This window comes from Apium graveolens, chromosome 6, assembly GCF_009905375.1.
Source record: "Apium graveolens cultivar Ventura chromosome 6, ASM990537v1, whole genome shotgun sequence".
Lineage (NCBI taxonomy): Eukaryota > Viridiplantae > Streptophyta > Magnoliopsida > Apiales > Apiaceae > Apium > Apium graveolens.
In genome coordinates, this window is record NC_133652.1 from 23764146 (window position 1) to 23836234 (window position 72089).

At 36.7% G+C, this 72089-nt stretch overlaps 3 protein-coding genes and 2 pseudogenes across 3 annotated transcripts; 1 reads left to right on the forward strand and 4 right to left on the reverse strand.

Moving 5' to 3' along the window:
- Nucleotides 1-1968: 1968 nt before the first annotated feature.
- Nucleotides 1969-2325, forward strand: LOC141664780 (uncharacterized). Its single transcript, XM_074470737.1, has one exon. The coding sequence runs from the start codon at nt 1969-1971 to the stop codon at nt 2323-2325; it is 357 nt and encodes a 118-aa protein (XP_074326838.1).
- A 4237-nt stretch (nt 2326-6562) lies between these two features.
- On the reverse strand, nt 6563-10126 carry LOC141664154 (putative CDP-diacylglycerol--inositol 3-phosphatidyltransferase 2; annotated as a pseudogene).
- A 1734-nt stretch (nt 10127-11860) lies between these two features.
- Nucleotides 11861-13653, reverse strand: LOC141664231 (NAC domain-containing protein 76-like). The gene is made up of 3 exons (XM_074470139.1): nt 13367-13653; nt 12240-12523; nt 11861-12111 (listed from the first exon to the last, which is right to left on the reverse strand). Exons 1-3 carry the CDS (start codon nt 13650-13652, stop codon nt 11944-11946), a joined length of 738 nt encoding a protein of 245 aa, XP_074326240.1. The 5' UTR covers nt 13653; the 3' UTR covers nt 11861-11943.
- Nucleotides 13654-37087: 23434 nt separating this feature from the next.
- LOC141667949 (putative CDP-diacylglycerol--inositol 3-phosphatidyltransferase 2) lies at nt 37088-40926 on the reverse strand (annotated as a pseudogene).
- A 1480-nt stretch (nt 40927-42406) lies between these two features.
- On the reverse strand, nt 42407-44070 carry LOC141664301 (uncharacterized). Its single transcript, XM_074470221.1, has 3 exons — nt 43913-44070; nt 42786-43069; nt 42407-42657 (listed from the first exon to the last, which is right to left on the reverse strand). Exons 1-3 carry the CDS (start codon nt 43965-43967, stop codon nt 42490-42492), a joined length of 507 nt encoding a protein of 168 aa, XP_074326322.1. The 5' UTR covers nt 43968-44070; the 3' UTR covers nt 42407-42489.
- Nucleotides 44071-72089: the final 28019 nt, after the last annotated feature.

The window sequence follows — 72089 nt, forward strand, 5'->3', positions numbered from 1 at the left end:
ATATATAATGTTAAAAAACACACCAAGAGAGAAGCATATGCGCTAACACTTTTAGAGCTCGAGAAAGTAGAAGTTTTAGAGTATAAGAACCAGGAAAAGAGGTCAGACTTCTAACCTGCCTCATGGTCTGAGAAAACTTGGTCAATCAAGATATATACGTGGTAGATTACTCTCTGAAGCTGACTTTAAATGCTAGAACAGAACCAGTCTTAGATTTTTAAAAATCAAGACCTTTTCTCTGAAAACTTTCTTCAACCTGCAAAAAAAGTAATTTCATTACCTTTTCTGGGAAAATAGAAGTACGAATAAGTATAGTCAGTCTAAAAAGAAGATATTTAATGACCATTATGTTCTTGTATCCCGAAAATTTTATCAAGCCAAATGCAATGTATTGCATGCTTACATATTTTAACCAATAAAAAAAGAATTGATTAGTCTGAGAAGATTTTAATCTAAATTTAAGCAAAATCCCAATCTTCAGGATAACTATTGTAAACTAAATCAATCACGAAAAGTCTAATATTTCTTTAACAAATCACCCTAACTACTGGAATAAATGTTGGCAATAATTTACAAACTGCATTTAAATTTATGAGTTATAATCCTACAAAATACAAGAAAAGAAAAACTAAAATGCTAAGCAATCAGTACCAGGATGCTGTTGTTGAAAGAGCTACAAATTTACTAAAGCTACTTTCGGTGAAGAGCCCCTCACACTACTTGCAGGAGTTTTCTAGACAGTAGATTTCAATATACTAATAGAACAGATTTCAACAAGGCAGCAAAAGAAGTTTTCACGACTATGGAACTTGTAAATTCCATGAAAAGTTACGGTACCAGGCCCAAGACTCTTGCTTTCGCTATCAATATCCCTCTCCATCCGCCTCTCCTATAACATCTTAATCAATATCATATAATTTATAATATTTTAACTCCCAAGTTAAATAATATAAACAATATAACAATAAACTTACACTTGGCAGGCATGTACTTTTCTATCCCTATTTCTTCTTATAAGAAAAAATTAATTTCAACGTATCAATGAAACACTATTTTATATATGTATTCTCAGATTCTCTTTGTCGAAATGATGCACAACTAAAGTGTTGCAAATCAGATATACTTTCATAAAGTATAATCGAAAGCTAGATACTCAATTTTATAGTCTCCTTTCCATCTTTAGTCACCTTGGGTTTAATGGCTTTCCATAAAGCATGGGCTTGCATGAACACTTTCATTTTGAGTGCCCAGGCTGCATAGTTGGTCTTTGTTAACATCTGGTAACTTAATCCGAACGAACTCTCCTTCTGTTTGGTTGTAGGCTCCATTCCAGCAACAACATCAGGTGTCTCCAGGTTCTATTGCTCTGATACCACGTGCTGAATTTAACCAGCAAAATAGTCTTTTAATACAAATAAGATATACTTGAGAGATGAAAAAACTATATGATAGAGAAAACTGCAGAACTTTTTATATAAAGAGATACATAGAAACAAGATGCAACGCAAAATATATCCCACAATCTGGTATCAATGCAAAATAGTCTTTTTAATTGAATGATCAGCACATTCAGAAGTACTTTCTCTTTGTTTAGAGTTACATACAAACACTAGCATAAACTTGATATATCCCACAATCTGGTATCAGAGCGGGTAACATTTGTTTATGCCAAAGTACATGCCAAAGATAGCCATGGTGGAAACTGGAAAAATGAAGGAGGGGACGATCGGGCTGAGTTATCCTATGCTAAACAGAGGAAACTATACAACATGGGCGATCAAGATGAAGGTATACATGGAAGCACAGGAAGTGTGGTCTGCAATAGATAGTACAGGCTCAACGACGGTGATCGAGGAAATGACCGATAAAGTGGCTTTGGCTGCCATTTATCAAGGAATTCCAGAGTATATTCTGCTAGCTGTTTCAGAGAAAAAGACAGCAAAGGAAGCGTGAGAAATCGTTAAAACTATGTGCTTAGGAGCGAAACGTGTGAGAAAAGCAAGGATTCAAACCCTCAAATCCGAGTTTGAATCACTGAGAATGAAAGACACAGAGGCATTTGCTGATTTTAACATGAAGCTCAATGTATTGGTGACCACTATTAGATCTTTGGGAGCAGAAATTAAAGAAGATTATGTAGTGAAGAAGCTATTACGAGCTGTGCCCAACAAATTTCTTCAAATCGCGTCCACCATCGAGCAATTTGGAGATCTAGAGACCATGTCTGTAGAAGAAACTGTTGGGTCTCTGAAGGCACATGAAGAAAGACTGAGGGGCTTGAATGATACTAGTGGAGGACAGCTGATGCTAACAGCGAAAAAATAGTAAAAAAAGGAGAATGAGGAGACTCAACTGCTTCTCACACGAGAAGATTGGCTGAAGCAGAATGGAAGGAGTGGATCAGAGGGGTATGAACACTCAAAGGGACGAAGAGACTTTGTACGTGGAACACGAGACAAGAGCAAAGTACGGTGTTTCAACTACTTGGGTTACGGACATTACGCTGCTGAATGTAAGAAATTAATACGTGACGTCCAGCAAAGGGAAGAGGCCAACCTGGCACAAATGCAGCACGACGAACCTGCATTACTAATAACTAAAAAGATGTTGTTGGTTGACGAAGGTAGAGTGACACCAAAGTTGGACAAGATAGTTACAAATAATTAGACAACCTCAAACGTATGGTACCTCGATAATGGGGATAGCAATCATATGTCAGGTTAGTTATCAAAATTTGTAGAGTTGGACAAAGGTGTCAAGGGACAAGTCAGGTTTGGTGACGCGTCGATGGTACATATTGAAGGAAGAGGTACAATTCAGCTAAGGTGTAAGAATGGAGAAGACAGACTTCTGACAAAGGTATACTATATCCCTGCGTTATGTAGTAATATTAACTCTCTTGGGTAGATGGCTGAAGATGGCAATCAATTCATAATAAAAGGCAAGTACCTATGGGTTTATGAAGGAAAGGGAAAGCTGCTCATGAAGGTAAAACATTCTACAAACCGTCTCTATAAAATTCTTCTAGATAGTGAAACTGCAGATTGCATGTTGTCAAAAGTCGATGAAGAATCTTGGTTATGGCATGCACGGCTTGGGCATGTGAACTTTAAAGCTATGAGTTTAATGTCTGCTGAAAGGATGGTAGTTGGCATGCCTAAAATAAACCCACAGAGTGAAGTATGCAACGGCTGTCTCATGTCAAAACAAGCAAGAAAGCCGTTCCCAGGCCAGGTAATCTACAGTGCTAAGGAAGCATTGGAAATCATCCATGGAGACCTGTGTGGACCAATCACACCTCCAACTGTGACAGGAAACAAGTATTTTCTGTTGTGTGTAGATGATTACACCAGAGTCATGTGGGTGTATTTTCTGAAGAGCAAAGACGAAGCATTTGAGGCATTCAAAAGGTTCAAGGCAAAAGTTGAAAAGGGGACAGAAGCAAAAATCAAAACCTTTCGAACAGACAGGGGATGTGAGTTCACATCAAAATATTTTAATGCCTATTGTGAAGAAGCAGGCATTACCAGGCAACTCACTGCACCATACTCACCACAACAGAACGGGGTGGTAGAAAGAAGAAATCGAACTGTTGTGGAGATGGCCCGAAGCTTCCTAAAAGAAAAGAGCTTACCAGCCATATTCTGGGTGGAGGCAGTAATATATCCAGTCTATATTTTAAATAGACTACCCACCAGGGCATTATCTGGAGTAACACCGTATCAGGATTTTGGATGCTTAACACACATGAAACTTCCAGCAAACCAAGTGACGAAGCTCAATGATCGTAGAAAAATGGTAATCAACCTAGGGAAAGAACCTGGTTCAAAGGCGTACAGAGTATATGATCCTGAGAACGGTACTGTACATGTGAGTCGTGATGTAATTTTTGAAGAAAAGAAAGGGTGGAGCTGGGAGAGGTTGGACACAACCAGAGGTGACTATCAGGGTACGTTCACTGTTGTTAACTTGCACACAGGAGTGGATAAGAATACAGTCGAGGGTGAAGATGATCGGGATGTAAGAAGTCCAGAAATTACACAAGGTGGACACTCAAATGCTAATAAATGGAGCACAGAGTCGGGCCAAAGCAGAACCCATGAGCAGTCAAACACACCACCTGCTCGTAATGAAAGTAATGCAGAAGGGAATAGTGAAACAGAAGAAAGCAGTGAACCTCCCAGAAAATTCAGACAATTGACAGATATCTACGACGCCACTGAAGAAGTAGAATTAGACGATGATGAACTTATGTTGATGGGGACAGTCGAACCTACGAGCTATAGTAGGGCTGCTACAGAAAACAGTTGGCAACAGGCAATGAAGGATGAGATTGACGCAGTCGAGAAAAATCACACATGGAAACTAACTGAGCTTCCTGCTGGCAAAAAGGCTATCGGCCTAAAATGGGTTTACAAAGTTAAAAAAGATGCAAATGGTGAAGCACAAAGCGCCTATTATTGCAAAAGGATATGTTCAGCAATAAGGGAGAGACTTCGATGAGTTATTTGCACCAGTGATGCCTTTAGAGACAGTAAGACTACTCTTAGCTCTTGCTGCAAAGAATTTATGGGAAGTACACCACTTAGATGTCAAGTCGGCATTCTTAAACGGAGAAATTCAGGAAGAGGTCTATGTCACTGAACCGGAGGGCTTCGTGAAAAAGGAAAGGAACAGCTGGTTTATAGACTCGTGAAAGCACTCTACGGTTTGCATCAAGCACCTCGTGCGTGGTACGCAAAGCTGAGTAAATGTCTTGAAGAGCTTGGATTCATTCGATGCCCGTACGAACATGCTGTCTACACAAAGAGAATTGGAGGGGAGATGCTGCGAATGGGGGTCTATGTCGATGACTTACTAGTAACGAGTACGAATGTGTCTGTTATTGAAGAATTCAAGGAACAGATGAATACACGATTTGAGATGAGCAACCTAGAAAAGTTATCGTACTATTTGGGGATAGAAGTAGAACAGGGGAATGATTACATTAAGTTGAAACAAACAGCATATGTGAAAAAAATCCTTGAGAAGGCTGGGATGCTGGGGGTGTAATTCAACTAAATATCCTATGGATACTAAAGAACGAATAACCAAAGATGAAGGAGGAAAGCTCATGGACACAACTGAATTCAAGAGTATCGTAGGAGGTTTGCGATACTAATTAGTCCATACAAGACCAGACATAGCCTTTTCAGTGGTAATCATAAGCAGATATATGGAGAAGCCAACAGTACTACATCAACAGGCTGCAAAGCGAATCCTCAGGTATATCAGCAGCACGCTGGAGTACGGTCTAATCTACACAAGGAACAGTGATAATAACACTACTAGAAATATGGGATCAGACATCGGTTCAGAACCGATATTAAAAAAATCTGAACCGATGTCTTCGCGTGTGATGTTAAATGTCATCAGCCTTTGACATCGGTTAACAGCTGATGTCTATTACAGTGTTATACATCGGTTTTAAGATTAAATGTGATGTCTTTGCAACAAATTTCAGTTTATATTACAATATTTCTTGGTGAATATGAGTATATTATGAGGTATTTATCCATTAAAACATGAAACATATATGCTCTAAAAGTCATTTATTAAAATTCTTTCGAATAAACTGGTGTGAAATGCTAGATCAGACATCGGTTAGATTAATTGCCCGATATGAAATGTTTAATCAGACATCGGTTAAATTAGCCCCCCGATGTGAAATGATGGATAAGACATGAGTGTTCTTCACGAAACCGATGTTAAATCTTTTTGTTTAACATCGGCCGATTTCTCTAACCGATGTTATTTGACTTAAAATACATTGAGTTTTTTTCAGAACCGATGTCAAATGACTATTTCACATCAGTTTTTTAGTTCTTTTTCGTTTAATATTATTGTGTATGATGTCTTTTGTACATTTTTTACATCGCTTTACATGTACCATTGTGATGTTAATGTTCTGTGAATTTCCTGCCATCCTGGTACTATTTACAGCCACCGGGAACCAAAACAATGCAACATCCCAACAAAAAACATCCAAACAGAAACATAAATATATTCATCCAAATTACAAGTCTAATACCAAAATATTATTCATACCATACTATACATGCATTTCAAATAAAATACAAGCATTCCATTTGCCAACTCAAACTATACTAATTTTTAAGTACTAAAAACAAAAGCGACTTGCTCTGTGCTGCTGTACCATAACTCACAGCCTCCTTCCTCTTCGACCACCCTTTCTGCGAGTGCCATCAATGGGGATTGGAGTAATATCCTCTGAAAAAAGGAAAATAGAAAGTCAATTATCAACTCCTTACATGGCTATAGTCTACTCATTTCCAAGTTCATAAGCTAATCAGGAAAAAAGAATTACCAATGCGACCAATTTTCATTCCTGAACGAGCAAGTGCACGGAGTACAGACTGAGCACCAGGATCAGGAGACTTTGTCTTATTTCCACCTGTTGCGCGAAGCTTGATGTGAAGAGCAGTGATTCCAAGTTTCCGTGGGCAATTTACCAGCCAGATTATATGAGAAAACATTGCAAAATCACTATCATCCATTTCATACAATTAGAGGACTTTCAAGTTTTATCCAGTGCTGACTAGGGAAGGCCTTGTGCGCAATCCAAACTAGAAGAGGAATTATTGCTCCTGCTAAAAAGAACCAGTTAATAGCAGAGTAATAGCCAAGATTCCCGAAAATTCTTTGAGGTCCAATAAGTCCCCAAAGAATATTAAATGTGTTCAAAGATGCAAAACTAATCTCATATGAACACTAAGAATATACACACTTGGTCAGGCATGAAGCAGTTATACCTAAATACTGATACCTTTACAAGTAAATCGCAACAAATGCATACCAAGTATCTTAATAAATGTATAAATAAATTTCAGAGCAGAATAAATAAAAATTACATAAATTTATAGAGGGATACCTGGTTAGTCGTGGCAGTGATGATCCCAATAAGTATTCTGGAACTTGCTTGTACTTTCTCATAAGCTTTGTGTGCACATCCATGTGTTTATTTTGAAACACGGACTTTCTTTGCTGCCATAATTCTCTAAGACCTTGTAAATGTGAGTCAAACTTATATGAAATAGTAATTGCTCAAGAAAGATATCCAGTTATATTGGTATTCATACATAGATGACATAAATGCTGAAACATTAAAAGTTTAAAATATGGCAAAAAATAATAGCTTCATTATAAATCATAATCATCAATGAAGATGGTGATGGTGATTTTCAAGTCACAGTCAATAGCTTGCACTCCATCTTATACTGGGTGAGCAGAATTTACTAAAACAAAACATAACCAAATAAGTTTCAAAAAAAAACATAACCAAATAGATATTCTTTCATGATATTTTCCCAAAACTTAAAAAACATCACAAGATAGGGACCAAATGGCTAATGTAAGATAATATATTAGCTTGAAAGTTTTCCATCAGAATGTCAAAAGGGACACCTCTAGAATGTCATCTCCTTCGGCGTTTGGATTCTACCTGAAACTATAAGGACTTTAAAAAGCTTCCTCGAACATCACATTAAATTCTTTTAATGTTTTTACATGCCTAGAAATTCCGTAGGATAAAAAAAAGCACCACAAGTTTTCTCTGAGAAAAGAAACTCCAGTAAATATGAGTTTGAGATGAATTTTCAGGCATTGTTTGTTACCTGTATAAAATTGACATATTGCTTGATTCCCCACCCGAAGAGAAGCGAACCAAGAAAAATGAAATTTAGTAAACTTTGTCAAGCGAACCCCACAAGAACCTAAAAGAAAATAAAAATATATGTAATCTAATGTCCCGGTTAACTAAACCTTAAACTTAAAAACTTGAATTTTTTATCAAATCAAAGCTTACGACAGTCATATTTTCAGTTTGGCTGTTTGCCAAAAGAAACAATGTTATGTATGGAACCTGCGGAGATTAAAAAATAAAAAGTTATTCATGCGACATAACGTTTCTACACAACAATTTTCATATTGTAAGATTTTGCGAAAAGAATCTCACCTCACATGCAACACAACAATAACCCATAAACATCGTATCTCTGTAGTATACCCTAAATAGCCAACTAGTGCTGTCTTTAACATCTTTATGACTAGCTTTTCCTACCAAGAAAGTACTGCAATGAAAAAATTGTAAAAATAGAAGCATTCTAAAAATATCTTCGATGAATGACAGTCACTCTACAAGTATAATTACCTCTACACATGTTAATGGTCTAATGTATAAAAAACAAAACTGAAAATCCAAGTACCTATACATTTGCAACCAATGGCTGACAATATCTAGAGCAAGCAATGACATGAAAATAAAGCCAGGCCTGAAGAAAAGAAAGTAAACAAACTTCACATGCATAAGCTGAAACTTATTAGAATTAAATAATTATAAATATAAATGATACAAACCTGTAGAGTTGTGAAAGAATTACCAGTAGACAAGCTGTACTAATCTTGTAAGACACGTCATATAGAACAACCAAATGGCCAATGAAACATTATGAAACAATTAATGAAGATGATAAGAAATAAGTTTGTGACAATTACAATGTTTAGAAAGATATAACAACTTAGAAAAAAACCAAGAAAGTCTTATAGAAAATACCTATCTGTCACCATATCCAAAACAACTCCAAAGGTAGAAACTATACAAAAAAAAGAAACAGAATCAGTTGCACATCATACAACTCCATTTTCATCACATTTGACATATATGCTAGGCACTCTATTTGTATTAAATATTTAAACCTGCATTACAATATGTAAAGCAGATATGGAACCCTCTATTTATTTACATTTTACCATACATGCTAAATTGAGACTGCTAAACCATGTTAAGAAAACATGCATTTGATAAGCCTGATGATCTTATATTCATCATTTATAATTCAATTAATATCATGCCAAGAAGGGAAGAGGCGATTAATTTACATAAAAATCTACACTTACGACGAGCAATTATACCTTCTCCAGTGTCACTGTGACTAGCTAGGACCTAGCAAAAGTTTCAATTAATCTCATGTTCTAATTAAGATCCCTCAAATTCAAAATATGATATTCATATGCAATCACAAACAATAAAAACATGAAGGTTTTATCAATCTGCTTATTAGCAATCGTCTGAACGGCACAAACTTCTCTCCTATTCTCAGTACACGAAATCATAACCGGTGTATGTGCTCTAATTTCATCTTCACTCAAAGGCCTTAAACAATACATCATCAATCATTCTGATAAATACATACTCAAGCAAGCACAATTACGCAATTAACAGATATAACCTAGAAATGTACTAGAAATGGGAACGTCCCATTCTATTACCGTCACTCCTCGTAACATATAAAGATAAGAGGATTGACTGTAAAATTGATAAAGGGACAAGAAATACCAAAACAAAAAGAGCACTCTGATCTGATACCTCCCTGATTTGCATCCCGAACATTAGCTAATGGTTTGGATGCTGGAGATGAGACCTGAAAGATATATATTAAAAGAATGAAAGATTAATATTCTAAAAAACCAAAAACTTGAGAAGATTGATAAAAAAATCTTGTCTCCAACTCTGTCCCACCAAAACATCAGCTTTAAAACTTTCCCCATCCTAAAAATATAAACAATTCCTTAGTATAATAAATTACATCTACAATAAACTAAAAAATAGAGCATTCATCTACAATTAATAAACATAAGTAACACAAACTCCTTAACTTTCATCAAAATATCCTCAATCGCTTTCACCAAAGCCTGAATTAGGGTTTGTGATTTGAATTTGTGAAACTGTGAGTACTAAATTATTAGAACAAGATAAATTAGTGTTTAAGATGTGTTGATCGGGAGACGCTGAGAGAGACGAAAGAAAAAAGAGAAAGAGAGAATACAGAAAAAAGCTCGATTTGGAGCTTAATTAGGTCCCTAGGTCTAAATTAGGGGGTTTATGGGACGGAGGGGTGAAAAAGAAGAGAAGGAGACGAGAGATGAGGGAGATGAAGTCGAGGCTCGAAAGGAACAAACATGGTGTTTAAGATGGAGTCGTTGTTTGTGAGAGAAAGCTACAATGGTGATTTGAGATGAGAGAGAGAGAGTCGGGCATGTGGGGAGATATTCTAAAAAAAAGGGGGAAATAAAAAATGAGTTGAAGGGGGAAAATTTTTAGTTAAGGGGGGAAAATTTTATACTGGGGAAAAAATGATAACTTAATTTTTTTTTTAGAATTGGTTATAGACAACGATTTGTAAAAATAACCGATGTCAAAGTTAAAAATGTTTATTTGGCATTTCTAATATTTGAACATAGATAACGGTTACTATACGAAACCGATGTCAAAATTCTTATAAACATCGCTTAATTACAAACTGATGTTAAAAACCCTTTTAACATCGGGTGCATTACGTGCCGATGTCTAAGTATCGATGTCGTATGCACTATTTCTAGTAGTGTAATCAGCTATGTGGATACTCTGATAGCGATCTCGCTGGACATGTAGACGATCGAAGAAGTACCGGAGGTATGGCATTCTATTTAAATGAAAGTCTTGTCACTTGGGTTTCACAAAAACAACGCTGTGTGGCACTATCGTCTTGTGAGGCGGAGTTTGTGACGACAATAGCGGCTGCCTGCCAAGCCATTTGGTTGAGAAATTTATTAAGCCAAGTCACTGGAAGCTATGTCGATCCTGTTGTGCTTTATATTGATAATAAATCGGCTATTGATTTAGCCAAGAACCTAGTATTCCATGATCGTAGTAAGCATATAGAAATACGCTATCATTTCATCCGCGAATGTATTGAACGGGGTGAGATAGTTATCAAGCATGTAAGAACTGATCTCGAAAGGGCTGATACATTGACAAAGGCTCTAGCAACCGTGAAATTTGAGAGGATGAGGACGTTACTAGTCATCAAGAATCTGCACAAGCCCGCTTAGATTAAGGAGAGAATGTTGGTTTTAATCAAGAGCGTGCTTATTTAATTATTGCATGTTAGGTTATTTCTTTGTTTTAGTGTGTGACTTGGTCATATTATTAGCTGAGATAGTGCAGAGAGTTGTTGAATAAAACGTTAGGAAGCTGCTATCTTTTAGGAGAGTAAGTCCTTGTTTTTAGGATCACATCTGCTCACAGGTGTATTTATCTTTGTAATTGTTTTTAATTGAATGATCAGCACGTTCAGAAGTACTTTCTCTTTGTTTACAGTTACATACAAACACTAGTATAAACTTGAGGTGATGTCCATTTTTTAAATGAATGAATTGTGATCTTGTTTAATAAAAAAACACCCACAAGTACTAAAACTTAAAATAAAATGAGATATTAATTAGTAAAATAAATAAAAGTCAGAAAACATAATCAAAAGATTATTTTTAGTGAGGGGTTGGGAGAGCAGCTTTGTTTAGTGGTACTTTATCTCTTTGGATGAAGCTAAACTTGGTGGAAAAAATTGATGCAATTAATATAATTTTATTAAACTGTTGAAGTAAATTTTTTGAAATAAAATAAATATTTTACAAAACCAATTATAAAATTGTTAACACGATTATAATAAAATTACTGGTTTGAAGTAAATTTCGGTTGAAATATTTAGTGACTACTTTAATCTTATTAAAAAATTATTATAGTGAATTGGTTAATTGAAAGAAATTAGCTAATCTAAATAAATTATCCACAAATACAGGTAAATAATGCTAGTTATAATATATTAAACAATGATTTTAATGTAAAATATTTTCAATAAAATTTATTTCAACCATCAAAATTACAATTTTTAATAAAATTGCTTTACCACATAGAAAAATATTAATGACAAAAGGAACATTAGGATTTTTTTTAAAAAATGGTTTCTTGCCTTCACCATAAACGCAAACATTAGTAAGAGACACCAATTAAGTCCCCTACAAAATATTCTTACATCAAATTTTTATTCTTACATAAAATTTGTATTCCTAATTTTCATCTACTACTTCTCCCATTTGCTCTTCAGCCTCCTCCTCTAATTCTTCCATCTCCAGATCTTCTTCTTCTTCTTCGAAGTCTTCATACTCGTTGGAGGATTCCTCTGATGTCTTTGATGGTTTTACTCTAAATATCCTACACGCAATGGTGTCTTTAATCTGTCAAACAAATGGAAAACGAGGATTGATATTCATTACTAAACCGAGTACAATTTTTTTTTTTTAAAAAACAATGCATATATTACAATTTTGTTTGGTCATAATTTAAGCAAATCAATTTTATCTACCTGATTCTTAGCAGCAACTGGAATTATCTCTGGATTGACAGCCAATGCATCCATTGTCCAGGATGTCTCATCATTTTCCCTGCTACAAAAAACATAACTTGTTTTATGGCCGATAAGATCATCCCCATTATAGACTGGTAAATCTTTTTTCTTTTCTCTCCAATACCCACTAGTAGTCTCAATGATAACACTTGTTTCCAATTCTCCTCCTCCTGCTGTCTTTCTTTGTCCTTTATTTGTGATGTAATATGCTTCATTATCTTGGCAGTGAGCGAACTCCTCTTCTGGACATTTGTATACCAAAAGTATTAAATCATAGCTATGAAAACTCTATCAGAATTATATAATTTCGCCAATCAAGTAATACATATTAAATAAAAAAAGACTACAAACAAAGAGCACATATATGAATACATAATGAAAATTTATAATCTAATAGCAAAAAAAAAGATGCAAAGAAAAATTTAAATATTAGAAAGTATTATATAACTACAATTTATATCTAGGGATAAAAATGTATTTGGACATTTTTTGCCCTAATTTATCTTTCAATCAATTTTTTCACAAATACTTAACTATCATAAGAAAAAAGGGGAGAATGAACACAAAAAAAGGGGAGAATGAACACAAAAAAAAGATAGTTTTTTTAAGGTGTAAAACATTTACACTTACTCACAAACATATAAAAAACTCATGCAACACAATCCAATTCAAATCAACAAATTAGTGTTTTAAAATGTTAGTATTGAAAATGGGAATGAAGGATAAGAAAAATTAAGCCACTAATAATTTAAAATTTCATGATATGAAAATCAAAGAAGTTCTCCTGAGAATTTTCATTTCTACCCATTAAACATGTCTAAGTAAACACTAACACACACCCACTCCACATTAATAGATTAAAGTAACACATAGAAAAAATGGACTAATAAATGGATCTAAACCCAGGATCCCAAGAGATAAAATAGATTAAACTAATTAAGAGTTTTCAATATGGTGTTATCATAATAAACTAGATCTAACCGAATAAGAAAGATTAATCAAGAATAGAACAAAATAAAATTAAAGCATAATTGCTACAATTAATTAACCAGAGATAAAATAAGGTAGATAAAGGAAACACTTACTGAATTTATGTTGTTGAGGGTCAAGTTGCTGAATTCCATCCCTGACCCTGACCATGTCTGAAGCCAAGGGAACACCCAAAATTTTTTTGACTAAATAATCGGAGATTAGCAGACAATAAGACGGGACAAAGTGAAATCCGGGTGGCACATGTGGTAAATTTTTCAACTCTATCACAACATCTCTCTTTTTATTTTGTTCTCCAGAATTACCATTACTAGTGTTGGCTGTTACATTATTAAGCACCATTGCATATAACATAAGAATGAGAAACCTAAATAGATCCATAACCCCTCCAAAGAAAAATTGTTACAACCACACTTAAATTATGATTTTGCCGTAGATAGTTTTAAAGAAAATAAACCAAACAACTCTAATAGAGTTAAGTAATTATGGAAGACGGGGAAGACGGGAGAGAGGCTTATCCAGGTCAAGACAAATAAGATGAGGTGTACATGGCTAGGCGGAGATGTCAATGTTTTAAAATGCAATATAAGGAAAATAAACCAAACAACTCTAATAGAGTTAAGTAATTATGGAAGAGGGGAGAGGGGCTTATACAGGTCAAGAAAAATAAGGTGAGGTGTATATGGCTAGGCGGAGATGTCAATATTTTATAATGCAATATAAGTTGAGTTTTATAAATTTGAATTCTAAGAGACTAAAGTCTCAAGATGAAAATCTTTTTAATTGAGTAATATAAATACAACAATAATTCTATTTCTATGAAAACCAGTTAGGCACTTTTTGTTTAATAAAGCACTACAATTATAACAATAATTTTATTTTAATGAAAACTAATTAGGCACTTTGTTTTTTAATTTATGAAAAATTTCTTCAACTTTAATTTGAATGAATCGTCAAATAAAAAGATATAATATTAACATACTAATCATAGAGTACTAAAATTTGTTATTAAAATAATAGTATTCATTTTTAATGAATTGCAAAATTTGAAATAAATAATTGAAACAGTTACATGTTTCTTACACTACAAAAAAAACAAGGATAAATTTGACTAGCTAAATATGACTGCGGTTAAATTTGACTAGCTAAATATTTACGGTCAACTTTTATTTATAACTGGTCAGACTTATATTTGACAGAAAGCAGTCAAATTTGAGGTCAAATATTTATTTACTAATTGTCAATATTTAATTTTGACTAGCGGCAGTCAAATTTATTTTTTGGTCAAATTTGTTCGGTCATTTTTATTTTTTGAGTCCTAAAAAAAGAAATGGAAACTTCCCGCCAAGTGAACAAAATTTGTTAGCTGTAAATTTGACCGCAAACAATCATATTTAGGGGCGGTTAAATTTATATTTTGGCGTTAAATTTCCCGCCCAAAATAAATGAATATTATTAAAATCAAATTTGACTGACGACGTGCGAGTAGTCAATTTTCGTAATATAATAAATATTTTTTTAAAAAAATAATGTATTTGGTTTGATATTTTAACGGTCAACTAGTAGTTTGACGAGTATTTCTTACTACTGTTTTGTGCCATATTAATGTTTCGATTTTTCTAAATATATTTATTAATGATCCAACCTTACAAATGTCAATATCGATATATTTTAGTGATATGATAAAAAGTTTAGAAAAAAATAAATATATTTGATTTGCTATTTTAGCAGTCAACCAGTAGTTTGACGAGTATTTTTTATTAGTGTTTAGTCCCATATTAATGTTTCGATTTTTCTAAAAATATTTATGAATGATCCAATCGTACGGATGTCAAGATCTATATATCTAGTAATATGATAATAATTTTAGAAAAAATATACATATTTAGTTTGCTATTTAAACAGTCAACCAATAGTTTAACAAATACTTCTTACTAGTGTTTAGTCCCATATTGATGTTTTATATTTTTTAAAATTATTTATGAATGATATAATCGTACGGATGTCAAAATTTATATATTTTAGTGATATGATAAATTTTTTAGAAAATGTAAATGTATTTGGTTTGCTATTTTAACAATCAACCAGTAGTTTGACGAGTACTTCTTACTAGTGTTTAGTCCCATATTAATGTAACGATTTTTTTGAAAATATTTATAAATGATCCAACCGTACGGATGTCAAGATCTATACATTTTAGTAATATGATAACAATTTTAGAAAAAAAATCGCGGTCAAATTTGATGCCATGTCAGCGATCGATGTGAAACACATCATACAGTCCAAATTTAACTAACCAAAATTACAATCCAATGGTCCAGATTCTTCACAGCAACTCCCTTTTACATATAAACACATTATATACATATATATACATTCTAATTTCTCCATTATCTCTTTCATCTTTTCCTCTCCACCTCTCTTCATACCCTGTCCCACACATCCACCTCTCTCTACCTTCTCCCACAAATCATAAACACAAATATACACAAATATATACATAAATATACAAACATTTAAATATTCATACATGCTAAACTAATCTCTTACAAACTTTGTTTCATATAACATTAACAATAACAAATTCTAACTTGTCAAAATTTGGTGAAAAAAGCGTTTTCAACAATCGAATTAGTTATTCCGGTGACGGGAGCATATTCATCAACCAACCAATGTCCGGTAACCATTTCCGTCAAACTAAATAAAGAGAAAGTAGTGTTTTAGAATTCGATTTGAAAGTTTTAGTTAAGTTCTATGAGTAAGTTTGTAATGAAAATAATATTAATAATTATGAAATATGATTTGTAATTATTTTGTTGTGTTAATTATTTATATAACATAAATTGTATATTGATTAGTGACACAAAATCATTATAATAAAAATTATGTGTTATAGCAGATTTTTGGTAGAAACTTAGCAGAATGTACCGGGAAGTTACTGCATTTGACAAATATGGGTTAGAGTTAAATTTGACCTCCTTCGGTCAATTTTATATTTTTGACTGCGTTCGATCAAATTTATAAATTTGATGAAATGCGGTCAAATTTGCTTTACGTTAGGCGGCAAATTCACAAATTTTCAAATTTTAAAATTTTTAGCGGCAAAATTCAAAAAAATCAAATTTTAAAATTTTCAAAAATTTGGTCAAATTTAATCAGTCAATTTTGGGCAGTCAAATTTAATCGGTCAAATTTATGTTAATTTTAACCGATTTTGCTAAATTTAACTAGCTTAAAAAAGACCGACACAATTCGGTTAAATTTAACTAAATATGACCGGCGGTGGTCAAATTTAGGTAAATATGACAGAAAATTTTCGGTCAAATTTAGCCGTTTTTCATGTAGTGTTAATTTTAGTGGGTAATTTTTCTTGTAGTAATTATGATGATTTAGTACAACAATTATCATGATTGCTTCTTATATTTGGATTCATTTAATAATTTAAATTTTCATAATTTTGAAAAAAAATATTATTATCAACATGAAATAATTATAATAAAATAATATTTGCAAGAGTTTTTTTGTAAGAGGAGGAATTGAGTGAGACAAATATTATTGTGTAAGACAATTTTTAGTAAAACGGTAATAACCAAATTTATAAATAAACAATCTTTAAAGTATAACAAAGTAATTTTTTTTTGTTTTAATTCTATTGCTACATGCTTATCAAAAATTTGGTGTCTAATAAATTAAAAATGCTTTTAGTTTTGGTTTAAATAAATTAGGTATTCAATTCCTACACCCCATTATAATCATCACCTCTTACTAATTATTGCCCCTACCCATTTTTTCAGTAGGGAACCCGCAGTCGCGTACTGGGTAAACCACAAGAAGACCTCACGCAATAGCCGGTAAACCGCCGGGCTCTTAGGTGACATAATTATAAATTATTCTCTCGTAGTTATCCCTTTTTAATGAACTGAGCCTCCAATTATAATAGTTTATAATTTCAAGTTTGACTAATTTAAAATTTAGATGGAACTTGGAACCTCAATTTTTAAGATATTAGTTTTGGATGTTCAAAGAATTTTTTTATCCAACTAACAGTTTTTTAATATGTGTAATTTTTTCAAAATGCACATTTAAGGGACCCGGTGGGTGAGTTACGGGGAACCGTGAACTACTATAATTATGTAATTTAAGCAATTATCGAACAACCAATTACCAAACCTTTAATATTTAATGTAATAATAGTTTAGAATACATGTATATTATTTTCTTTTGTTCGGGGGCTATCATTCCAACCAACTAATAATTTTAATTTTAATTTTGTTTACACTAGTTTAATTGTATAACTCTTTTAGCCTACGTAATTAGTATATATTATATTATTTTATAGTTCAATTGTATAACTCTTTTGGCCCACGTAATTAGTATATATTATATTATTTTATTTTGACCCTCCAAGCGAAGTTCAGTGCAAAATGGGTGTTGGAGCTCATTCATGGAGACCTTTGTGGCCCGATTACACCAACAACATCTGCAGTTAATTGATATTTTTTCTTGTTAGTTGACGACTATAGCCGGATTATGTGGGTTTATATGCTTAAAAATAAAGTGAAGCTTTCTCTGTTTTCAAAAAATTTCGTGCCAACGTTGAAGATGGACTTAGCAAGAAAATTAAAATTTTCAGAACTGATAGAGGGGGGAATTTATGTCGAATAATTTTAAAGCATATTGTGAAGAAGCAAGAATTATTAGACAATTTACAGCTCCATACACATTACACCATATATGGCCTATTGTAACGGTAAAAAAAGTGTTATTCAAGGCCAAAAAGTGTGGTTGTACATAAAAAATTGGGCTATGGTTACACTTTTCTGAAAAACCAGTTTGTCACCAATGTGGGCGTCATCTTAGGGGTCTGTGGTTACACTTTCGATTTTTAGATTACACTGGCATAGGTGTGACCATAGAGGGTCTATGCCTACATTTCTCAATTTATGGTAACATCTTCCCAGTTGTAACTATTGATCTATGGTTACAACACTATAGTTTTGTTACATCAAAGTGGTGTTACCAAAAGATTTTTTTTCTAAACAAATACCTTTTCATTGGTAACTCTATTTATTTATGGTAACACTTTTTAGAATATTATGTGTCTACACTAATAGTTATTATAAGTTTTAACTACACTTTTTAATGTTTTGCCAACACATAAATCTAGACCATTTACATTGTTTGTTACACTTTAAAGGGCTATTCCAACACCTTATTTTTTAAAAAAAGAAATATAACATTTGAAAATATCATTTCCCAATCTGCCAAAATTGGTAATCATTCACAATCACAAAAATTACAATCCAGAATAACTGCTAAGTACCGGTACTAAATCCAAGGCAATCCAAAGTAAACATGTCCTACTAAACATGTCCTACTAAACATGTCCAACCGTAATTTGAAATTACCACTTTCAAGTTAACTACAAGTGCATGAAATCAAAAGCGAAATCGTGAGAATTACTACTCAGGCCTATCAAATTCTATCAATTTATCCGACTCATCGAGGTCGAGGTTGATGTTCACATTTGGATTTATCTGACTCATCCAGGGTGTGCAGCTGAAACTGATCTTTTATACCTCTTGTATGGTGAAGGAGAGTGAAAGTACCTAAAATCAAAGCCAACAAAAAAACTAAGTACAACTTTTCAATACATCATCTCGTAAACACATTCCTTATTTAAATTTAAACACTAAAACACACCTAGATCTCCTCGAGTACGATATTTGCAAAAAAATAGTAAAAAATCAAACTGCAAATTCTTCTTATTCTTACCCCATATCACCAGGTAGAGCCCTAATACGGATCTGATGATGCTGTTGAGTATACAACAACGAAAGTAAAACCCAAAGCGAATAAACAAGAACAAGAAAATAAACGACAATCACACAAGATAAAGATTTACATGGTTCGGAAATTCCTACTCCACAAGCCGCACTAATTTTGTATTGATCTCTCACAATTTGTTGTGTTATGATTTTACAAATACATGAGTATTTATAAGAGAAGAAACTAGGCCTATATCAAAATTACAGTCCAAATCTGAAAAGTAGACTAATCCATAAAATAATCTGAATCTGAATTTGAATAGTTTATTTTCGTGGGCTTAATTAAAAGACTCCACAAAACCCAACAATCTCCCACTTGGAGTCTGGCCAATCTTCACTTCACTCTTGTAAGTCTAGTAAAATCAATTCTTCAATTAATAACTCTAACTAGTGCAGCGCCTTCTCATCAATCAATTCTGAAGGCCAGTTGAAACTACGCAAAGCTTCAACTTTTTATTCGTAACTACCTTAGTCAACATATCTGCAGGATTCTTTGAACCAAGGATTTTCTTCAAGGACAAAGTACCATTGCTTATCAACTGTCTTGTAAAGTGATATCTCAGCTGAATATGATTCATCCTAGCATGAAACACGGAATTCTTCGCAAGATGAATAGCACTCTAACTGTCGCTTTACAAAGCACTGTCCGCCTGTTTCTTTCCCAACTCCTCAAGAAAATTCTTCAACCAAATTATCTCCCTGCTAGCTTCAGAGATAGCCATATATTCTGCTTCTGTGGTTGAAAGAGCAACACTCTTTTGAAGTCGAGACATCTAACTAACTGCGGTGCTACCCAAAGTGAAAATATAACCCATTGTACTTTATCTTGTATCCAAACATCCACCCAAATCTGCATCACAGAACCCTTCCAAGATAATATATTTCTTACTGAAACATAGTACAACCTTGGATGTGCCTTTCAAGTAGCGTAACAACCACTTGATTGCTTCCCAATGCTCTCTTCCTGGATTAGACATAAATCTGCTAACAACTCCCACTGCATGAGCAATGTCTGGCCTTGTACAACCATAACATACATTAAACTGCCAACTGCAGATGCATAAGGAACTTTAGCCATATCTTTCTTGCCTTCATCCGTTTTAGGTGATTGCTTCTTTGTGAGATTAAAGTGACTCGCCAACGGTATACTTCTGGTCTTCGCATCCTGGACACTGAATTTCTGCAACAATTTCTCAACATACTTCTCTTGAGATAATTTTAGAGTACCTTCAGCTATATCCCTTATGATGCTCATACCAAGTATTTGTTTTGCTGCACCCATATCCTCTATCTCAAACTCCTCAGACATCTGTCTCTTTAACATGTTGATTTCCCTCATGTTTGATCCTGCTATCAACATGTCATCAACATACAACAACAATATGATTAAAGATGAATCAAACTGTTTAAAGTAACAATAATGATATATAACACTCCTCGTGTACCCATTCTTCATCATAAAGCTGTCAAACTTCAAGTACCATTGTCCCGGTGCTTGCTTTGAACCATACAAACTTTTTATAAGCTTGCAAACAAGGCTTTCTTTCCCAGCTACCTGAAATCCCTCTGGCTGAACCATGTAGATGTCTTCCTCAAGATCACCATGTAAGAACGAAGTCTTAACATCTAGTTGCTCTAGATGTAACTCCTCTGCAGCCACAATACTTAGCACAATTCTAATTGTAGTAATCTTAACAACGGGAGAAAATATATCGGTATAGTCAATACCCTTTTTCTGTTAATAATCCTTGACTACTAACCTTGCCTTGTATCTCTTGCCGCCATCATGTTCTTCTTTGATCCTGAACACCCACTTATTCTGTAAAGCCTTCTTTCCCGCTGGTAACTCTGTAAAGGCCAAGTCTCATTCTTCTCAAGAGAACTCATCTCCTCATCCATGGCTGATTTCCACTGAACTGAATCATCCACTTGTACTGCCTCTGAATAAAACTGAGGCTCCCCGTTCTCGATCAATAACATATAATATGCTGAAGGAGAATATATTTGTGGTGGCCTCATACTTCTGCTAGATTTTCTTACCTCAGTCTGTGGAGTTACTGGAACCCTGTCATCAGCATTCTCTGAACTCCCACTATTTTTTGCAAGATCTGTTTCTGTAATATCTTCAAGAACTGCTTCCTCTTTCTCAGGTTGTTCCTTTGTAAACTCAGAATCAACTACAAGCTTATCCTTATACACTGCATTCTCATTAAAAGTAACATCTCTACTTCTAACGACCTTCTTAGTCAGTTCATCCCAGAAACGGTAACCTATATCATCTGAGCCATAACCAATAAAGATACACTTCTTTGCTTTCAGATCAAGCTTGTCCCTGTCAGAATCTTTAACACGCACATAAGAAACATAACCAAAAACTCGCAAGTGTGAAAGATTTACCTCTTTTTCCTGCCACTCTTCTTCAGGAATCTTGAACCCCAAAGGACTTGAAGGTCCTCTATTTATGAGATACGCAGTTGTGCTAACTGCATCAGTCCAAAACATCTTTGGCAACCCTGCAGGTAATCTCATACTCTTGGCCCTCTCATTCAAGGTTCTATTCATGCGCTCTGCAACACCATTCTGTTGTGGTGTCTCTGAAATAGTTTTAATCATTCTAATCCCAAATTCCGCGCAATAACTTTTAACTCATCACTACTGTATTCACAATCATTATCTGACATCAAACTCTTCACTTTTAAACTGGTCTGATTTTCAACTTCAGTCTTCCACTTCTTGAAAGTAGCAAACACATCTGATTTATTCTTCAAAAAATAAACCCATACCTTTCTAGTGGAATCATCAATGAAAGTGACATAATAGCGAGATCCACCCAACGACACAACTGTTGTAGGACCATATACATCTGTATGAACTAGCTCTAACTTCTTAGCTTTGGGGGTCCTCCCTGATTTTGCAAAAGTAACACGTTTCTGCTTTCCAAGAACACATGGCTCACGGAATCCAACTTCCACATTCTTCAACTCTAGAATCTTCCCCTTCGAAGTTAATAGCTTCATACCTTTTTTCACTCATATGACCAAGCCTTTGGTGCCATAAAGTTGAAGACTCAATCTCATCAGCAATGACCAAATTCCCCTTTATAACCTTCCACTGTCCGTCTCCGAAAGTAACTCGATACCCTTCCTTATCTAACTGACCCACAGATAACAACATCTTCTTCAGTCCAGGAATGTACCTTACATCTTTCAACGTCCATCTAGTTCCCAAAGAGGTTCTGAAATTAATATCTCCCATGCCCACAATATCCTAAGTCTTATCATCAGCAAGACGAACTTTACCAAAATTTCTAACTCCGAAATTTAACATTAAATCCTTGCAAGGGGTAGCATGGAATGATGCACCAGAATCCATAACCCATGATTCAACACAACAAATCAAAACATCGTCATCCTCCACTTCTTCAACTACGTTAGCTGAATTATCCTCTTTACTCTTTCCTTTAGGAGCCGCGAGAGCCGTGCACTGATTTCTAAAGTGACCCTTCATCTGACAATTCCAACAAACAATATCCTTGCGATCTTTGGATTGTCCTCTCTTCTGTAACTTCGATCTGCTATGCCCCTTATTCTGCCCCTTTTCGAACTTTCTGCCTCTACTCTCAGCACTCAACAAGGAACCTGACGACTCTCCATAGTTTCTCCTATGAATATCTTCTCCAAAAATCGAATCTCGAACTCCATCAAAAGTCATCTTGCCGCTCCCAGATGAATTACTTATAACAGTGACAAATCCCGACCAACTGTCTGGTAATGAGGATGCCAACAACAAGGCTTGTACTTCATCATCGAATTTAATATCCACCGATGCCAATCTTGCTAGGATAGAATTAAATTCGTTCACATGATCAGCAACACAATCTCCTTCATTCAATCTAGTGGCAACTAACAAGTGAATCAAATACACCTTATTTGAAGCAGACGGCTTCTCATACATGTTTGACAAAGCCTTAATCAAACCATAAGTTGTCATTTCCTTGACGATATTGTAAGCAACGTTCTTCGCCAAAGTCAACCTGACAACCCCCAGAGCCTGCCTGTCCAAAAGCTTCCATTCTTCATCCTTCATTGCAGTTGGTTTCTTCTCTTTCAATGGTTCATGTAGTTTTTTTTATACAAATAATCCTCAATTTGCATCTTCCAAAACCCATAACCTTTGCCATCAAATTTGTCGATCTTTACCTTCCCATCTTTTGCCATCGCTCCCACTCGCCTGAACACCTAGGCTCTTGATACCAGTTGTTGAGTATACAACAACGAAAGCAAAACCCAAAGCGAATAAACAAGAACAAGAAAATAAACGACAATCATACAAGACAAAGATTTACATGGTTCAGAAATTCCTACTCCACAAGCCGCACTAATTTTGTATTGATCTCTCACAATTTGTTGTGTTATGATTTTACAATTACATGAGTATTTATAAGAGAAGAAACTGGGCCTATATTAAAATTATAGTCCAAATCTGAAAAGTAGACTAATCCATAAACTAATCTGAATCTGAATAATCTATTTTCGTGGGCTTAATTAAAAGACTCCACAAAACTCAACAGATGCTGCAGAAATGTGCAAAAACATATTACGCTTTTAAAATTCTTAAGTGTAACAAATTCAGGGAAGATAATACCAAAGACTAGGTGAATGACCCAAGGTAGGTGTCTTTGGTTAACTATTAATTAATTTACAATATGCTTTATTTATAATGAGAAATAATAAACAGTACTACAGAGGTAAGTTCAACCCTTGTTGTTCAAACACACCTTCCCAAAGAGAATGCCTCACTCAAAAAGGCAGAAGCCTGAAACCAGAGTCTGAAGAGGCAGATATGCTGCAATAAGTATTGGACCACCCATTTCAACAACCCATATTTGTACTACGAAGGCAAGTCCCGAAGCAAATACTCCATAAAAGGACCAATCAATTTTAATCAATACTTATACATATCACTGACCAATGACAATCACAATATACATGTCACAATTTTCCATTTAGCCATGTCGTAAATCAGTTAACTCGTCATATTTAGATAGCCTTAAAACGATAAATCATTAATCAAAACAAGTTAAACCACACATCTACACTTAAAACAGAGCTAATAAGCTAATCGTGAGATGTTGCAAAGTAGTTACTCAATTTCAAAATATAAATAAACGCATCATTTAGAAATTTTAATCTTAGTACATATACAAATTTATAAAATTGCAACAATAATTTGTAAAATTAAATAAAGTGATATAGCAATTGAATCTCACACCATAAGGTCCACAACAAAATAGGAGGTGAGATAATAAAGTTACAGAATCAGAGATTTGTATAGTAGTTAAATAGCGAAAGAACTTTACGTTGACAAACTTGTCGGAGATGGAGTACGTAACTTGTAACAGGGTAAGAATTGAGGAAACTGTGATATCTCAGCAGCTAGCATAATCACTTCGAAAAAAACAGTACATAATATAAAAAAACTAAAAATGCAATTTACGTACATATCTAAATTTTCACCAATTAGGTAAGGTTATCCAATTTTTCAATAACAACATTTTGAGGCCTAAAATAGATAAAAACACATATTAATATAGTTAAAAGCAATAAACTAATAAACACAAAGAAACCTTAATTCAAAACCCCAAATTCCAAAAAATACCTTTCAAAGTAATCCTAATTGAGAAACCAGATTTTAGAAGAAGAAGACCCGATTGTAGAACAAGAAGAACCGATTGTAGGGATGCCCCAAATTAATTGTATGTGAATCGATTGAGAAATCAGAATTTAAAACAAGAACACCCAATTATAGTGAAAACCCATTTCAATCCGGTTGAAGAACTCAGAGACCCGATTGAAGAGTAATATAGATTGAAAGAGAAGAAATTTGAGAGAGTTATATGTGAGATGTGAGGGGGGGCGAGAGAGAGATGAGTGAGATTTAAGAGAGTGAGAGAAAGTGAAGCGTGTGTGAGATGGGTTAGTTACTTCTGCAATAAAATTTAAGTTTAATAAATTTCATCCCCCGCCCTTGTGTTTTTTAATAAATTTCATCCCCCCGCTTATATTTTTGTGTTAGCCGCCTGAAATTTCATTTTTTAGTTATATTTTTTTAGACCAACAATAACATCAATTATGGTGTAACCGTAGATGACTCATTTTTTCTATGGTTACACTATATGACACCAATGGTTACAATAAAAAAAGTGTAACCATAGATAGCAAAAAATAATTTTAAGGTATCTATGATCAATGTTTAGCTAGTTACATTGAAAAAACTGTTTCAATAGGTCAAATATGGTGTAGTGACATGCCCCAACAAAATGGTGTAGTGGAGTGGAGGAATCGCACTATGGTTGAGATGGCTAGAAGATGCTTGAAACAAACTAAAATACCATCTGTGATGTGGGCTGAAGTAGTTCACATTCTGTGTATATCTTGAACAGGTTGCCCCCTAGAGCTTTGTCTAGGAAGACCCCTTACGAGGTGTGGACATGCAGGAAACCAGATGTGAGTCAAATTCGTGTCTTCCGATGTTTAGCACATATGAAAATGCCTGGTGTTAAACAATCAAAGTTTGATGATCGTAGTATGAGGTTGGTTAACCTCGGTAAGGAACCTAGCACCAAGGCGTACAGTTTGTACAACCTAGGAGATAATAAAGTTTATGTCACTTATGATGTGAAGTTTGAGGGAGACAAAGTCTTGACGTGGGATAATCAGGAAGAAATAAATACAGATTTGGGAAGTACGTTCTCAGTAATGGAGGTAGATTATGTAGGAGAAATTGATGATGCAGGTTCGAGTGATGCATTTGTAAATGATGCAGGTGAAAGTAGGTTGTCAACACCATAGCCACAACGCTTTGTTACAAATCAGACACCTCAATCTCAGCGATTAGTGTCATGCTTAAACCCTAATAATTATGATTACATCAGAGTGCCAAAGAAATTTAGATCGATAGTTGATGTTTATAATGATTCTGAAGAAATTGAAATGAAGGATGAGTTATTTCTTATAGGAGTAGACGAACCCAATTTTTTAAAGTCATGCAGTAAAGAAGTGCGCCTCAAAGGAAGTAATGCGTAATGAAATTGATTCCATTAAAAATAACGACAACTGGAAATTGATTGACTTACCACCAGGACGTAAGGTGATTGGATTAAAATGGATCTATAAACTAAAAAAAGATGCATAAGAAAATATTATGAAATATAAAGTGCGACTCGTAGCAAAAAGGTACGTGCAAGAACAATGAGTGGATTTTGATGAGTAGATTTTGATGAGCTATTCGCATATGTGACTCGCCTCGAAATGGTATGACTTTTGTTGGCCTTACTAGCAAAATATTCCTGGGAAGTACATTATCTTAACGTAAAAATGGCATTCTTGAGTGGTGAGATATTTGAAGAAGTATGTGACTCAACCTGAGGGCTTTGTTAAAAGGATGAAGAAATTCGGGTGTACAAGTTAGTGAAGGCTTTGTATAAGTTGAGACAATCTCCACGAGCGTTGTATGCAAAACATAACAAATATCTTGAAGGTCTTGGGTTCGTGAGATGTCCTTATGAACACGCTTTCTATGTAAAGAAAGAAGGAAATGAGTCATTGATTATTGAGGTGTATGTAGATGACTTACTCGTTATGGGAACTAGTTTGTCACTGATCAATGCGTTCAAGGAACACATGAACTAAAATTTAGAGATGAGTGATATGGGGAAACTGACCTACTACTTGGTTATTGAAGTAAAGTAAGGCATTGATTTCATTGAGCTTAAAAAGTCAGGTTACGCACGAAAGATCCTTGAAAAGGCAGGGATGGCTGATTGTAATCCTGCAAAGTTTCTTATGGATCTGAAGGAATATTTAACTAAGAATGAAGGTGGAAAGGCTGTGGATTCAACGAGATTTAAAACATGGTGCAAGGTTTGCGCTACCTTGTGCATGCTCGACCTGATATAGCCTATTCTGTATGCATTATAAGTAGATACATGGAGCGTCCAACTGTGATGCATCTAAATGCTATTAAAAGAATACTGTGATACATTCGAGGCACATTGGAGTATGGTTTGATATACACACCAGATGGAAGGAACAATATGTTAACTAGTTATTCTGATAGTCACCTTGCAGGTCATGTTAAAGATAGAAAATTGATAGGAGGCATGGTTTTTTTATCTTAATGAGAGTCTGGTGACATGGGTTTCTCAAAAAAAGCGGTGTGTTGCATTATCAAGCTGCGCGGCAGAGTTTATGGCAACTACGGCTGCGGCATGCGAGGGAATATGGCTTCGAAATATGTTAATACAACTGACAAGGGAGAAAGTTGGACAAGTAATCATATATATAGATAACTAATCCGCAATTGATTTAGCCAAGACCCCGGTATTTCGTGGGAGAAGTAAGCATATCGATATTCGATATCATTTTATAAGAGAGTGTATCGATCGTGGGGAGATTGTTGTAAAGAACATTAGCAGCGAGAATCAGCGAGCAGACTCTTTGATAGAAGCATTACTTGCAGTTAAGTTTTAGAGAATGAGAAAGCTATTGGTCATTAAAGATTTAAACATAAAAGTTTGAGAGGATTACAAGGGAAAGTGTTGGATATAATCTAAAACTTGTCTAGTGTTGACAGCTGTTTGAATTAGGTCTAACAGGAATTATAGATTATTTAGTACGGGATCGTACATGTGATATGCCTTCGTCCTGGGTTCCTTTCCAAGATTTATAACTCTTTTGCTGCGATCATCTAGTTTACCAGTTAGTACACTTAGAATTTTCATATGACAAACGCATCCAAAAACTCGTATGTGTGCAATATCCGGCTTCACACCTGTCCACGCCTCATATGGTGTTAAATTTGAAAGTGCACGCATTGGGAGCCTGTTCAAAACATAAACAGAATGCCGTATGGCCTCCCCCCACAAGAACAGAGGTAACTGCATAGACTTTAGAAAGCTTCTAGCCATGGCAACAATTGTCCGATTACGTCTCTCTACCACACCATTTTGTTGTGGTGTGTAGGGGGCCATAAAATGACGTTCAATGCCTGCATGTTCACAGTAGGATAAGAACTATTTAGAGCAGAACTCACCACCCCTGTCGGTACGAACCACTTTCACCTTCTTCTCTGGACTATTTTTAACCTGAGTTCGAAAACGTTTGAATGCATCGAAAGCCTCATCCTTTCCTTTGAGCATGTAGACCCACATAGCTCTACTGTAATCATCGACTAAAAGAAAGAAATACTTATAGCCTCCAGACCCGGGGTTATTGGTCCACACAAGTCTCCATGAAACCAAATTAAGAACACATTTTGCTCTATATTTTGCTTGTGTTGGAAAAGATTTTCGAACTTGCTTTGACATTAAACAATTCGTACATGTCTCCTTAGGCTGATTTATTACTGGAAAGCCATTATCCATCTTATTCTTGGACAGCAACATCAAAGCTTGAATGTTTACATGGCCGAGGCATGAATGCCATAGCCATGATACATTCTCTACCTTAGATAATAAACAACTGGGTTCAACACTGTCTAGAATGATTTTATACAATCTATTTACCGACCTCTTGACCTTCATAAGCAACTTTCCTTGTGCATCATATATCCATAAAAAACATCCATTCAACACAACTCTATTGCCATTTTCAGATAATTGACCCAAACTTATAATGTTATTGCAAAGGTTTGGGATATAATATACCTCTTCAAACGTGCGTTCTGTACCATTTTTGCATTTAAATGTCACTGTGCCTTTCCCTTTTATGCTCACGGTCGATCCATCTCCGAAATGCACCTCCCCGCACACTGTTTTATCCAGGCTTGTGAACTTTGAGAGTTGTCCTGACATGTGATTACTCGCCCTATTATCTAGATACCATACATTTGAATCTCTTTGTTTAGTATCACCCCCTGAAGCCAACCTTGGCACCATATTTTCTTCATTCAATAGAGTCTCTTGCCCACCACACTCTGCCATTAACAAGGCAGGCTCATCATCATGTGTTTGTAAAAAATTCACCTCCTGTCACGAGTCTTTCTCACGCTTGGGCTTGCGGCACTCCGCTGCATAATGGCCATAACCAAAGCAGTTAAAACACTTAACTTTGCTCCTATTCTGGCCACCACGATTTACACGGTAATCTCCATTACCACTTTGTCCTCTCACACTTGATCTCTTGAGCCATTCTTCCCTGGTTAACAATAAATGCCCTGTGTCATTCTCCCTCTTCATCCATTCTGCCTCTGTGAGCAAGAGTTGTCCCGCAGTGGGCTCATTTTGACTCTTGAGTCGTTCTTCATGGGCCTTCAAAGACCCGATCGCCTCCTCCACTGACATCGCCTCCAAGTCTGAGAATTGTTCAATTGTGGATGCAATCTGTAGGAACTTTGGTGGAACAGCTCTAAGAAGCTTCTTTACTACATAGTTTTCATCAATAGTCTCACCCAAAGCTTATATCTTAGCAACTAGACCATTTAATTTCATGTAGAAATCATCTAAATCCTCCGTGTCCTTCATTCTCAGCCCTTCAAACTCTGATTTCAGAGTTTGTACCTTCGCTTTTCTTACGCGATCAGCCCCAAGACACATCATTTTTAGAGCATCACATGCTTTCTTAGCCGTGGTTTTGTCTGCCAGAGACAAAAGTATATCCTCTGGAATTCTCTGGTGTTGACGGAGGAATCTGGTAACAACAAAGATTGAGGTTTCTCGCCGGAACTAAGATCTGTGACGGTGGTTCTTTGCCGGAAACTTAAGCGGTGTGTGGTTGATTGTGGTTGTTTTAGGCTGAGATTGATCAGAGTAAGTGGTGGCTCTCTTATCAGCTCTCAACTTCTTACCCTCTCAATGTGCCTACGTACCCTTTATATAGGGATCAAGCCTGACGTAGTTCTCGTAGAACAGGAAGTCTAATGAGTTTAGACTTCTTACTCCTAAGCCCAGTAGAAGCCCATCCGATATCCATCTTCCGCTAGCTTTAGGAATGTCCAACTATGAGGCCCAACCGCAAAGGCCCAAGGCTCATCCGTAATCGTAGGACTTCACGGATAGTGCATCTCTCTGCGCAAGGATAACACTCCGCTACAACTATCTCCCTTGATTTACGAACGCAGGTATAGCCACGGTTCACCCCAAATGCCAGACGCGTCCCTGTCCCCCGAATGAGGATAACCCACCAGATAGCAGGACAGGTGATCCCAAGCTCTTGGGTGCAAAGTACAGGATGACTCCAAAGTTCTCCAACGAGGACACCCGTTGAATACAAGAACAGAGCTCCCAAAGCACACACCAAAGTAAACCCCACATCCCCAACGAGGACACCCGTTGAATACAGGAGGAGGCCTTCAATCATCAGGCATACCCCTGGAGGCCTTCAAGCTTTTCACGGACATCCCCCTCCTTGACCGTCTCAAGGAGGGAATCCTTCAGAGAGTACCTGCAATAAATACATTAGTAAAAATAATCCTCCATTGCTCCTCTCCATGCAAGCTTTGTCCTGAATTCAACATCAAAAGTATATAGATCAAACACAGGACGCGTCCTAACCAATTGGGCGCGTCCTAACCTCCACAAATCCAACCCTGCTTTAATCGTTTCTTATAACATGTAAAGTCACAGGACACGTCCTAGAATATAGGGCGCGTCCTTAACCTTATTAGACTTGCACCGTCTCCTCTAAACCATCATGCACAACATTTCACTTTCTACGACACATCCTTGCTAAGGTAGGCGCGTCCTAAAGCATCCATCACCATAAGATTTCACCTTCCAAGCACTTTCATAATTATTGACGCATCCATAACGCCTGGACATGACCTTCCTTGACCATGCACTCTTCTCGCCTCGTAGCATATCCCTTCCCAAGTAGGCGCGCCCTGAATACTTGGACGCGTCCTCACTTTCACAACGCAATACTGAGTTTGACTGTAATTAGCCCGCGTTTGACCCGAGTCAATCCAATGCCAAATTTTGGGTATAACAACTACCCCCAAATTCCATTTGCAGTTAAAAACAAAATTGGAATTTCTTTCCAAGAAAAATTTGGCTCAAAATATGTGGACGCGTCATGACAGGAAGACGCGTCTTACTTTCACCTTCTGCATGTGGTGTACAGCTGTCGTCCTTAGGGTCGTCCTTCTTCTATAAATACCCTAGCTGCACCATACCACCACCACCATCTCTTTCTCTCTCTCATACAACCGCCATTGCCGCCTTTTCAAGCAGGAGTTTCGAGGTCCAAATTCCGGTGATCTATTCAGCCATTTCCCTGTTTCTTTAGCTCAATCCAACCGCCAACTCACAAGGTATACAAATCTTCCTTTACTTTCTTATTTAACTAAGTAAATCGAGTTTAATGAGCAAAAACCCGTTCATATGCTTCGAGTTTCCATGCACCATTCTTAGCTCTCCTTGTATGTATATGTGTATATATCTGTAACTATAACATGTTTTGCTTCCCTGATCTCCCAACTACATGTTTCTAGGATTTCATCATATTTCCCTCAAATTGTTAACAGTCGATTAACATTCCACCATTGTAATAATGTTGGACGCATCTTCCCGATAGGGCGCGTCCTGTATCCCCTAATTTAAGACATATTTAAGCTGTCCCAAACAAAGGTAATATAGGGCCAAAGTTTTATTAGGACGCGCCCTTCCAGTATCCTTTTTTCCATCTTTTTTTTTTACATAAATGGACGCGTCCTCAAATTTTTATTCATTCTTTTGCAGCTGGAGGACGCGTCCTCCTTCTCGCCATTTCATCCATTCAAAGCCCTCAACAAACGCCTCGGAATCTACTCCCCACATCTGATAGCTTTTAAACCCGACTTTCCCAACATCCACAGGACAAATTCCTTCCTTAGAGCAGAAAGGCGCGTCTTCCGTTCCCTTAAATCAAAAAACTCAATAATGTCTGATTCCAGCTCTGACTCCATGGACCATATTCCCATAATTTCAAGAATGGAAAAGAAGGGAGTCAAAAGGCAAAGAACTCCAATTCTCCATACAAGGGCCGCCATCGAAGATTGGACGGACGACGAAATTATCCCTACTACAAGCCAAAAACCTCAAGGAATGGCTATTTCTGATATGGACACGTCAAACACACAGGACTTGTCATCTTCTCAGGGCGCGGCTCCTTCTGGGGACGCGTCCCCACACAGTGTAAGTGAATTCGAAAGAAGGATTCCTGACCCTGAGACGTATCCCGTATCTCCTCAAAAGTCTGATCCTCCCCTAGAGCATTGGGAACCTTCAGATGTAGAAATAGATTGTGACTGGGCGAGGCTCGGTACCCTTACTGAAGCAGAGAAGAATGCCAGAAGGAAAAGAGAGAGTAAGCTGGCATGCGTAGCCCTTGATTCTACTGCGTCTGACCTGGAAATCCAGTGGCACATGAAATACTACGACATGGAAGGCATCTGGGCGCGCCCTCTTCGAACCATGAGGCCACATATTTTTAACATTGGGAATCAAAGGATTCCCCGAATGGTGCTTACCCCAAAATTGATTTCTCTAGGCGTGGGCGCGCCCTTGCACCCATACATTAAGAAGATCCTGAAGTGGTATGACGTCGCTCCGATCCAGTTGTCTCCACACTCATACAAACTGGCTTGGGCTTTGTACATGATGTATCACAACCTCAAGCTGGGCGCGCCCTCTATGAAGGAATTCAGCTTCTTTTTCAGCATAAGAAAATCAATTCCTGGTTATCACTTCTTCGTTGTCAACAAGTGGCTGAACAACAAGGGATTTAATGAAGGCAAGATCAGCCATGAAAGGGATTGGAAAGAACCCTTCTTTTATATCTATGACGTCAAGAGATCCCGTGTTCGTTTCAACCTAGAACCAAGTAAGTGACTCAAAAACATATTTTCATATACCGGACGCGCCCTCTTGGTATGGCGCGTCCTCCCTTTTTTCTTTAACAAATTCTTACCATCCTTTATCTCTAGATAAAAGAGTCCAGAAAAAACTATCAGGGAAAAGGAAAAAGAGGGCAGACAAGGTTCTCCAGTATGCAGAGAAGCATTTTAACCTCAAAGACATGATTACAGAAGACAACCTCAAGCTAGTGGGCGCGTTATCACCCCGGGTTGGCTCTATCTGCAAGTTCCGTGAATTTCATAACGGAAAACCTGTTCTCACAACTTCAAAAAAAACCAGGGGCCTCAGTGCCGCAGAGGTCGTCAAGATTGACATTAGTAAGCAATTCAACTTAGAACAAGGTAAGTTTAAGTGAGGGAGGACGCGTCATAAATTTTGGACGCGTCCATAGCTACAAAAATTAGCTCCCCATTCAAAAAAAATGTTAACTTACATAAGAATCAAAGGTGTTTCATGCACATACATCTGCTAAGGGCGCGTTTTTTCACAGGACAAGTCCTTCTTGTTCTATATTCCTACAGTTCAAGTTTTTCCATAACCTGTCACAGCCAACATGTCTCTAGGATGGGCGCGCCATATGTGTAGGGCGCGTCATTGTTTGCTTGATACATATATGCATTACTCATGTCTTTCATTTTCCTGATTATATCTTTATGCATTTACTCATTTTGGTTACCATCTTTTCATGTACCTTCTTCCTTTTAATCTGCCATGCATGTAGAATTCTATATCACAACATGGGCGCGTCTTGCTCCCTGGACGCGTCTTAATGCCTTTAACTAATATCTTTTCCTGTTTCTATTACAGATATGGCCTCACTCCCCAAAGGATTCGCAATTGGGGCTTCCAAAAAACTAAGGGCAAGGAAACAGACTCCTACAAAGGTCGATCCAAAGGTAAAAACCCCAACTCCTATTGCAACTCCTTCTCCTCCTCCCAAGATAATCGACACCACTGTGCTAGACATTCCTGAAAGCATGGAGGACGCGCCCTCAAAGCGTCAAAAGACTGTTCCTGATGACCAGTCTTTCGTTCTCAGATACCTAGGCGCGTCCTCTGTTGGAAATTTCACAGAGGATGAAGTCAGAGGTTGGACTTTTAGAACGGAGCAGCAAACGGAGGAGGCCATGGTCAAGGCTGCAGCCGAGCTTCACCTGCATGCCAGGCAGAGCGCTAACATGGCTGCCAGGCTTAGGGCGCGTCTTGCTGTTACAGACACTGCAAAGAGCCAGGCCGAAGACAAGATCAAATCTCTGGAAAAACACATTGCCCTGCTTACCCAAGAAAAAGATGCTGAAATCTGATGCCTGGAGGGGGAGAGGACACGTCTAGAAACGGAAAAAGCTGTGTAGGAAGGCAATGTCTCCGCAATAGAGAAGCAAATGGACAGTGTCATCGCCCTGAATTCCACCATGCAGCTGGAGCTTGACACCCTGAATGATGATAGGCTGCATGGATGGACAGAGGAGAAAAAACTGGTTTATCAGCACGGCTTCCAGGCTGGATTTGAAGAATGGTGCTCTGGGTTCATTTCCAACGACCCAGAGTATACATTCTCAAAGTTTGATGCAGATACCCAGATATGGGTAAATGATTTCAGGGTCAGGGCCGCAGAATCCATCAAGAACAAGAGGATTTTTCTGGGCTTAGAGGCAGAGGACGCGTCCCCTGATCCTGCTCCACTTCAGACTCAGCCTCCCCCTGCAGAAGGCCAAGACAAGCCACAGGACGCGCCTCCTACTTAGGACGTGTCCTTTATCTTTTATGTACTTGAACTATTAAAGGGTGCTGGCCCCTTGAAGCCTTGCAAGTTGTAAAGACTATTTTTGAACATTCACTTGCACTTATTTTTTTACTCAATTGGCCATTTATATGGGCGCGCCTTGTGTTAAGGGGGCGTCCCCTTTGACTCATTGTTATTATTTTTCACTCCATTAAGCAACTCCCACTGAGGGCGCGTCTTCTCCAGCTAGACGCAACTTATGTGTTTAACCAAGGCACAAGTGGGCGCGTCCTATGGTTTTGACGCGCCTTACATCATTCTTCAAGCAGGACGTGTCCTTAACAAGGACTTTTCTTTTTTCAATTATGTTGTCAATATTACAGTAACATTCAGTCTAAAGGAGCATCAACCAAGATAACTTGGGTGCATCCTTGAAAATAGTACATTTTACTTGAGTTTCATTGTTCCTTTTTGACAACCACTACAGTTATCGTTCATATAAAACCCTAGCTTAGGGCGCGCCCTACGTTTAGGACGCGTTATGAAACCAAACAAACTGAGCAAATAAACTTTTGGAAATTTTCAAAATTTTATTCGTAATGCGCTCTGGTGTCAAAAGTGCACCAGTCCCACGGCTACTATGCTTTGTGGAGAAATTATTTCTAAAAATGATCCTTCAACTAGTTCCAAGGTAAGTAGTACATACACTACCCCCCTAGGCTAGGAGGAATTTATTTAATTCTAACCTATAATCCGGGCATAACCTAAAATAATAAAAGAAATATGTAAGGGGCCAAAACCGCGCCTTACTGGTAATACTTTCAGAGATGTTCCGCATTCCAAGCTCGCAGAACCAGTTTTCCTTCCATATCTTCAAGGTGATAAGTCCCCTTCCACTGAATGGACTTTATTCTGTACAGTCCTTCCCAATTAGCTCCAAACACTCCATGTTGGGGGTTCTTTATGTTGGGCATCACTTTCCTAAGTACCAAATCTCCCACCTTCAGCAATTGTCCCTTTACCTTCTTGTTATAATACCTTGCGGCGCGTTGCTGATACGCCGCTAGCCTTAGATGAGAATTTTCCCTCGTCTCCTCTAAGAGATCTAAATGAAGCCTTTGATTAACCTCAGCATCTTCTTTCCTGTAACAATCTCTGCGAAGTGATCCTGATCCAACTTCCATGGGGACCATAGCTTCATAGCCGTAAGTCAGCATAAACGGCGTTTCTCCCGTAGTAGATCGTGGCGTAGTGTTGTATGACCACATCACCTTCTGGAGTTCTTCAGGCCAATTCCCTTTACGTTCCTCCAGCTTGGTTTTGAGGGTATGCTTTATTATCTTGTTAACAGCTTCTGTTTGTCCATTACTTTGAGGATGATAAACCGCTGCAAACTCCTTCTTGATTTTCAATTCCTCACATAATTGTCACAACTCCTTGCTATCAAACTGCTTTCCATTGTCGGAAACAAGCTTGTAAGGGATTCCAAACCTGCATACGATTGAGTTGAAAACGAAATCCCTGATTTTCTTTGCGGTGATAGTAGCCAGTGGCATAGCTTCCGCCCATTTAGTAAAGTAATCGACCGCAACCACTGCATACTTGACGTCTCCTTTAGCTTTCGGCAATTCTCCGATAAGATCAATTCCCCACATGGCGAACGGCCATGGGCTTGCCATAGGCGTCAAGAGTGTAGCCGGCATAGATGAGTAGTTTGCAAAATGCTGGCAGCGATCACATGCCTTGACGAAATTTGTAGCATCTTCTCTCATTGTGGGCCAATAATACCCTTGGCGCAACACTTTCATTGCCAACGAGCTACCCCCCGAGTGATTGCCACAGATTCCTTCATGCACCTCTCTTAGGATGTAATTTCCTTCTTCTTCTCCAACACACCTGAGCAGAGGTTGGTTGAACCCTCTCTTGTACAGGACTTCATCGTATATCACATATCTTGTGGTTTGATAACGGAGTCGACGAGCCATAAACTTATCCTCGGGGAGTGTTCCCTTGCGAATGTAAGCTAGAATGGGCGTCATCCATGTTTCCTTGGGAGCCTCATCCACTTGCATAGTTTCTATCTCTGGGATACTAGGAACCTCCTGGATTTCAAGAGGGATGGATCCTAACAATACAGCCTCTTGTTGCGACCCCATTTTTGCCAGAGCATCCACATTACTGTTTTTCTCCCGCGGAACGCATTCCAATCTAACTTCTTTGAACATTCCAATCAGGCGTTGTGTACATCTCAAGTATAATTCTGTTCACGGGCCTCGCGCTTGAAATCCCCCATTCACCTGATTCACTACCAACTCTGAGTCACTTCTTGCAATTAAGTTTCGCACCCCCATTTCCAAGTTTCCAAGTTTTCGTGGGCAATTTACCAGCCAGATTATATGAGAAAACATTGCAAAATCACTATCATCCATTTCATACAATAAGAGGACTTTCAAGTTTTATCCAGTGCTGACTAGGGAAGGCCTTGTGCGCAATCCAAACTAGAAGAGGAATTATTGCTCCTGCTAAAAAGAACCAGTTAATAGCAGAGTATTAGCCAAGATTCCCGAAAATTCTTTGAGGTCCAATAAGTCCCCAAAGAATATTAAATGTGTTCAAAGATGCAAAACTAATCTCATATGAACACTAAGAATATACACACTTGGTCAGGCATGAAGCAGTTATACCTAAATACTGATACCTTTACAAGTAAATCGCAACAAATGCATACCAAGTATCTTAATAAATGTATAAATAAATTTTAGAGCAGAATAAGTAAAAATTACATAAATTTATAGAGGGATACCTGGTTAGTCGTGGCAGTGATGATCCCAATAAGTATTCTGGAACTTGCTTGTACTTTCTCATAAGCTTTGTGTGCACATCCATGTGTTTATTTTGAAACACGGACTTTCTTTGCTGCCATAATTCTCTAAGACCTTGTAAATGTGAGTCAAACTTATATGAAATAGTAATTGCTCAAGAAAGACATCCAGTTATATTGGTATTCATACATAGATGACATAAATGCTGAAACATTAAAAGTTTAAAATATGGTAAACAATAATATCTTCATTATAAATCATAATCATCAATGAAGATGGTGATGGTGATTTTCAAATCACAGTCAGTAGCTTGCACTCCATCTTATACTGGGTGAGCAGAATTTACTAAAACAAAACATAACCAAATAAGTTTAAAAAAAAAACATAACCAAATAGATATTCTTTCATGATATTTTCCCAAAACTTAAAAAACATCACAAGATAGGGACCAAATGGCTAATGTAAGATAATATATTAGCTTGAAAGTTTTCCATCAGAATGTCAAAAGGGACACCTCCAGAATGTCATCTCCTTCGGCGTTTGGATTCTACCTGAAACTATAAGGACTTTAAAAAGCTTCCTCGAACATCACATTAAATTCTTTTAATGTTTTTACAAGCCTAGAAATTCCGTAGGATAAAAAAAAGCACCACAAGTTTTCTCTGAGAAAAGAAACTCCAGTAAATATGAGTTTGAGATGAATTTTCAGGCATTGTTTGTTACCTGTATAAAATTGACATATTGCTTGATTCCCCACCCGAAGAGAAGCGAACCAAGAAAAATGAAATTTAGTAAACTTTGTCAAGCGAACCCCACAAGAACCTAAAAGAAAATAAAAATATATGTAATCTAATGTCCCGGTTAACTAAACCTTAAACTTAAAAACTTGAATTTTTTATCAAATCAAAGCTTACGACAGTCATATTTTCAGTTTGGCTGTTTGCCAAAAGAAACAATGTTATGTATGGAACCTGCGGAGATTAAAAAAACAAAAAGTTATTCATGCGACATAACGTTTCTACACAACAATTTTCATATTGTAAGATTTTGCGAAAAGAATCTCACCTCACATGCAACACAACAATAACCCATAAACATCGTATCTCTGTAGTATACCCTAAATAGCCAACTAGTGCTGTCTTTAACATCTTTATGACTAGCTTTTCCTACCAAGAAAGTACTGCAATGAAAAAATTGTAAAAATAGAAGCATTCTAAAAATATCTTTGATGAATGACAGTCACTCTACAAGTATAATTACCTCTACACATGTTAATGGTCTAATGTATAAAAAACAAAACTGAAAATCCAAGTACCTATACATTTGCAACCAATGGCTGGCAATATCTAGAGCAAGCAATGACATGAAAATAAAGCCAGGCCTGAAGAAAAGAAAGTAAACAAACTTCACATGCATAAGCTGAAACTTATTAGAATTAAATAATTATAAATATAAATGATACAAACCTGTAAAGTTGTGAAAGAATTACCAGTAGACAAGCTGTACTAATCTTGTAAGACACGTCATATAGAACAACCAAATGGCCAATGAAACATTATGAAACAATTAATGAAGATGATAAGAAATAAGTTTGTGACAATTACAATGTTCAGAAAGATATAACAACTTAGAAAAAAACCAAGAAAGTCTTATAGAAAATACCTATCTGTCACCATATCCAAAACAGCTCCAAAGGTAGAAACTATACAAAAAAAAGAAACAGAATCAGTTGCACATCATACAACTCCATTTTCATCACATTTGACATATATGCTAGGCACTCTATTTGTATTAAATATTTAAACCTGCATTACAATATGTAAAGCAGATATGGCACCCTCTATTTATTTATATTTTACCATACATGCTAAATTGAGACTGCTAAACCATGTTAAGAAAACATGCATTTGATAAGCCTGATGATCTTATATTCATCATTTATAATTCAATTAATATCATGCCAAGAAGGGAAGAGGCGATTAATTTACATAAAAATCTACACTTACGACGAGCAATTATACCTTCTCCAGTGTCACTGTGACTAGCTAGGACCTAGCAAAAGTTTCAATTAATCTCATGTTCTAATTAAGATCCCTCAAATTCAAAATATGATATTCATATGCAATCACAAATAATAAAAACATGAAGGTTTTATCAATCTGCTTATTAGCAATCGTCTGAACGGCACAAACTTCTCTCCTATTCTCAGTACACGAAATCATAACCGGTGTATGTGCTCTAATTTCATCTTCACACAAAGGCCTTAAACAATACATCATCAATCATTCTGATAAATACATACTCAAGCAAGCACAATTACGCAATTAACAGATATAACCTAGAAATGTACTAGAAATGGGAACATCCCATTCTATTACCGTCACTCCTCGTAACATATAAAGATAAGAGGATTGACTGTAAAATTGATAAAGGGACAAGAAATACCAAAACAAAAAGAGCACTCTGATCTGATACCTCCCTAATTTGCATCCCGAACATTAGCTAATGGTTTGGATGCTGGAGATGAGACCTGAAAGATATATATTAAAAGAATGAAAGATTAATATTCTAAAAAACCAAAAACTTGAGAAGATTGATAAAAAAATCTTGTCTCCAACTCTGTCCCACCAAAACATCAGCTTTAAAACTTTCCCCATCCTAAAAATATAAACAATTCCTTAGTATAATAAATTACATCTACAATAAACTAAAAAATAGAGCATTCATCTACAATTAATAAACATAAGTAACACAAACTCCTTAACTTTCATCAAAATATCCTCAATCGCTTTCACCAAAGCCTGAATTAGGGTTTGTGATTTGAATTTGTGAAACTGTGAGTACTAAATTATTAGAACAGGATAAATTAGTGTTTAAGATGTGTTGATCGGGAGACGCTGAGAGAGACGAAAGAAAAAAGAGAAAGAGAGAATACAGAAAAAAGCTCGATTTGGAGCTTAATTAGGTCCCTAGGTCTAAATTAGGGGGTTTATGGGTCGGAGGGGTGAAAAAGAAGAGAAGGAGACGAGAGATGAGGGAGATGAAGTCGAGGCTCGAAAGGAACAAACATGGTGTTTAAGATGGAGTCGTTGTTTGTGAGAGAAAGCTACAATGGTGATTTGAGATGAGAGAGAGAGAGTCGGGCATGTGGGGAGATATTCTAAAAAAAGGGGGAAATAAAAAATGAGTTGAAGGGGGAAAATTTTTAGTTAAGGGGGGAAAATTTTATACTGAAAGTGGGGAAAAAATGATAACTTAAATTTTTTTTTTAGAATTGGTTATAGACAACGATTTGTAAAAATAACCGATGTCAAAGTTAAAAATGTTTATTTGGCATTTCTAATATTTGAACATAGATAACGGTTACTATACGAAACCGATGTCAAAATTCTTATAAACATCGCTTAATTACAAACTAATGTTAAAAACCCTTTTAACATCGGGTGCATTACGTGCCGATGTCTAAGTATCGATGTCGTATGCACTATTTCTAGTAGTGTAATCAGCAATGTGGATACTCTGATAGCGATCTCGCTGGACATGTAGACGATCGAAGAAGTACCGGAGGTATGGCATTCTATTTAAATGAAAGTCTTGTCACTTGGGTTTCACAAAAACAACGCTGTGTGGCACTATCGTCTTGTGAGGCGGAGTTTGTGACGACAATAGCGGCTGCCTGCCAAGCCATTTGGTTGAGAAATTTATTAAGCCAAGTCACTGGAAGCTATGTCGGAACCTAGTATTCCATGATCGTAGTAAGCATATAGAAATACGCTATCATTTCATCCGCGAATGTATTGAACGGGGTGAGATAGTTATCAAGCATGTAAGAACTGATCTCGAAAGGGCTGATACATTGACAAAGGCTCTAGCAACCGTGAAATTTGAGAGGATGAGGACGTTACTAGTCATCAAGAATCTGCACAAGCCCGCTTAGATTAAGGAGAGAATGTTGGTTTTAATCAAGAGCGTGCTTATTTAATTATTGCATGTTAGGTTATTTCTTTGTTTTAGTGTGTGACTTGGTCATATTATTAGCTGAGATAGTGCAGAGAGTTGTTGAATAAAACGTTAGGAAGCTGCTATCTTTTAGGAGAGTAAGTCCTTGTTTTTAGGATCACATCTGCTCACAGGTGTATTTATCTTTGTAATTGTTTTTAATTGAATGATCAGCACGTTCAGAAGTACTTTCTCTTTGTTTACAGTTACATACAAACACTAGTATAAACTTGAGGTGATGTCCATTTTTTAAATGAATGAATTGTGATCTTGTTTAATAAAAAAACACCCACAAGTACTAAAACTTAAAATAAAATGAGATATTAATTAGTAAAATAAATAAAAGTCAGAAAACATAATCAAAAGATTATTTTTAGTGAGGGGTTGGGAGAGCAGCTTTGTTTAGTGGTACTTTATCTCTTTGGATGAAGCTAAACTTGGTGGAAAAAATTGATGCAATTAATATAATTTTATTAAACTGTTGAAGTAAATTTTTTGAAATAAAATAAATATTTTACAAAACCAATTATAAAATTGTTAACACGATTATAATAAAATTACTGGTTTGAAGTAAATTTCGGTTGAAATATTTAGTGACTACTTTAATCTTATTAAAAAATTATTATAGTGAATTGGTTAATTGAAAGAAATTAGCTAATCTAAATAAATTATCCACAAATACAGGTAAATAATGCTAGTTATAATATATTAAACAATGATTTTAATGTAAAATATTTTCAATAAAATTTATTTCAACCATCAAAATTACAATTTTTAATAAAATTGCTTTACCACATAGAAAAATATTAATGACAAAAGGAACATTAGGATTTTTTTTAAAAAATGGTTTCTTGCCTTCACCATAAACGCAAACATTAGTAAGAGACACCAATTAAGTCCCCTACAAAATATTCTTACATCAAATTTTTATTCTTACATAAAATTTGTATTCCTAATTTTCATCTACTACTTCTCCCATTTGCTCTTCAGCCTCCTCCTCTAATTCTTCCATCTCCAGATCTTCTTCTTCTTCTTCGAAGTCTTCATACTCGTTGGAGGATTCCTCTGATGTCTTTGATGGTTTTACTCTAAATATCCTACACGCAATGGTGTCTTTAATCTGTCAAACAAATGGAAAACGAGGATTGATATTCATTACTAAACCGAGTACAATTTTTTTTTTTTAAAAAACAATGCATATATTACAATTTTGTTTGGTCATAATTTAAGCAAATCAATTTTATCTACCTGATTCTTAGCAGCAACTGGAATTATCTCTGGATTGACAGCCAATGCATCCATTGTCCAGGATGTCTCATCATTTTCCCTGCTACAAAAAACATAACTTGTTTTATGGCCGATAAGATCATCCCCATTATAGACTGGTAAATCTTTTTTCTTTTCTCTCCAATACCCACTAGTAGTCTCAATGATAACACTTGTTTCCAATTCTCCTCCTCCTGCTGTCTTTCTTTGTCCTTTATTTGTGATGTAATATGCTTCATTATCTTGGCAGTGAGCGAACTCCTCTTCTGGACATTTGTATACCAAAAGTATTAAATCATAGCTATGAAAACTCTATCAGAATTATATAATTTCGCCAATCAAGTAATACATATTAAATAAAAAAAGACTACAAACAAAGAGCACATATATGAATACATAATGAAAATTTATAATCTAATAGCAAAAAAAAAGATGCAAAGAAAAATTTAAATATTAGAAAGTATTATATAACTACAATTTATATCTAGGGATAAAAATGTATTTGGACATTTTTTGCCCTAATTTATCTTTCAATCAATTTTTTCACAAATACTTAACTATCATAAGAAAAAAGGGGAGAATGAACACAAAAAAAGGGGAGAATGAACACAAAAAAAAGATAGTTTTTTTAAGGTGTAAAACATTTACACTTACTCACAAACATATAAAAAACTCATGCAACACAATCCAATTCAAATCAACAAATTAGTGTTTTAAAATGTTAGTATTGAAAATGGGAATGAAGGATAAGAAAAATTAAGCCACTAATAATTTAAAATTTCATGATATGAAAATCAAAGAAGTTCTCCTGAGAATTTTCATTTCTACCCATTAAACATGTTTAAGTAAACACTAACACACACCCACTCCACATTAATAGATTAAAGTAACACATAGAAAAAATGGACTAATAAATGGATCTAAACCCAGGATCCCAAGAGATAAAATAGATTAAACTAATTAAGAGTTTTCAATATGGTGTTATCATAATAAACTAGATCTAACCGAATAAGAAAGATTAATCAAGAATAAAACAAAATAAAATTAAAGCATAATTGCTACAATTAATTAACCAGAGATAAAATAAGGTAGATAAAGGAAACACTTACTGAATTTATGTTGTTGAGGGTCAAGTTGCTGAATTCCATCCCTGACCCTGACCATGTCTGAAGCCAAGGGAACACCCAAAATTTTTTTGACTAAATAATCGGAGATTAGCAGACAATAAGACGGGACAAAGTGAAATCCGGGTGGCACATGTGGTAAATTTTTCAACTCTATCACAACATCTCTCTTTTTATTTTGTTCTCCAGAATTACAATTACTAGTGTTGGTGTTACATTATTAAGCACCATTGCATATAACATAAGAATGAGAAACCTAAATAGATCCATAACCCCTCCAAAGAAAAATTGTTACAACCACACTTAAATTATGATTTTGCCGTAGATAGTTTTAAAGAAAATAAACCAAACAACTCTAATAGAGTTAAGTAATTATGGAAGACGGGGAAGACGGGAGAGAGGCTTATACAGGTCAAGACAAATAAGATGAGGTGTACATGGCTAGGCGGAGATGTCAATGTTTTAAAATGCAATATAAGGAAAATAAACCAAACAACTCTAATAGAGTTAAGTAATTATGGAAGAGGGGAGAGGGGCTTATACAGGTCAAGAAAAATAAGGTGAGGTGTATATGGCTAGGCGGAGATGTCAATGTTTTATAATGCAATATAAGTTGAGTTTTATAAATTTGAATTCTAAGAGACTAAAGTCTCAAGATGAAAATCTTTTTAATTGAGTAATATAAATACAACAATAATTCTATTTCTATGAAAACCAGTTAGGCACTTTTTGTTTAATAAAGCACTACAATTATAACAATAATTTTATTTTAATGAAAACTAATTAGGCACTTTGTTTTTTAATTTATGAAAAATTTCTTCAACTTTAATTTGAATGAATCGTCAAATAAAAAGATATAATATTAACATACTAATCATAGAGTACTAAAATTTGTTATTAAAATAATAGTATTCATTTTTAATGAATTGCAAAATTTGAAATAAATAATTGAAACAGTTACATGTTTCTTACACTACAAAAAAAAACAAGGATAAATTTGACTAGCTAAATATGACTGCGGTTAAATTTGACTAGCTAAATATTTACGGTCAACTTTTATTTATAACTGGTCAGACTTATATTTGACAGAAAGCAGTCAAATTTGAGGTCAAATATTTATTTACTAATGGTCAATATTTAATTTTGACTAGCGGCAGTCAAATTTATTTTTTGGTCAAATTTGTTCGGTCATTTTTATTTTTTGAGTCCTAAAAAAAGAAATGGAAACTTCCCGCCAAGTGAACAAAATTTGTTAGCTGTAAATTTGACCGCAAACAATCATATTTAGGGGCGGTTAAATTTATATTTTGGCGTTAAATTTCCCGCCCAAAATAAATGAATATTATTAAAATCAAATTTGACTGACGACGTGCGAGTAGTCAATTTTTGTAATATAATAAATATTTTTTTAAAAAAATAATGTATTTGGTTTGATATTTTAACGGTCAACTAGTAGTTTGACGAGTATTTCTTACTACTGTTTTGTGCCATATTAATGTTTCGATTTTTCTAAATATATTTATTAATGATCCAACCTTACAAATGTCAATATCGATATATTTTAGTGATATGATAAAAAGTTTAGAAAAAAATAAATATATTTGATTTGCTATTTTAGCAGTCAACCAGTAGTTTGACGAGTATTTTTTATTCGTGTTTAGTCCCATATTAATGTTTCGATTTTTTTAAAAATATTTATGAATGATCCAATCGTACGGATGTCAAGATCTATATATCTAGTAATATGATAATAATTTTAGAAAAAATATACATATTTAGTTTGCTATTTAAACAGTCAACCAATAGTTTAACAAATACTTCTTACGAGTGTTTAGTCCCATATTGATGTTTTATTTTTTTTAAAATTATTTATGAATGATATAATCGTACGGATGTCAAAATTTATATATTTTAGTGATATGATAAATTTTTTAGAAAATGTAAATGTATTTGGTTTGCTATTTTAACAATCAACCAGTAGTTTGACGAGTACTTCTTACTAGTGTTTAGTTCCATATTAATGTAACGATTTTTTTGAAAATATTTATAAATGATCCAACCGTACGGATGTCAAGATCTATACATTTTAGTAATATGATAACAATTTTAGAAAAAAAATCGCGATCAAATTTGATGCCATGTCAGCGATCGATGTGAAACACATCATACAGTCCAAATTTAACTAACCAAAATTACAATCCAATGGTCCAGATTCTTCACAGCAACTCCCTTTTACATATAAACACATTATATACATATATATACATTCTAATTCCTCCATTATCTCTTTCATCTTTTCCTCTCCACCTCTCTTCATACCCTGTCCCACACATCCACCTCTCTCTACCTTCTCCCATAAATCATAAACACAAATATACACAAATATATATACATAAATATACAAATATTTAAATATTCATACATGCTAAACTAATCTCTTACAAACTTTGTTTCATATAACATTAACAATAACAAATTCTAACTTGTCAAAATTTGGTGAAAAAATCATTTTCAACAATCGAATTAGTTATTCCGGTGACGGGAGCATATTCATTAACCAACCAATATCCGGTAACCATTTCCGTCAAACTAAATAAAGAGAAAGTAGTGTTTTAGAATTCGATTTGAAAGTTTTAGTTAAGTTCTATGAGTAAGTTTGTAATGAAAATAATATTAATAATTATGAAATATGATTTGTAATTATTTTGTTGTGTTAATTATTTATATAACATAAATTGTATATTGATTAGTGACACAAAATCATTATAATAAAAATTATGTGTTATAGTAGATTTTTGGTAGAAACTTAGCAGAATGTATCGGGAAGTTACTGCATTTGACAAATATGGGTTAGAGTTAAATTTGACCTCCTTCGATCAAATTTATAAATTTGATGAAATGCGGTCAAATTTGCTTTACGTTAGGCGGCAAATTCACAAATTTTCAAATTTTAAAATTTTTAGCGGCAAAATTCAAAAAAATCAAATTTTAAAATTTTCAAAAATTTGGTCAAATTTAATCGGTCAATTTTATGTTAATTTTAACCGATTTTGCTAAATTTAACCAGCTTAAAAAAGACCGACACAATTCGGTTAAATTTAACTAAATATGACCGGTGGTGGTCAAATTTAGGTAAATATGACTGAAAATTTTCGGTCAAATTTAGCCGTTTTTCATGTAGTGTTAATTTTAGTGGGTAATTTTTCTTGTAGTAATTATGATGATTTAGTACAACAATTATCATGATTGCTTCTTATATTTGGATTCATTTAATAATTTAAATTTTCATAATTTTGAAAAAAAAATATTATTATCAACATGAAATAATTATAATAAAATAATATTTGCAAGAGTTTTTTTGTAAGAGGAGGAATTGAGTGAGACAAATATTATTGTGTAAGACAATTTTTAGTAAAACGGTAATAACCAAATTTATAAATAAACAATCTTTAAAGTATAACAAAGTATTTTTTTTTGTTTTAATTCTATTGCTACATGCTTATCAAAAATTTGGTGTCTAATAAATTAAAAATGCTTTTAGTTTTGGTTTAAATAAATTAGGTATTCAATTCCTACACCCCATTATAATCATCACCTCTTACTAATTGTTGCCCCTACCCATTTTTTCAGTAGGGAACCCGCAGTCGCGTACTGGGTAAACCACAAGAAGACCTCACGCAATAGCCGGTAAACCGCCTGGCTCTTAGGTGACATAATTATAAATTATTCTCTCGTAGTTATCCATTTTTAATGAACTGAGCCTCCAATTATAATAGTTTATAATTTCAAGTTTGACTAATTTAAAATTTAGATGGAACTTGGAACCTCAATTTTTAAGATATTAGTTTTGGATGTTCAAAGAATTTTTTTATCCAACTACCAGTTTTTTAATATGTGTAATTTTTTCAAAATGCACATTTAAGGGACCCGGTGGGTGAGTTACGGGGAACCGTGAACTACTATAATTATGTAATTTAAGCAATTATCGAACAACCAATTACCAAACCTTTAATATTTAATGTAATAATAGTTTAGAATACATGTATATTATTTTCTTTTGTTCGGGGGCTATCATTCCAACCAACTAATAATTTTAATTTTAATTTTGTTTACACTAGTTTAATTGTATAACTCTTTTAGCCTACGTAATTAGTATATATTATATTATTTTATAGTTCAATTGTATAACTCTTTTGGCCCACGTAATTAGTATATATTATATTATTTTATTTTGACCCTCCAAGCGAAGTTCAGTGCAAAATGGGTGTTGGAGCTCATTCATGGAGACCTTTGTGGCCCGATTACACCAACAACATTTGCAGTTAATTGATATTTTTCTTGTTAGTTGACGACTATAGCCGGATTATGTGGGTTTATATGCTTAAAAATAAAGTGAAGCTTTCTCTATTTTCAAAAAATTTCGTGCCAACATTGAAGATGGACTTAGCAAGAAAATTAAAATTTTCAGAACTGATAGAGGGGGGAATTTATGTCGAATAATTTTAAAGCATATTGTGAAGAACCAAGAATTATTAGACAATTTACAGCTCCATACACATTACACCATATATGGCCTATTGTAACGGTAAAAAAAGTGTTATTCAAGGCCAAAAAGTGTGGTTGTACGTAAAAAATTGGGCTATGGTTACACTTTTCCGAAAAACCAGTTTGTCACCAATGTGGGCGTCATCTTAGGGGTCTGTGGTTACACTTTCGATTTTTAGATTACACTGGCATAGGTGTGACCATAGAGGGTCTATGCCTACATTTCTCAATTTATGGTAACATCTTCCCAGTTGTAACTATTGATCTATGGTTACAACACTATAGTTTTGTTACATCAAAGTGGTGTTACCAAAAGATTTTTTTTCTAAACAAATACCTTTTCATTGGTAACTCTATTTATTTATGGTAACACTTTTTAGAATATTATGTGTCTACACTAATAGTTATTATAAGTTTTAACTACACTTTTTAATGTTTTGCCAACACATAAATCTAGACCATTTACATTGTTTGTTACACTTTAAAGGGCTATTCCAACACCTTATTTATAAAAAAAAAGAAATATAACATTTGAAAATATCATTTCCCATTACATATAATCTGCCAAAATTGGTAATCATTCACAATCACAAAAATTACAATCCAGAATAACTGCTAAGTACCGGTACTAAATCCAAGGCAATCCAAAGTAAACATGTCCTACTAAACATGTCCTACTAAACATGTCCAACCGTAATTTGAAATTACCACTTTCAAGTTAACTACAAGTGCATGAAATCAAAAGCGAAATCGTGAGAATTACTACTCAGGCCTATCGAATTCTATCAATTTATCCGACTCATCGAGGTCGAGGTTGATGTTCACATTTGGATTTATCTGACTCATCCAGGGTGTGCAGCTGAAACTGATCTTTTATACCTCTTGTATGGTGAAGGAGAGTGAAAGTACCTAAAATCAAAGCCAACAAAAAAACTAAGTACAACTTTTCAATACATCATCTCGTAAACACATTCCTTATTTAAATTTAAACACTAAAACACACCTAGATCTCCTCGAGTACGACATTTGCAAAAAAATAGTAAAAAATCAAACTGCAAATTCTTCTTATTCTTACCCCATATCACCAGGTAGAGCCCTAATACAGATCTGATGATGCTGTTGAGTATACAACAACGAAAGCAAAACCCAAAGCGAATAAACAAGAACAAGAAAATAAACGACAATCACACAAGACAAAGATTTACATGGTTCGGAAATTCCTACTCCACAAGCCGCACTAATTTTGTATTGATCTCTCATAATTTGTTGTGTTATGATTTTACAAATACATGAGTATTTATAAGAGAATAAACTAGGCCTATATCAAAATTACAGTACAAATCTGAAAAGTAGACTAATCCATAAAATAATCTGAATCTGAATTTGAATAGTCTATTTTCGTGGGCTTAATTAAAAGACTCCACAAAACCCAACAATCTCCCACTTGAAGTCTGGCCAATCTTCACTTCACTCTTGTAAGTCTAGTAAAATCAATTCTTCAATTAATAACTCTAACTAGTGCAGCGCCTTCTCATCAATCAATTCTGAAGGCCAGTTGAAACTACGCAAAGCTTCAACTTTTTATTCGTAACTACCTTAGTCAACATATCTGCAGGATTCTTTGAACCAAGGATTTTCTTCAAGGACAAAGTACCATTGCTTATCAACTATCTTGTAAAGTGATATCTCAGCTGAATATGATTCATCCTAGCATGAAACACGGAATTCTTCGTAAGATGAATAGCACTCTAACTGTCACTTTACAAAGCACTGTCCGCCTGTTTCTTTCCCAACTCCTCAAGAAAATTCTTCAACCAAATTATCTCCCTGCTAGCTTCAGAGATAGCCATATATTCTGCTTCTGTGGTTGAAAGAGCAACACTCTTTTGAAGTCGAGACATCTAACTAACTGCGGTGCTACCCAAAGTGAAAATATAACCCATTGTACTTTATCTTGTATCCAAACATCCACCCAAATCTGCATCACAGAACCCTTCCAAGATAATATATTTCTTACTGAAACATAGTACAACCTTGGATGTGCCTTTCAAGTAGCGTAACAACCACTTGATTGCTTCCCAATGCTCTCTTCCTGGATTAGACATAAATCTGCTAACAACTCCCACTGCATGAGCAATGTCTGGCCTTGTACACACCATAACATACATTAAACTGCCAACTGCAGATGCATAAGGAACTTTAGCCATATCTTTCTTGCCTTCATCCGTTTTAGGTGATTGCTTCTTTGTGAGATTAAAGTGACTCGCCAACGGTATACTTCTGGTCTTCGCATCCTGGACACTGAATTTCTGCAACAATTTCTCAACATACTTCTCTTGAGATAATTTTAGAGTACCTTTAGCTATATCCCTTATGATGCTCATACCAAGTATTTGTTTTGCTGCACCCATATCCTCCATCTCAAACTCCTCAGACATCTGTCTCTTTAACATGTTGATTTCCCTCATGTTTGATCCTGCTATCAACATGTCATCAACATACAACAACAATATGATATAAGATGAATCAAACTGTTTAAAGTAACAATAATGATCCATAACACTCCTCGTGTACCCATTCTTCATCATAAAGCTGTCAAACTTCAAGTACCATTGTCCCGGTGCTTGCTTTGAACCATACAAACTTTTTATAAGCTTGCAAACAAGGCTTTCTTTCCCAGCTACCTGAAATCCCTCTGGCTGAACCATGTAGATGTCTTTCTCAAGATCACCATGTAAGAATGAAGTCTTAACATCTAGTTGCTCTAGATGTAACTCCTCTACAGCCACAATACTTAGCACAATTCTAATTGTAGTAATCTTAACAACGGGAGAAAATATATCGGTATAGTCAATACCCTTTTTCTGTTGATAATCCTTGACTACTAACCTTGCCTTGTATCTCTTGCCGCCATCATGTTCTTCTTTGATCCTGAACACCCACTTATTCTGTAAAGCCTTCTTTCCTGCTGGTAACTCTGTAAAGGCCAAGTCTCATTCTTCTCAAGAGAACTCATCTCCTCATCCATGGCTGATTTCCACTGAACTGAATCATCCACTTGTACTGCCTCTGAATAACACTGAGGCTCCCCGTTCTCGATCAATAACATATAATATGCTGAAGGAGAATATCTTTGTGGTGGCCTCATACTTCTGCTAGATTTTCTTACCTCAGTCTGTGGAGTTACTGGAACCCTGTCATCAGCATTCTCTGAACTCCCACTATTTTTTGTAAGATCTGTTTCTGTAATATCTTCAAGAACTGCTTCCTCTTTCTCAGGTTGTTCCTTTGTAAACTCAGAATCAACTACAAGCTTATCCTTATACACTGCATTCTCATTAAAAGTAACATCTCTACTTCTAACGACCTTCTTAGTCAGTTCATCCCAGAAACGGTAACCTATATCATCTGAGCCATAACCAATAAAGATACACTTCTTTGCTTTCAGATCAAGCTTGTCCCTTTCAGAATCTTTAACACGCACATAAGAAACATAACCAAAAACTCGCAAGTGTGAAAGATTTACCTCTTTTTCCTGCCACTCTTCTTCAGGAATCTTGAACCCCAAAGGACTTGAAGGTCCTCTATTTATGAGATACGCAGTTGTGCTAACTGCATCAGCCCAAAACATCTTTGGCAACCCTGCAGGTAATCTCATACTCTTGGCCCTCTCATTCAAGGTTCTATTCATGCGCTCTGCAACACCATTCTGTTGTGGTGTCTCTGAAATAGTTTTAATCATTCTAATCCCAAATTCCGCGCAATAACTTTTAACTCATCACTACTGTATTCACTTCCATTATCTGACATCAAACTCTTCACTTTTAAACTGGTCTGATTTTCAACTTCAGTCTTCCACTTCTTGAAAGTAGCAAACACATCTGATTTATTCTTCAAAAAATAAACCCATACCTTTCTAGTGGAATCATCAATGAAAGTGACATAATAGCGAGATCCACCCAACGACGCAACTGTTGTAGGACCATATACATCTGTATGAACTAGCTCTAACTTCTTAGCTTTGGGGGTCCTCCCTGATTTTGCAAAAGTAACACGTTTCTGCTTTCCAAGAACACATGGCTCACGGAATCCAACTTCCACATTCTTCAACTCTAGAATCTTCCCCTTCGAAGTTAATAGCTTCATACCTTTTTCACTCATATGACCAAGTCTTTGGTGCCATAAAGTTGAAGACTCAATCTCATCAGCAATGACCAAATTCCCCTTTATAACCTTCCACTGTCCGTCTCCGAAAGTAACTCGATACCCTTCCTTATCTAACTGACCCACAGATAACAACATCTTCTTCAGTCCAGGAATGTACCTTACATCTTTCAACGTCCATCTAGTTCCCAAAGAGGTTCTGAAATTAATATCTCCCATGCCCACAATATCCTAAGTCTTATCATCAGCAAGACGAACTTTACCAAAATTTCTAACTCCGAAATTTAACATTAAATCCTTGCAAGGGGTAGCATGGAATGATGCACCAGAATCCATAACCCATGATTCAACACAACAAATCAAAACATCGTCATCCTCCACTTCTTCAACTACGTTAGCTGAATTATCCTCTTTACTCTTTCCTTTAGGAGCCGCGAGAGCCGTGCACTGATTTCTAAAGTGACCCTTCATCTGACAATTCCAACAAACAATATCCTTGCGATCTTTGGATTGTCCTCTCTTCTGTAACTTCGATCTGCTACGCCCCTTATTCTGCCCCTTTTCGAACTTTCTGCCTCTACTCTCAGCACTCAACAAGGAACCTGACGACTCTCCATAGTTTCTCCTATGAATATCTTCTCCAAAAATCGAATCTCGAACTCCATCAAAAGTCATCTTGCCGCTCCCAGATGAATTACTTATAGCAGTGACAATTCCCGACCAACTGTCTGGTAATGAGGATGCCAACAACAAGGCTTGTACTTCATCATCGAATTTAATATCCACCGATGCCAATCTTGCTAGGATAGAATTAAATTCGTTCACATGATCAGCAACACAATCTCCTTCATTCAATCTAGTGGCAACTAACAAGCGAATCAAATACACCTTATTTGAAGCAGATGACTTCTCATACATGTTTGACAAAGCCTTAATCAAACTATAAGTTGTCATTTCCTTGACGATATTGTAAGCAACGTTCTTCGCCAAAGTCAACCTGACAACCCCCAGAGCCTGCCTGTCCAAAAGCTTCCATTCTTCATCCTTCATTGCAGTTGGTTTCTTCTCTTTCAATGGTTCATGTAGTTTTTTTTATACAAATAATCCTCAATTTGCATCTTCCAAAACCCATAACCTTTGCCATCAAATTTGTCGATCTTTACCTTCCCATCTTTTGCCATCGCTCCCACTCGCCTGAACACCTAGGCTCTTGATACCAGTTGTTGAGTATACAACAACGAAAGCAAAACCCAAAGCGAATAAACAAGAACAAGAAAATAAACGACAATCATACAAGACAAAGATTTACATGGTTCAGAAATTCCTACTCCACAAGCCGCACTAATTTTGTATTGATCTCTCACAATTTGTTGTGTTATGATTTTACAATTACATGAGTATTTATAAGAGAAGAAACTGGGCCTATATTAAAATTATAGTCCAAATCTGAAAAGTAGACTAATCCATAAACTAATCTGAATCTGAATAATCTATTTTCGTGGGCTTAATTAAAAGACTCCACAAAACTCAACAGATGCTGCAGAAATGTGCAAAAACATATTACGCTTTTAAAAATCTTAAGTGTAACAAATTCAGGGAAGATAATACCAAAGACTAGGTGAATGACCCAAGGTAGGTGTCTTTGGTTAACTATTAATTAATTTACAATATGCTTTATTTATAATGAGAAATAATAAACAGTACTACAGAGGTAAGTTCAACCCTTGTTGTTCAAACACACCTTCCCAAAGAGAATGCCTCACTCAAAAAGGCAGAAGCCTGAAACCAGAGTCTGAAGAGGCAGATATGCTGCAATAAGTATTGGACCACCCATTTCAACAACCCATATTTGTACTACGAAGGCAAGTCCCGAAGCAAATACTCCATAAAAGGACCAATCAATTTTAATCAATACTTATACATATCACTGACCAATGACAATCACAATATACATGTCACAATTTTCCATTTAGCCATGTCATAAATCAGTTAACTCGTCATATTTAGATAGCCTTAAAACGATAAATCATTAATCAAAACAAGTTAAACCACACATCTACACTTAAAACAGAGCTAATAAGCTAATCGTGAGATGTTGCAAAGTAGTTACTCAATTTCAAAATATAAATAAACGCATCATTTAGAAATTTTAATCTTAGTACATATACAAATTTATAAAATTGCAACAATAATTTGTAAAATTAAATAAAGTGATATAGCAATTGAATCTCACACCATAAGGTCCACAACAAAATAGGAGGTGAGATAATAAAGTTACAGAATCAGAGATTTGTATAGTAGTTAAATAGCGAAAGAACTTTACGTTGACAAACTTGTCGGAGATGGAGTACGTAACTTGTAACAGGGTAAGAATTGAGGAAACTGTGATATCTCAGCAGCTAGCATAATCACTTCGAAAAAAACAGTACATAATATAAAAAAACTAAAAATGCAATTTACGTACATATCTAAATTTTCACCAATTAGGTAAGGTTATCCAATTTTTCAATAACAACATTTTGAGGCCTAAAATAGATAAAAACACATATTAATATAGTTAAAAGCAATAAACTAATAAACACAAAGAAACCTTAATTCAAAACCCCAAATTCCAAAAAATACCTTTCAAAGTAATCCTAATTGAGAAACCAGATTTTAGAAGAAGAAGACCCGATTGTAGAACAAGAAGAACCGATTGTAGGGATGCCCCAAATTAATTGTATGTGAATCGATTGAGAAATCAGAATTTAAAACAAGAACACCCAATTATAGTGAAAACCCATTTCAATCCGGTTGAAGAACTCAGAGACCCGATTGAAGAGTAATATAGATTGAAAGAGAAGAAATTTGAGAGAGTTATATGTGAGATGTGAGGGGGGGCGAGAGAGAGATGAGTGAGATTTAAGAGAGTGAGAGAAAGTGAAGCGTGTGTGAGATGGGTTAGTTACTTCTGCGATACAATTTAAGTTTAATAAATTTCATCCCCCGCCCTTGTGTTTTTTAATAAATTTCATCCCCCCGCTTATATTTTTGTGTTAGCCGCCTGAAATTTCATTTTTTAGTTACATTTTTTTAGACCAACAATAACATCAATTATGGTGTAACCGTAGATGACTCATTTTTTCTATGGTTACACTATATGACACCAATGGTTACAATAAAAAAAGTGTAACCATAGATAGCAAAAAATAATTTTAAGGTATCTATGATCACTGTTTAGCTAGTTACATTGAAAAAACTGTTTCAATAGGTCAAATATGGTGTAGTGACATGCCCCAACAAAATGGTGTAGTGGAGTGGAGGAATCGCACTATGGTTGAGATGGCTAGAAGATGCTTGAAACAAACTAAAATACCATCTGTGATGTGGGCTGAAGTAGTTCACATTCTGTGTATATCTTGAACAGGTTGCCCCCTAGAGCTTTGTCTAGGAAGATCCCTTACGAGGTGTGGACATGCAGGAAACCAGATGTGAGTCAAATTCGTGTCGTCCGATATTTAGCACATATGAAAATGCCTGGTGTTAAACAATCAAAGTTTGATGATCGTAGTATGAGGTTGGTTAACCTCGGTAAGGAACCTAGCACCAAGGCGTACAGTTTGTACAACCTAGGAGATAATAAAGTTTATGTCACTTATGATGTGAAGTTTGAGGGAGACAAAGTCTTGACGTGGGATAATCAGGAAGAAATAAATACAGATTTGGGAAGTACGTTCTCAGTAATGGAGGTAGATTATGTAGGAGAAATTGATGATGCAGGTTCGAGTGATGCATTTGTAAATGATACAGGTGAAAGTAGGTTGTCAACACCATAGCCACAACGCTTTGTTACAAATCGGACACCTCAATCTCAGCGATTAGTGTCATGCTTAAACCCTAATAATTATGATTACATCAGAGTGCCAAAGAAATTTAGATCGATAGTTGATGTTTATAATGATTCTGAAGAAATTGAAATGAAGGATGAGTTATTTCTTATAGGAGTAGACGAACCCAATTTTTTAAAGTCATGCAGTAAAGAAGCGCGCCTCAAAGGAAGTAATGCGTAATGAAATTGATTCCATTAAAAATAACGACAACTGGAAATTGATTGACTTACCACCAGGACGTAAGGTGATTGGATTAAAATGGATCTATAAACTAAAAAAAGATGCATAAGAAAATATTATGAAATATAAAGTGCGACTCGTAGCAAAAAGGTACGTGCAAGAACAATGAGTGGATTTTGATGAGTAGATTTTGATGAGCTATTCGCCTATGTGACTCGCCTCGAAATGGTATGACTTTTGTTGGCCTTACTAGCAAAATATTCCTGGGAAGTACATTATCTTAACGTAAAAATGGCATTCTTGAGTGGTGAGATATTTGAAGAAGTATGTGACTCAACCTGAGGGCTTTGTTAAAAGGATGAAGAAATTCTGGTGTACAAGTTACTGAAGGCTTTGTATAAGTTGAGACAATCTCCACGAGCGTTGTATGCAAAACATAACAAATATCTTGAAGGTCTTGGGTTCGTGAGATGTCCTTATGAACATGCTTTCTATGTAAAGAAAGAAGGAAATGAGTCATTGATTATTGAGGTGTATGTAGATGACTTACTCGTTACGGGAACTAGTTTGTCACTGATCAATGCGTTCAAGGAACACATGAACTAAAATTTAGAGATGAGTGATATGGGGAAACTGACCTACTACTTGGTTATTGAAGTAAAGTAAGGCATTGATTTCATTGAGCTTAAAAAGTCAGGTTACGCACTTGAAAAGGCATGGATGGCTGATTGTAATCCTGCAAAGTTTCTTATGGATCTGAAGGAATATTTAACTAAGAATGAAGGTGGAAAGGCTGTGGATTCAACGAGATTTAAAACATGGTGCAAGGTTTGCGCTACCTTGTGCATGCTCGACCTGATATAGCCTATTCTGTATGCATTATAAGTAGATACATGGAGCGTCCAACTGTGATGCATCTAAATGCTATTAAAAGAATACTGTGATACATTCGAGGCACATTGGAGTATGGTTTGATATACACACCAGATGGAAGGAACAATATGTTAACTAGTTATTCTGATAGTGACCTTACAGGTCATGTTAAAGATAGAAAATTGATAGGAGGCATGGTTTTTTATCTTAATGAGAGTCTGGTGACATGGGTTTCTCAAAAAAAGCGGTGTGTTGCATTATCAAGCTGCGCGGCAGAGTTTATGGCAACTACGGCTGCGGCATGCGAGGGAATATGGCTTCGAAATATGTTAACACAACTGACAAGGGAGAAAGTTGGACAAGTAATCATATATATAGATAACTAATCCACAATTGATTTAGCCAAGACCCCGGTATTTCGTGGGAGAAGTAAGCATATCGACATTCGATATCATTTTATAAGAGAGTGTATCGATCGTGGGGAGATTGTTGTAAAGCACATTAGCAGCGAGAATCAGCGAGCAGACTCTTTGATAGAAGCATTACTTGCAGTTAAGTTTTAGAGAATGAGAAAGCTATTGGTCATTAAAGATTTAAACATAAAAGTTTGAGAGGATTACAAGGGAAAGTGTTGGATATAATCTAAAACTTGTCTAGTGTTGACAGCTGTTTGAATTAGGTCTAACAGGAATTATAGATTATTTAGTACGGGATCGTACATGTGATATGCCTTCGTCCTGGGTTCCTTTCCAAGATTTATAACTCTTTTGTTGCGATCATCTAGTTTACCAGTTAGTACACTTAGGATTTTCATATGACAAACGCATCCAAAAACTCGTATGTGTGCAATATCCGGCTTCACACCTGTCCACGCCTCATATGGTGTTAAATTTGAAAGTGCACGCATTGGGAGCCTGTTCAAAACATAAAAAAAATGTCGTATGGCCTTCCCCCACAAGAACAGAGGTAACTGCATAGACTTTAGAAAGCTTCTAGCCATGGCAACAATTGTCCGATTACGTCTCTCTACCACACCATTTTGTTGTGGTGTGTAGGGAGCCGTAAAATGACGTTCAATGCCTGCATGTTCACAGTAGGATAAGAACTATTTAGAGCAGAACTCACCACCCTTGTCGGTACGAAACACTTTCACCTTCTTCCCACATAGCTCTACTGTAATCATCGACTAAAAGAAAGAAATACTTATAGCCTCCAGACACGGGGTTATTGGTCCACACAAGTCTCCATGAACCAAATTAAGAACACATTTTGCTCTATATTTTGCTTGTGTTGGAAAAGATTTTCGAACTTGCTTTAACATTAAACAATTCGTACATGTCTCCTGAGGCTGATTTATCACTGGAAAGCCATTAACCATCTTATTCTTGGACAGCAACATCAAAGCTTGAATGTTTACATGGCCGAGGCGTGAATGCCATAGCCATGATACATTCTCTACCTTAGATAATAAACAACTGGGTTCAACACTGTCTAGAATGATTTTATACAATCTATTTACTGACCTCTTGACCTTCATAAGCAACTTTCCTTGTGCATCATATATCCATAAAAAAACATCCATTCAACACAACTCTACTGCCATTTCAAGATAATTGACCCAAACTTATAATGTTATTGCAAAGGTTTGGGATATAATATACCTCTTCAAACGTGCGTTTTGTACCATTTTTGCATTTAAATATCACTGTGCCTTTCCCTTTTATGCTCACGGTCGATCCATCTCCAAAACGTACCTCCCCGCACACTGTTTTATCCAGGCTTATGAACTTTGAGAGTTGTCCAGACATGTGATTACTCGCCCTATTATCTAGATACCATACATTTGAATCTCTTTGTTTAGTATCACCCCCTGAAGCCAACCTTGGCACCATATTTTCTTCATTCAATAGAGTCTCTTGCCCACCACACTCTGCCATTAACAAGGCAGGCTCATCATCATGTGTTTGTAAAAATTCACCTCCTGTCACGAGTCTTTCTCATGCTTGGGCTTGCGGCACTCCGCTGCATAATGGCCATAGCCAAAGCAGTTAAAACACTTAACTTTGCTCCTATTCTGGCCACCACAATTTACACGGTAATCTCCATTACCACTTTGTCCTCTCGCACTTGATCTCTTGAGCCATTCTTCCCTGGTTAACAATAAATGCCCTGTGTCATTCTCCCTCTTCATCCATTCTGCCTCTGTGAGCAAGAGTTGTCCCGCAGTGGGCTCATTTTGACTCTTGAGTCGTTCTTCATGGGCCTTCAAAGACCCGATCGCCTCCTCCACTGACATCGCCTCCAAGTCTGAGAATTGTTCAATTGTGGATGCAATCTGTAGGAACTTTGGTGGAACAGCTCTAAGAAGCTTCTTTACTACATAGTTTTCATCGATAGTCTCACCCAAAGCTCGAATCTTAGCAACTAGACCATTTAATTTCATGTAGAAATCATCTAAATCCTCCGTTTCCTTCATTCTCAGCCCTTCAAACTCTGATTTCAGAGTTTGTACCTTCGCTTTTCTTACGCGATCAGCCCCAAGACACATCGTTTTTAGAGCATCACATGCTTTCTTAGCCGTGGTTTTGTCTGCCAGAGACAAAAGTATATCCTCTGGAATTCCCTGATGTTGACGGAGGAATCTGGTAACAACAAAGATTGAGGTTTCTCGCCGGAACTAAGATCTGTGACGGTGGTTCTTTGCCGGAAACTTAAGCGGTGTGTGGTTGATTGTGGTTGTTTTAGGCTGAGATTGATCAGAGTAAGTGGTGGCTCTCTTATCAGCTCTCAACTTCTTACCCTCTCAATGTGCCTACGTACCCTTTATATAGGGATCAAGCCTGACGTAGTTCTCGTAGAACAGGAAGTCTAATGAGTTTAGACTTCTTACTCCTAAGCCCAGTAGAAGCCCATCCGATATCCATCTTCCGCTAGCTTTAGGAATGTCCAACTATGAGGCCCAACCGCAAAGGCCCAAGGCTCGTCCGTAATCGTAGGAATTCACGGATAGTGCATCTCCCTGCGCAAGGATAACACTCTGCTACAGCTATCTCCCTTGATTTACGAACGCAGGTATAGCCACGGTTCACCCCAACTGCCAGACGCGTCCCTGTCCCCCGAATGAGGATAACCCACCAGATAGCAGGACAGGTGATCCCAAGCTCTTGGGTGCAAAGTGCAGGATGACTCCAAAGTTCTCCAATGAGGACACCCGTTGAATACAAGAACAGAGCTCCCAAAGCACACACCAAAGTAAACCCCACATCCCCAACGAGGACACCCGTTGAATACAGGAGGAGGCCTTCAATCATCAGGCATACCCCTGGAGGCCTTCAAGCTTTTCACGGACATCCCCCTCCTTGACCGTCTCAAGGAGGGAATCCTTCAGAGAGTACCTGCAATAAATACATTAGTAAAAATAATCCTCCATTGCTCCTCTCCATGCAAGCTTTGTCCTGAATTCAACATCAAAAGTATATAGATCAAACACAGGACGCGTCCTAACCAATTGGGCGCGTCCTAACCTCCACAAATCCAACCCTGCTTTAATCGTTTCTTATAACATGTAAAGTCACAGGACACGTCCTAGAATATAGGGCGCGTCCTTAACCTTATTAGACTTGCACCGTCTCCTCTAAACCATCATGCACAACATTTCACTTTCTACGACATATCCTTGCTAAGGTAGGCGCGTCCTAAAGCATCCATCACCATAAGATTTCACCTTCCAAGCACTTTCATAATTATTGACGCGTCCATAACGCCTGGACGCGACCTTCCTTGACCATGCACTCTTCTCGCCTCGTAACATATCCGTTCCCAAGTAGGCGCGTCCTGAATACTTGGACGCGTCTCACTTTCACAACGCAATACTGAGTTTGACTGTAATTAGCCCGCGTTTGACCCGAGTCAATCCAATGCCAAATTTTGGGTATAACAACTACCCCCCAAATTCCATTTGCAGTTAAAAACAAAATTGGAATTTCTTTCCAAGCGAAATTTGGCTCAAAATATGTGGACGCGTCATGACAGGAAGACGCGTCTTACTTTCACCTTCTGCATGTGGTGTATAGCTGTCGTCCTTAGGGTCGTCCTTCTTCTATAAATACCCTAGCTGCACCATACCACCACCACCATCTCTTTTTCTCTCTCATACAACCGCCATTGCCGCCTTTTCAAGCAGGAGTTTCGAGGTCCAAATTCTGGTGATCTATTCAGCCATTTCCCTGTTTCTTTAGCTCAATCCAACCGCCAACTCACAAGGTATACAAATCTTCCTTTACTTTCTTATTTAACTAAGTAAATCGAGTTTAATGAGCAAAAACCCGTTCATATGCTTCGAGTTTCCATGCACCATTCTTAGCTCTCCTTGTATGTATATGTGTATATATCTGTAACTATAACATGTTTTGCTTCCCTGATCTCCCAACTACATGTTTCTAGGATTTCATCATATTTCCCTCAAATTGTTAACAGTCGATTAACATTCCACCATTGTAATCATGTTGGACGCGTCTTCCCGATAGGGCGCGTCCTGTATCCCCTAATTTAAGACATATTTAAGCTGTCCCAAACAAAGGTAATATAGGGCCAAAGTTTTATTAGGACGCGTCATTGTAGCACACCCCCTGCGGTAGATTTTTAGGACGCGCCCTTCCAGTATCCTTTTTTCCATCTTTTTTTTTCTTTTTCTTTTTTTACATAAATGGACGCGTTCTCAAATTTTTATTCATTCTTTTGCAGCTGGAGGACGCGTCCTCCTTCTCACCATTTCATCCATTAAAAGCCCTCAACAAACGCCTCGAAATCTACTCCCCACATCTGATAGCTTTTAAACCCGACTTTCCCAACATCCACAGGACAAATTCCTTCCTTAGAGCAGAAAGGCGCGTCTTCCGTTCCCTTAAATCAAAAAACTCAATAATGTCTGATTCCAGCTCTGACTCCATGGACCATATTCCCATAATTTCAAGAATGGAAAAGAAGGGAGTTAAAAGGCAAAGAACTCCAATTCTCCATACAAGGGCCGCCATCGAAGATTGGACGGACGACGAAATTATCCCTACTACAAGCCAAAAACCTCAAGGAATGGCTATTTCTGATATGGACACGTCAAACACACAGGACTTGTCATCTTCTCAGGGCGCGGCTCCTTCTGGGGATGCGTCCCCACACAGTGTAAGTGAATTCGAAAGAAGGATTCCTGAACCTGAGACGTATCCCGTATCTCCTCAAAAGTCTGATCCTCCCCTAGAGCATTGGGAACCTTCAGATGTAGAAATAGATTGTGACTGGGCGAGGCTCGGTACCCTTACTGAAGCAGAGAAGAATGCCAGAAGGAAAAGAGAGAGTAAGCTGGCATGCGTAGCCCTTGATTCTACTGCGTCTGACCTGGAAATCCAGTGACACATGAAATACTACGACATGGAAGGCATCTGGGCGCGCCCTCTTCGAACAATGAGGCCACATATTTTTAACATTGGGAATCAAAGGATTCCCCGAATGGTGCTTACCCCAAAATTGATTTCTCTAGGCGTGGGCGCGCCCTTGCACCCATACATTAAGAAGATCCTGAAGTGGTATGACGTCGCTCCGATCCAGTTGTCTCCAAACTCATACAAACTGGCTTGGGCTTTGTACATGATGTATCACAACCTCAAGCTGGGCGCGCCCTCTTTGAAGGAATTCAGCTTCTTTTTCAGCATAAGAAAATCAATTCCTGGTTATCACTTCTTCGTTGTCAACAAGTGGCTGAACAACAAGGGATTTAATGAAGGCAAGATCAGCCATGAAAGGGATTGGAAAGAACCCTTCTTTTATATCTATGACGTCAAGAGATCCCGTGTTCGTTTCAACCTAGAACCAAGTAAGTGACTCAAAAACATGTTTTCATATACCGGACGCGCCCTCTTGGTATGGCGCGTCCTCCATTTTTTCTTTAACAAATTCTTACCATCCTTTATCTCTAGACAAAAGAGTCCAGAAAGAACTATCAGGGAAAAGGAAAAAGAGGGCAGACAAGGTTCTCTAGTATGCGGAGAAGCATTTTAACCTCAAAGACATGATTACAGAAGACAACCTCAAGCTAGTGGGCGCGTTATCACCCCAGGTTGGCTCTATTTACAAGTTCCGTGAATTTCATAACGGAAAACCTGTTCTCACAACTTCAGAAAAAACCAGGGGCCTTAGTGTCGCAGAGGTCGTCAAGATTGACATTAGTAAGCAATTCAACTTAGAACAAGGTAAGTTTAAGTGAGGGAGGACACGTCATAAATTTTGGACGCGTCCACAGCTACAAAAATTAGCTTCCCATTCAAAAAAAATGTTAACTTACATAAGAATCAAAGGTGTTTCATGCACATACATCTGCTAAGGGCGCGTTTTTTCACAGGACGCGTCCTTCTTGTTCAATATTCCTACAGTTCAAGTTTTTCCATAACCTGTCACAGCCAACATGTCTCTAGGAAGGGCGCGCCATATGTGTAGGGCGCGTCATTGTTTGCTTGATACATATATGCATTACTCATGTCTTTCATTTTCCTGATTATATCTTTATGCATTTACTCATTTTGGTTACCATCTTTTCATGTACCTTCTTACTTTTAATCTGCCATGCATGTAGAATTCTATATCACAACATGGGCGCGTCTTGCTCCCTGGACGCGTCTTAATGCCTTTAACTAATATCTTTTCCTATTTCTATTACAGATATGGCCTCACTCCCCAAAGGATTCGCAATTGGGGCTTCCAAAAAACTAAGGGCAAGGAAACAGACTCCTACAAAGGTCGATCCAAAGGCAAAAACCCCAACTCCTATTGCAACTCCTTCTCCTCCTCCCAAGATAATCGACACCACTGTGCTAGACATTCCTGAAAGCATGGAGGACGCGCCCTCAAAGCGTCAAAAAACTGTTCCTGATGACCAGTCTTTCATTCTCAGATACCTAGGCGCGTCCTCTGTTGGAAATTTCACAGAGGATGAAGTCAGAGGTTGGACTTTTAGAACGGAGCAGCAAACGGAGGAGGCCATGGTCAAGGCTGCAGCCGAGCTTCACCTGCATGCCAGGCAGAGCGCTAACATGGCTGCCAGGCTTAGGGCGTGTCTTGCTGTTACAGACACTGCAAAGAGCCAGGCCGAAGACAAGATCTAATCTCTGGAAAAACACATTGCCCTGCTTACCCAAGAAAAAGATGCTGAAATCAGACGCCTGGAGGGGGAGAGGACGCGTCTAGAAACGGAAAAAGCTGTGTTGGAAGGAAATGTCTCCGCAATAGAGAAGCAAATGGACAGCGTCATCGCCCTGAATTCCACCATGCAGCTGGAGCTTGACACCCTGAATGATGATAGGCTGCATGGATGGACAGAGGAGAAAAAACTGGTTTATCAGCACGGCTTCCAGGCTGGATTTGAAGAATGGTGCTCTGGGTTCATTGCCAACGACCCAAAGTATACATTCTCAAAGTTTGATACAGATACCCAGATATGGGTAAATGATTTCAGGGTCAGGGCCGCAGAATCCATCAAGAACAAGAGGATTTTTCTGGGCTTAGAGGCAGAGGACGCGTCCCCTGATCCTGCTCCACTTCAGACTCAGCCTCCCCCTGCAGAAGGCCAAGACAAGCCACAGGACGCGCCTCCTACTTAGGACGCGTCCTTTATCTTTTATGTACTTGAACTATTAAAGGGTGCGGGCCCCTTGAAGCCTTGCAAGTTGTAAAGACTATTTTTGAACATTCACTTGCACTTGTTTTTTTACTCAATTGGTCATTTATATGGGCACGCCTTGTGTTAAGGGCGCGTCCCCTTTGACTCATTGTTATTATTTTTCACTCCATTAAGCAAATCCCACTGAGGGCGCGTCTTCTCCAGCTAGACGCATCTTATGTGTTTAACCAAGGCACAAGTGGGCGCGTCCTATGGTTTTGACGCGCCTTACATCATTCTTCAAGCAGGACGTGTCCTTAACAAGGACTTTTTCTTTTTTCAATTATGTTGTCAATATTACAGTAACATTCAGTCTAAAGGAGCATCAACCAAGATAACTTGGGCGCATCCTTGAAAATAGTACATTTTACTTGAGTTTCATTATTCCTTTTTGACAACCACTACAGTTATCGTTCATATAAAACCCTAGCTTAGGGCGCGCCCTACGTTTAGGACGCGTTATGAAACCAAACAAACTGAGCAAATATCCTTTTGGAAATTTTCAAAATTTTATTCTTAATGTGCTCTGGTGTCAAAAGTGTACCAGTCACACGGCTACTATGCTCTATGGGGAAATTATTTCTAAAAATGATCCTTCAACTAGTTCCAAGGTAAGTAGTACATACACTACCCCCCTAGGCTAGGAGGAATTTATTTAATTCTAACCTATAATCCGGGCATAACCTAAAATAATAAAAGAAATACGTAAGGGGCCAAAACCACGCCTTACTAGTAATACTTTCGGAGATGTTCCGCATTCCAAGCTCGCGGAACCAGTTTTCCTTCCATATCTTCAAGGTGATAAGTCCCCTTCCACAGAATGGACTTTATTCTGTACGGTCCTTCCCAATTAGCTCCAAACACTCCATGTTGGGGGTTCTTTATGTTGGGCATCACTTTCCTAAATACCAAATCTCCCACCTTCAGCAATTGTCCCTTTACCTTCTTGTTATAATACCTTGCGGCGCGTTGCTGATACGCCGCTAGCCTTAGATGAGAATTTTCCCTCGTCTTCTCTAAGAGATCTAAATGAAGCCTTTGATTAACCTCAGCATCTTCTTTCCTGTAACAATCTCTGCGAAGTGATCCCGGTCCAACTTCCACGGGGACCATAGCTTCATAGCCGTAAGTCAGCATAAACGGCGTTTCTCCCGTAGTAGATCGTGGCGTAGTGTTGTATGACCACATCACCTTCGGGAGTTCTTCAGGCCAATTCCCTTTACGTTCCTCCAGCTTGGTTTTGAGGGTATGCTTTATTATCTTGTTAACAGCTTCTGTTTGTCCATTACTTTGAGGATGATAAACCGCTGCAAACTCCTTCTTGATTTTCAATTCCTCACATAATTATCGCAACTCCTTGCTATCAAACTGCTTTCCATTGTCGGAAACAAGCTTGTAAGGGATTCCAAACCTGCATACGATTGAGTTGAAAACGAAATCCCTGATTTTCTTTGCGGTGATAGTAGCCAGTGGCATAGCTTCCACCCATTTAGTAAAGTAATCGACCGCAACCACTGCATACTTGACGTCTCCTTTAGCTTTCGACAATTCTCCGATAAGATCAATTCCCCACATGGTGAACGGCCATGGGCTTGCCATAGGCGTCAAGAGTGTAGCCGGCATAGACGAGTAGTTTGCAAAATGCTGGCAGCGATCACATGCCTTGACGAAATTTGTAGCATCTGCTCTCATTGTGGGCCAATAATACCCTTGGCGCAACACTTTCATTGCCAACGAGCTACCCCCGAGTGATTGCCACAGATTCCTTCATGCACCTCTCTTAGGATGTAATTTCCTTCTTCTTCTCCAACACACCTGAGCAGAGGTTGGTTGAACCCTCTCTTGTACAGGACTTCATCGTATATCACATATCTTGCGGCTTGATAACGGAGTCGACGAGCCATAAACTTATCCTCGGGGAGTGTTCCCTTGCGAATGTAAGCTAGAATGGGCGTCATCCATGTTTCCTTGGGAGCCTCATCCACTTGCATAGTTTCTATCTCTGGGATACTAGGAACCTCCTGGATTTCAAGAGGGATGGATCCTAACAATACAGCCTCTTGTTGTGACCCCATTTTTGCCAGAGCATCCGCATTACTGTTTTTCTCCCGCGGAACGCATTCCAATCTAACTTCTTTGAACATTCCAATCAGGCGTTGTGTACATCTCAAGTATAATTCTGTTCGCGGGCCTCGCGCTTGAAATCCCCCATTCACCTGATTCACTACCAACTCCGAGTCACTTCTTGCAATTAAGTTTCACACCCCCATTTCCAAAGCGATTCTCAGGCCATTAATCAGTGCCTCATACTCCGCATCATTATTAGTTGCATAAAACTTGAAATGAATTGCGCTCATCAGGTGGTGGCCTTCCGGAGACACAAGTACTATACCCGCACCTGCTCCTCCATTGTTAACCGCCCCATCCACATGCAAGATCCACCAAGGATGTGGAAACTCCTCCAAAGACTCCTCGGCATGAGGTGGATGTAGCATTACCAAAGCTTTATCATCAATTTCAGAATCAAATTCCAACAAGAAATCGGCTAAGGCTTGCCCTTTTATCGCTGTTCGAGGCACATATTCCAAATCAAACTGTCCCAACTCCACAGCCCATTTCAGCATGCTGCCTGATGACTCTGGTTTGTGCAGGACCTGTCGCAGCGGGTACGCTGTACGAACTTCAACTCTATGGGCTTGAAAATACGGCCGCAATTTTCTTGACGCAAGAATCAGGGTGTAAACCAGTTTCTCCATATTTGTGTAGCGAGTTTCAGCGTCGTGTAACCGCTTGCTCACGTAGTACACTGGTGATTGCTGCCCATCTTCCTCTCTTACCAGAACTGCACTGATCGAATATTCAGACACTGCGAGGTACAGTATTAGATTTTCCCCATCCAACGGCTTTGACAACATGGGAGGATGTCCCAGTTGCTCCTTGATTCTTTTGAAAGCCTCTTTACATTCTGACGTCCATACAAAGTCTTTCCCAGCTAATTTAATCGCCTTAAAAAACTCCTTGCATCTATCAGACGACTTGGAAACAAATTGATTTAACGCGGCGATTCTCCCAGTCAAACTCTGCATCTGTTTCACATTGGTGGGTGACTTCATATCCAATAATGCTTTGATCTTTGCGGGGTTGGCCTCAATTCCCCTGTGGTTGACAATGAACCCGAGAAACTTGCCCGACTCCACGCCGAACACACATTTTTGCGGATTTAATTTCATACGAAACCTCCTCAGAATATTAAACATCTCCGTCAGATGCTTGATGTGGTCACTCATCACCTCAGATTTCACTAGCATATCGTCCACATACACTTCCATAGTTCTCCCGATTTGATCTTTGAACATTATGTTTACCAACCGCTGGTAGGTTGTGCCAGCATTAATCAAACCAAACGGCATTCCTATGTAACAGTATAACCCCCTGTCCGTAATAAAGGATGTATGTTCTTGATCGGGGCCATACATCGGAATTTGATTGTAATCGGAGTATGTAATAACCCCAATTTTTGAGAAATTTTGAAACCCTTATGAATAGTGTTTTTGCTGAACGAGAAAACTTTTCATGCCACGCTATGTAGGGGTTCTGTTATTGATCTTATGGGATATTATTAGTACTCTATGAAGTATATAAGTGTATGTAAAGATCGTCAGAATCCAATTCCGAACACTTTGGTTTTTCCCGGAAATCCACAAGATACGGAGAGAATTGAGTATAAGGTAACAGGATAAAAAGGATTTAAATTAAAGGATTATAATAGAGGATCATAAAAAGGAATATAATGTATTGAGAAAGGTTAAGGGAACCTAAGTAATAAGATCCAGGGTATGATCCTTCAAACGATAAACGAGAACGAAAGTTAAGCGAACCGTATAATAGATCAGCGGTCATTAGGCAAACGATTAGGAAGTTAATCAAAGGGATTAGTGGGAAGGATGCCATCCAACCAATAGAAAGAGGACAAGGAAGGGAGGATGACATCATGAGGATGACACAAGCATGACAAGGGAAGGAAGAAGGTGTGGTTGAATGAGAACCACACAAATTCAAGGGCAAGAAGGTAATTGACTAAAGCAAGCACAAAAACCAATCAACCAAGCCAAGTAAAATCATTTTCATCAAAAAATCAAAAGCAACCAAGGCTTTGTTCTTCATTGCTCACGGCTTTTCACTATTCAAAAGGCAAGAGAAATTCAAAATCCAAGATCCAAGCTTCCTAAATTGGTAAGATAATTCCCTAATCATCTTCATGCTTAGTTAGGACTATATCATGAGTTTAAGCCATTAATTCCTTCTCAATCTTCTTTATTTAATCAAAGAAGAAGACAATGAATAGTGTTTTCAAGTTTTTAACTTGAACTTTTTCTTGTTTTCTTGAAGATCCAAGCATTCTTAAGACTTCTCAAAGCTTCTTAAGGCTTCCTAGCTCCACCCACCACTTCAAGGAAGGTATACCATCTCCAACCCTAGATTCCTATATATTATAAGATGATTTTGATTAGCGGGTTGATATTGTAGCTTGTTGTTATGATTTAGAGTTTGGGATTTGGAATGGTAGTGAAATGGAATGGTAATTGTTGTGGTTTTGATTTAAAGGAACTTAAGTATGATTAAAGTTAAGTTTAGGCATAAGTATGAATGATTAAATTGAATTGGTTGGGGTTGTTATGATGTGATAAGGATGGATGTTGGTTGTGTGTTGGATTTGAGGTTGGTTTGTGGTTGGTTTTGTATGGTTTAAAATTTGGAAATCGCGTAAACATAGCCGTCGTAACGTTCGATTTTCTTTGGACTGTTTTTGTGCATAGCATTAGGACCCGAGAACCCCCTGCTAGATTATGACCACTGCCATGTTTAGATAGCTCATGTTACGAGCTTCGTTTTGATATGTAGTTCGTTCGATTCCGATGCACGGTTTAGGAGAAACGGCCGTTTCAAGTAACGGCGTTTCGCGAACGAAACTTTTTCCCTCGCCTTACTTTGAAACATAGGTTAAAGACCAAAAAGGGTTAATTAATGTATGAAACATTTATGGTAAGTGTGTTAGGCAGTTGGTAAGACATTCGCGAAGGAATCGCTTTAAAACTCGTAAAGGTTAAATTATTAAAAATGGTGGAGCCGAGGGTACCCGAGTGACTTAAGCGAATCGGTGAGCGCAAAACAAGCGTTAGAGTCTAAGTTAGTTAAAGTATAGGTTTACAAGTGATTTTGGTTTAATTCCAACTTACTTGTTGTTTATAGGTTATCAGACTCGTCCCGAGCCTTTCTCACCCCCAAGTCGCTCAGGCAAGTATTCTATCCGTTATACTGTTGTTGTGATGTATACACTTGTATATGCATTATCTTGTGATATTGCATGATTGTTATTAGCAAATTTTGCGATATATTGGAGCATGCTAATATGGTATATATGCATGTCTGTTTCGTAATCTGGTTATCTATCTGTTGATTTCAATGCTTATAGTTGCATAATACCTATGCTAGAAATAAGCAAGTAGTTGCGTATACCCTTAGTATAGGGGATAAAAGGTGAACATATTTCTAAACCGGGAGTCGATGTTCCCGAGTATATTATATATATATATATTTATTTATATATATATATATGGATATAGTTTTTAAAACTATTAATCGAATAAGGTTTATTCGATAACTTTAACTTTATATTATTTATTGAATATTACTTGGATATTCATTTGAGGATGTATGACTCCTTTATGTTAAATGAATATTATTTTGAATATTCATTCGAGGACTTATGACTCCTTTTGTTTATTTATCTGAATATTATTTTGAATATTCATTCGAGGACTTATGACTCCTTTTATTTAATTATCTGAATATTATTTGAATATTCATTCAAGGGCTTATGACTCAGTTTATATTAATTAATGAATATTATTTGAATATTCATTTGAGGATCTATGACTCCGATTATTTGCTGAAATATATTCTTTATTTTATTAAAGAATAAGGTGTTAATAATCAAACTTATTTTCGATTATTCAAATAAAGATAATACTTTCATATAAGTATATCTTTGGTTATTTAATACTCGTTTCAAGTATAAGTTTTAATACTTCTACTTCAATTATTTTTATAAAGATTATTCTTATGGGAATATTATTTAAATAATAATATTCAGTCATTTTCTAAATATTCTGGGGACTGATTTACTTCATTAAATCAGCTTTACTCCAAACACTCTTTAAAGTGTTTTCGAGTCTTCAAAATGATTTTTAAAAGTTAGAGCGGATCCCAAAACTCATTTTTATATTTAAGATCTTCCTTTTAAAGGGGATTTAAATACTCGTTCAAAACCTGGGGAATCCGGCTCTGTGGTGTATTTTATATTCGCAACAAGGTTGCAGTTTTGGTAAATGAATTGATTACTTACCCAACATTCGGGAAGTAAGTCCATCTATTGAGTCGGCATAAGCAACATGGGCTCAGTGGGCGTCCATGATAGTGTAAGTGGCTCAGTGGGAGTCCATCAAATGCATAAGTGGCTGAGTGGCAGTCCAGCATAAGGTCCTAATTATGACCAGGGTGATGACCAGTGGGGAATTCGTCCATCTACTAGTAGAAAAGGTTACTAATGGGTATCCTTGCCTGATCAGCAAGATATCTGGTTTATGCCAAAGGTTTTCTTTTCCTTTCCAAAATTCATTGGATGTTTCAAACTCTGTTCATACTTTACATAACAGAGGTTCCAGGAAATGTTTTAGAGATATATATATGTGGATATATATATATCGGGACTAAATAAAGTATCTCATAACTTTTTCATTCAATAATATTTCAAAGATTGAATCTA

Excerpts from the sequence above, each read along its gene's own strand:
- LOC141664301 (XM_074470221.1), bottom strand. The coding sequence starts at position 43,967 with ATGGTCAGGGTCAGGGATGGAATTCAGCAACTTGACCCTCAACAACAT. Across the intron at positions 43,070-43,912 it reads CCCTCAACAACATAAATTCA|AAGAGGAGTTCGCTCACTGC; the intron begins GTAAGTGTTTCC and ends ACAAATGTCCAG. Across the intron at positions 42,658-42,785 it reads CAGTTGCTGCTAAGAATCAG|ATTAAAGACACCATTGCGTG; the intron begins GTAGATAAAATT and ends TTTGTTTGACAG.
- LOC141664231 (XM_074470139.1), bottom strand. The coding sequence starts at position 13,652 with ATGGATCTATTTAGGTTTCTCATTCTTATGTTATATGCAATGGTGCTT. Across the intron at positions 12,524-13,366 it reads CCCTCAACAACATAAATTCA|AAGAGGAGTTCGCTCACTGC; the intron begins GTAAGTGTTTCC and ends ACAAATGTCCAG. Across the intron at positions 12,112-12,239 it reads CAGTTGCTGCTAAGAATCAG|ATTAAAGACACCATTGCGTG; the intron begins GTAGATAAAATT and ends TTTGTTTGACAG.
- LOC141664780 (XM_074470737.1), top strand. The coding sequence starts at position 1,969 with ATGTGCTTAGGAGCGAAACGTGTGAGAAAAGCAAGGATTCAAACCCTC.